At 40.7% G+C, this 72,089-nt stretch overlaps 7 protein-coding genes across 7 annotated transcripts; 6 read left to right on the forward strand and 1 right to left on the reverse strand.

Moving 5' to 3' along the window:
* The first annotated feature begins 13,782 nt into the window (after positions 1–13,782).
* LOC105027516 (claudin-like protein ZF-A89) lies at positions 13,783–15,093 on the forward strand. The gene has a single exon (XM_010899649.5). The coding sequence runs from the start codon at positions 13,936–13,938 to the stop codon at positions 14,581–14,583; it is 648 nt and encodes a 215-aa protein (XP_010897951.4). The 5' UTR covers positions 13,783–13,935; the 3' UTR covers positions 14,584–15,093.
* A 4,185-nt stretch (positions 15,094–19,278) lies between these two features.
* On the forward strand, positions 19,279–20,593 carry LOC105027515 (claudin-4). Its single transcript, XM_010899648.3, has one exon. It carries the CDS (start codon positions 19,528–19,530, stop codon positions 20,179–20,181), a length of 654 nt encoding a protein of 217 aa, XP_010897950.2. The 5' UTR covers positions 19,279–19,527; the 3' UTR covers positions 20,182–20,593.
* A 6,632-nt stretch (positions 20,594–27,225) lies between these two features.
* LOC105027514 (claudin-like protein ZF-A89) lies at positions 27,226–28,234 on the reverse strand. Its single transcript, XM_010899646.4, has one exon. The coding sequence runs from the start codon at positions 27,983–27,985 to the stop codon at positions 27,353–27,355; it is 633 nt and encodes a 210-aa protein (XP_010897948.2). The 5' UTR covers positions 27,986–28,234; the 3' UTR covers positions 27,226–27,352.
* Positions 28,235–37,893: 9,659 nt separating this feature from the next.
* On the forward strand, positions 37,894–38,820 carry LOC105008561 (claudin-like protein ZF-A89). Its single transcript, XM_010867886.4, has one exon. It carries the CDS (start codon positions 38,061–38,063, stop codon positions 38,691–38,693), a length of 633 nt encoding a protein of 210 aa, XP_010866188.2. The 5' UTR covers positions 37,894–38,060; the 3' UTR covers positions 38,694–38,820.
* Positions 38,821–42,222: 3,402 nt separating this feature from the next.
* On the forward strand, positions 42,223–43,110 carry LOC105008560 (claudin-like protein ZF-A89). Its single transcript, XM_010867885.4, has one exon. It carries the CDS (start codon positions 42,313–42,315, stop codon positions 42,943–42,945), a length of 633 nt encoding a protein of 210 aa, XP_010866187.1. The 5' UTR covers positions 42,223–42,312; the 3' UTR covers positions 42,946–43,110.
* Positions 43,111–43,196: 86 nt separating this feature from the next.
* LOC105008559 (claudin-like protein ZF-A89) lies at positions 43,197–45,252 on the forward strand. Its single transcript, XM_010867884.4, has one exon. The coding sequence runs from the start codon at positions 43,837–43,839 to the stop codon at positions 44,392–44,394; it is 558 nt and encodes a 185-aa protein (XP_010866186.1). The 5' UTR covers positions 43,197–43,836; the 3' UTR covers positions 44,395–45,252.
* Positions 45,253–57,711: 12,459 nt separating this feature from the next.
* Positions 57,712–58,754, forward strand: LOC105008558 (claudin-4-like). Its single transcript, XM_010867883.5, has one exon. It carries the CDS (start codon positions 57,793–57,795, stop codon positions 58,429–58,431), a length of 639 nt encoding a protein of 212 aa, XP_010866185.5. The 5' UTR covers positions 57,712–57,792; the 3' UTR covers positions 58,432–58,754.
* The last annotated feature ends 13,335 nt before the right edge of the window (positions 58,755–72,089 follow it).

A 72,089-nucleotide genomic window follows, 5' to 3' on the forward strand; every position in this document is an offset into this window, starting at 1 on the left:
TCGTGAAGTCTTCTCTTTATGGTAGACTTGGCTAATGATATGCCTACCTCCTGGAGAGTGTTCTTCACTTGGCTCGAGTTTTTTTCTTTACAATGGAAAGGACCCTAGAATCATTCACCACTATTGTCTTCCATGGACGTCCAGGCCTTTTTTTTTTTTACCCAGACTGTACCAAACTGTTGATTTGGCCACTCTTAATGTTCCTGCTATCTCACAGATTTTTTTTTTTTTTGCAGCCTAGGGATGTCCTGTTTCACTTGCATTGAGAGCTCCTTTGACCGCATGTTGTGGTCAAAGGTGTGAATGCCACACTTGGAATCAACTCCAGACCTTTTACATGCTTAATTGTTGAAGACATTACAAAAGAATTGCCCACACCTGTCCATGAAACAGCTTTTGAGTCAATTGTCCAATTACTTTTGGTCCCTTGAAAAAGAGGGGGCAACATATAAAAGTAATTCCTAAACCCTTCCTCCTATTTGGATGTGAATACCCTCAAATTAAAGCTGAGAGTCTGCACTTTAAGCCCATATTCATTGTTTAAATGTAACTTGAGTACCTTTTGGTAAACAGACAAAATAACAAAACTAGTGTCAGAGTCCAATTATTTCCAGACCTAACTGTAGCTCCACCATACTGGGTTAAGTGAAAGATAGATAAAAGCCTCCAAACTTTCAAAATTCCAATGTACCTTGAAATCTTTCTAACGGTGCATACCTCCACTGAGGTGAGCAATTCCCAATTCTTATCCCAAACATATGGCAACAATCCTGCTGTTCCAGCCAATAAGTGATAAGAGACAGGGAGGGTGAAGAGGTGAGAATTAGAAGTTACGAAACAAAAAACATCAACCTCCTACTAGTGACTGCAAGTTCTGTGTGAACTCTGTCTATTCTATTCAGTTCTGATCCCAGTCTGGCCACTGTTTTGCCCAAGAAGACAGCCATGGCAACATTGAAAAGGCTTTATAAAAATACAACTCTGTTTCCAAAAAAGTTGAGATGCTGCGTAAAATGCAAATAATAACTGAGTGCAAATAATTTTCCATATATTTACAAACCCGATTCCAAAAAAGTTGGGATACTGTACAAATTGTGAGTAAAAAAGGAATGGAATAATTTACAAATCTCATAAACTTATATTTAATTCACAATAGAATATAGACAACATATCGAATGTTGAAAGTGAGACATTTTGTAATGTCATGCCAAATATTGGCTCATTTTGGCTCATTTTGGACAGGTAGCAATTAGAGGCCGGAAAAGATAAATGTACAGATAAGGAACAGCTGGAGGACCAATTTGCAACTTATTATGTCAATTGGCAACATGATTGGGTATAAAAAGAGCCTCTCAGAGTGGCAGTGTCTCTCAGAAGTCAAGATGGGCAGAGGATCACCCATTCCCCCAATGCTGCGGCAAAAAATAGTGGAGCAATATCAGAAAGGAGTTTCTCAGAGAAAAATTGCAAAGCGTTTGAAGTTATCATCATCTACAGTGCATAATATCATCTGGAACAATCTCTGTGCGTAAGGGTCAAGGCCGGAAAACCATACTGGATGCCCGTGATCTACGGGCCCTCAGACGGCACTGCATCACATACAGGAATGATACTGTAATGGAAATCACAACATGGGCTCAGGAATACTTCCAGAAAACATTGTCGGTGAACACAATCCACCGTGCCATTCGCCGTTGCCGGATAAAACTCTATAGGTCAAAAAAGAAGCCGTATCTAAACAGGATCCAGAAGCGCAGGCATTTTCTCTGGGCCAAGGATCATTTAAAATGGACTGTGGCAAAGAGGAAAAGTGTTCTGTGGTCAGACAAATAAAAATTTGAAGTTCATTTTGGTAAACTGGGATGCCATGTCATCCAGACTAAAGAGGACAAGGACAACCCAAATTGTTATCAGTGCTCAGTTATCAGTGGCCTTGTCCTAATTTTTTTGAGATGTGTTGATGCCATGAAATTTAAAATCAAATTATTTTTCCCTTAAAGTAATACATTTTCTCATTTTAAACATTTGATATGTCATCTATGTTGTATTCTGAATAAAATATTGAAATTTGAAACTTCCACATCATTACATTCATCATTACATCATTACTACACCCAGAATCCACTGCAGTGTAAATAGACATAGCTTTGTATAGACATTAATTAGCTAAAAAAGCTCAATGTAATCTTCAAAAACCTGATTGTGTTTGTCCATTACAAAATATGTAAGAATCTGAATTAATAATTTGTCAACTTTTGAGAGCTTCTGAATAATAATGTAAATAAATGATTTACACACCACCTATTGCTTTATAGTTAGCTCATGCTTTATTCATACAAGTGAAGTATGTCAGTATCTATTGCACCGCAATCTTTAGAAAAAATACAATATTTTACGGTTGGTTGATAATTATTCAGTATGCCTTTCAACAGTACTAGTGCCGGTAGTAGGTTGCTAATATAATCACAATTTGAAATTAGATGCATATCGAATAAGCAATGTGGTGTTTTGAGCAGCAGTGGATGAAATTTATTGTGACGTCATAATCAAATTCCGGAACTCGGAGCAAGTACTGAAATCACATGCAAAAAATCTAATGTTGGGGATCCTGGTAAATATATTTGGAACTTAAATATGAAAGGGCTAACATGTATTTGTGGATGCAGCAATGTACTGAGTTCACAGAGTGGTTTTAGGGAAGTGTTCCTGAGCCCATGCAGTGATTTCCACTACAGAATCATGTCTGTTTTAATACAGTGCTGCCTGAGGGCCCGAAGATCACAGCCATCCAATATAGATTTTTGGCCTTTTCCCTTGCATACAGATATTTCTCAGAATTCTCTGAATGTTTTAATGATATTTTGTACTGTAGATGATGAGATCCCCAAACACTTAGCAATTTTACATTAAGATTTTTGTTTCTATTGAATATAGGGTTTAAATGATTTGGACAACATTGCATTCTGTTTTTAATTACTTTTTACGCTGCATCCCATCTCTTTGGAAGCAGTGTTGTATACATATTCACTCCCATTCCAAAGTTTGGGGTCACTCAGACATTTCCAACATCAAATAAATCAAATATACAGTGTAGACATTGTTAATGTTATAAATTACTATTCTAGCTGGAAATGGATGATTTTCAATGGAATTTCTGCATAGTCATTAGGAGGCCCATTATCAGCAACCATCACTCCTGTGTTCCAATGGCACATTGTGTTTGCTAGTCCAAGTTTATAATTTTAAAGGCTAATTGATCATTAGAAAACCATTTTGTAATTTGCACAGCTGAAAACTGTTGCTTCTACAGAAACAATGAAAATGGCCTTCTTCAGACTAGTTTAGTATCTGGGGTATCAGTGTTTGTGGGTTCAATTACATGATCAAAATGGCCAGAAACAAATAACTTTCTTTGGAAACTCATTAGTCTATTCTTGTTCTGAGAAATGTAGGCCGTTCTATGCGAGAAATTACCAATAAACTGAAGCTATTGTACATTAAAATGTACTACTCACTTCACAGAACAGTGCAAAATTGTCTCTAACCAGAATAGAAAGAGGAATGGGAGGCCCCAGAGCACAAAAGACCACGCTGGGTGCCACTCCTGTCAGCTAAGAACAGGAAACTGAGGGTACAAGTTACAGAGGCCCACCAAAATTAGACAGTAGAACACTGGAAAAACGTTACCTGGTCTGATGAGTCTCGATTTCTGCTGTGACATTCAGATGGTACGGTCAGAATTTGGTGTTAACAACATGAAAGCATGGATCCATCCTGCCTTGTATCAACGGTTCAGGCTGGTGGTGGTGGTGTAATGGTGTAGAGGAAACTCTTGGCACAGTTTGGGCCCCTTAGTACCAACTGAGCATGGTTTAAATGCCACAGCCTACCTGAGTATTGTTACTGACCATGTCCATCCATTTATGACCACAGTATACCTATCTTCTTAGTGGCTACTTCCAACAGGATAACACACCATATCACAAAGCTCACATAATCTCAAACCGGTTTCTTGAACATTACAATGAGTTCACTGTGCTCAAATGGCCTCCACAGTCACCAGATCTCAATCCAATAGAGCACTTTTAGGATGTGGTGGAACGGGAGATTTGCATCATCATTTGCAACTGGTGTCAATACGGTATAATGTCAATACGGACCAGAATTTCTGAGGAATGTTTCCAGAACCTTGTTGAATCTATGCCACTAAGAATTAAGGCAGTTCTGAAGGCAAAGGGGGGTCCAACCCGATACTAGCAAGGTGTACCTGATGAAGTGGCCGCTGACTGTAGTTACTTAAAATGATTGATATTGATATTCATTTTTCAACAACAAAATACTAATGTTTTAAGTTAGGAAGGGTTCAGAAATAAATATTTGGTGGAATAACCCTGATTTCTTATCACAGCTTTCATGCATCTTGGCATGCTCTCCACCAGTCTGTCACATTGCTATTGGGTGACTTTATGCCACTCCTGGCACAAAAATTCAAGTAGTTCGGCTTTATTTGTTGGCTTGTGACCATCCATCATCCTCTTGATCAAATTCCAGAGGTTCTCAATGGGGTTCTGGTCTGGAGATTGGGCTGGCCATGACAGGGTCTTGATCTGTTGGTCCTCCATCCATACCTTGATTGATCTGGCTGTTTTGCATGGAGTATTGTCCAGCTAGAAAAACCAATTCTCAGAGCTGGGGAACATTTTCAGAGCAGAAGGAAGCAGATGTTCTTCCAGGATAGCCTTGTATGTGGCTTAATTCATTCATTCTTCACAAAGATAAATCTGCCAGATTCCAGCCTTGCTGAAGCATCCCCAGATCATCACTGATCCACCACCAAATTTCACAGTGGGTGTGAAACATTGTGGCTTGTAGGCCTCTCCAGGTCTCCATCTAACCATTAGAGGACCAGGTGTTGGGCAAAGCCGAACATTTGACTCGTCAGTGAAGATGATCTTATTCCATTAATCTAAGGTCCAATCCTTATGGTCTTTTGCAGACTTCAGTCTGGCTCTTCTTTGCTTCTCATTGATGAAGGGCCTTTTTCTAGCTTTGCACGACTTCAGCCCTGCTCCGCAAAAGACTAAGAAACCACTGCACCTTTTTCCTTTCCAAAAATGTTGAAAAGGAAAGTTTTGAGTGAGGAACAGAAGCATTCAAATTGCAGTGGTCTTTTAATTTTAACCCTTCTGTTCCTCACTCAATGGAAAGGAAAGAAAAAGATGCAGTGGTTTCTTATATAAATATATATATATATTTACATAGTGGGGAGATCAAGTACTTGATACACTGCCGATTTTGCAGGTCTGTAATTTTAAACATAGGTACTCTTCAACTGTGAGTGACGGAATCTAAAACATTTGTATGATTTGTTAGTAATTAATTTGCATTTTATTGCATGACATAAGTATTTGATACATCAGAAAAGCAGAACTTAATATTTGGTACAGAAACCTTTGTTTGCAATTACAGAGATCATACGTTCTTGACCAGGTTTGCACACACTGCAGCTGGGATTTTGGCCCACTCCTCCATATAGACCTTCTTCAGATCCTTCATGTTTCGGGGCTGTCGCTGGGCAATACGGACTTTCAGCTCCCTCCAAAGATTTTCTATTGGGTTCAGGTCTGAAGACTGGCTAGGCCACTCCAGGACCTTGAGATGCTTCTTACGGAGCCACTCCTTAGTTGCCCTGGCTGTGTGTTTCGGGTCGTTGTCATGCTGGAAGACCCAGCCACGACCTATCTTCAATGCTCTTACTGAGGTAAGGAGGTTGTTGGTACATGGCCCCATCCATCCTCCCCTCAATACGGTGCAGTCGTCCTGTCCACTTTGTAGAAAAGCATCCCCAAATAATAATGTTTCCACCTCCATGCTTCACGGTTGGGATGGTGTTCTTGGGGTTGTACTCAAGCTTCAGCTTCCTCCAAACATGGCGAGTGGAGTTTAGACCAAAAAGCTAAATTTTTGTCTCATCAGACCACATGAACTTCCTCCTCTGGATCATCCAGATGGTCATTGGCAAACGTCAGACAGGCCTGGACATGCGCTGGCTTGTTCTCCCCACTATATATATATATATATATATCTATATATATATATATATATATATATATATATATATATATATACACACACCTTCAATGGTTATGTGCCAAACTTTTTACTTGTACTGTATATTTAATCAGAGAATTAGAGCGGAAACCTGATAATTTTATAAATGCTGATTGGGTTTTGGAGTTTACACCCGTTTAGTTGAAAGAGAGTACTTTGAAAGATGCTTTGTTCACAAGGCAATGAGTTTTTTTTTTAAGAAAACCACAGCAAACATGCTGTGTCAACCAAATGCTCGTAAACAAATTATATATAGTTAAAAACAAACTAAGCAACATGTTTGGTTTTGTAATTAAGTAACTTCCCTAAATGCTTTTACTCATGTATGTGGCACCTGTGTGGGAAAACTCAGATCACAGAACTGATGGACAAGTAATTACTTGTCATAGTGGCATTCAAGTGAATTTTTTGTAATGTGTGTTCTAGGCTGCTTTTGTTACTGCCCCTTTCCAAAATAGGAATGGGTAGGTAAAGGGTCATGGTTGAAACCACCTGTCGATCACAGAGTAAGCACATCAGATCTAAAACGCAGTTATTAGCTCCACCGTACCCTTTGGCTATGGTGGAATAATCATTGACTCTTTCGAAATAAATAAAACATTTAAAATAACATAGACATGTTTTCCTTTGTAAAAAAGGCATGCCCATATAATCTGCACAAAACCTCTGGTGTTGAATTCAACTGTTTAAATAATTCAATGTGTGGCTGTTTGCATACACACACAGATGAAGACATAAACACACCAATAACCTGGGGAACCGGTGGTACTGGTTCAGGTGCAATGACTCCAATTCTTCCGTTGGAGCCATTCAAGGTACCATAATTGTTAATCCATTGGCCAATCGGATTTCTGCTGTATTTTATTTCGCTTTCTTTGTACAGCAAAAAAGCTAGGGTTGTAAACAAACACGTTTCATGTTCTTGAAAACCTTCACAATTACTATTTGAGAATAAGTATTAGAAGGCTACATCTCTTGCCTACTCCACTGTATGCACAGTAGCTCTGAAAAGTGTTCATCCCCTTGGACTTTTCCACACCTTCTTGTGGCACAACATGAAATCCAAATTGTTATACTTTTTTCCACTGATTAACACACAGAAGTCAATAATGTGAAAGTGAAAAATAAAATCTACAAATTTTTCTAAATGAACAAAAACACAAAACATAAAACATATTAAATATTTGATTGCAACAGTATTCAACCCCATTAGTCAATATTTGGTAGGAGGCTCCTTTGCCAGCAATTATAGCCATGAGTCTCTTGAGATCTGTACCAACTTTGAACATCTAGATACAGCCTTTTCGCTCATTTATCTTTGGAGAAATGCTCATGCTCCGCCAAGTTAAAATGGGGTTTACTGATGTAACAGTGGTTAGATGGATGGGCTGGAAGCAGGCTTTAAGGAAGAGAAATACAGGCAGATAATAACAGTCTGGAGATTTTTAGAAGGCTTGGGTTAGGAATGTAAGCGGAACTGAATAGAGCATCGGTGACTGGTTTGGGTGTTGAACAGATATCCAGGAATCCAAATGAAATAGGGGAATTGGAGATGACACGAACGGGAGGCTGGAGAGTTCAATTTATGAGGTGGGGGGGCAGCAATTTTCTGCTTTTTCCACATATTCTCAATTGTTGGTCCAGCCTTTGGTCCACTCGAGTACATTGACATTTTTGTTTTTAATCCCTTTCAGTGAGGCTTTGGCATGTTTGGGGTCATTGTCCTGGTGGAAGATGAATCTTTGACCAGTATGAAATCTGATATTGTGATAGGAGAGATCCGATGTCAGCTGATGCATCACTGAGCTAATGATCACTTGGGTTTCCTGGCTGAATTGGCTAGGTTAATTGTATAATAGCTCAGTTGACATAGGCCTCTTGGTGGCCTCATTGACTAGTGCCCTTCTCACCCGATTACTTTGTTTTTACCTTGGAAATGCTCTTATTACCTACCTGGATTGGTGCTTTTGAAGAATTGATATGCTATCTGAAAGAACAAGATTGCGAGTACAAGCGGCTGAAATGGGTTTTCTCATCACGACCCTCCTCGGGCATCCCCATAGCCCCCCCCCTAAAAATGCGATCCACGGTAAAGGGAGCTTCCCGCTCCAGGTCTCAGTAGAGAAACGTGCCGAGCATGCACAAGAGGAGGCGACGATTCCAAAGGTGATCCTCCTCCGTCATAGCCTGCTGGTTCCAGTTTAGGTGGATCATTCTGTAACGATGTTGTGTGGTGTAGTGTTGGCAAGGAACCAGGCGCAGGCATATATCGCATTTGTGGGGTTTAATAAACACACAAAACAAACCGAACACGAACAGAAAACGATAACTCTAGACTGAATTAAATCAAATCTTAATCTTCTACTGTAATCTTCAGACAGTACAAACAAGCAACATTCACCGATAAACGAACAGACACTAACAGCAACAATGATCCACAATGTGATGGGAAATTGAGAATATATGGCACGGTGGCGCAGCTGCTCACCGCACCATGACATCTGTATGGAGGAGTGGGCCAAAATCCCTGCTACAGTGTGTGCAAACCTGGTCAAGAACTACAGGAAACGTATGATCTCTGTAATTACAAACATAGGTTTCTGTACCAAATATTAAGTTCTGCTTTTCTGATGTATCAAATACTTATGTCATGCAATAAAATGCAAATTAATTACTTGCAAATCATACAATGTGATTTTCTGGATTTTTGTTTCCGTCACTCACAGTTGAAGAGTACTTATGATAAAAATTACAGACTTTGACATGTTTGTAAGTGAGAAAACCTGCAAAATCGTCCGTGTATCAAATACTTGTTCTCCCCACTGTATGTAATATTTTTGTTACGTGTGAAGTAGGGAGTGTTGAATGTATGTTTGTTATCTTTAGTTTACAGCAGAACATCTGTTTATCCGTACACAGGAAGTTACGTTGAGTCTCAGCACAAAAGTGACTTCCTGTGTACGGTACAACCGGATGTTTCTTTGATATTGAGTGTGATGTGATCGAATTTGTAAGACAGAGTATCGAGTCTGTAACATCATGAACAACAGACTTGATTTCTATCACATCCATTTTATGAGCAGTTATTTATTAATTTACTGTGATTGCATTTATTCCCATTTTCAGGTTTCTGGTATAATTAGTCTATTTTGTTCATTAATTTGTTATTTTTTGTCAGACTGCTATGATAAACATACATGCTGACTATACTAGAGACAGACTCCATTAAGCTAACAGCCTGGCTAACCGCCTGCTGCCTGACCTGCACATCTCATGGTGAGGCTACAGGAGTCAGGCTCTTGTCTATGTTCCTGGATGAATGAAGAGCACCACTCCAGCTAGGATGCAGTCTATCACTCTTCAGCAGGACATGCTTGTATCATTTTGTAGGGGGGGTCCCATGAAAACATCTACAAACTCAGTTTTCAGCCAGCAATTGAGTTGTGTAAGTCGGCTGTTGATCTCAACACAACCCATACACACTGAAGCTATGTTCTGCTTTGTAACCTCTCATTGTTCCATCCTAACGTCATTGGTGCCAACAACATTTCTATACTATCTAAACTTGCCAGTTTTACACTTCACCAGCACCAATCCCAGATTTTTCTCAATGTCGAACTAGAGATTTTAGTTTCTCAGGCCTGCTGATAGAAACTGTCTGCTGCTGAAACACCACACTTGGGCTCCGTTTTCCAGCTCCAATGGGAAAAAACTGTTGAAAGTTTAGCTGATCAACAGCATTTCTTCCCAGTAACCTGAGAAAGTTGTCCAGCTGCAGGGTCTGTGGGGTAAAGTTAACACTACTACTACCATTTCTGCCTGATGTCATAGATATCGTTTTTTCTATCTTAAGATAACCCATGCCTGATAATTGCATCTGAAGCCGAGCTTTTAACTTAGCTATTTTTCCCAGAAGGGGATTGTTCTCTAGCATGTTAAAATTACAACAACTGCAAGCTTTGGCTGGTCAGGTTTGAATAGCTCCATTTATATGATCTTGGTTTACTGTTTAGTCCAAGTTGCAACTGCAAATGTTATTTTCCATCTTTGCAGGAAGCGAATTTCCACCGCTTACAAAGCGTGCTTTACCTTGCTGTGTTGGGGAGGGTTGGTTGAATGCAAACTGTTCATTCCACTCGTTTCCAGATGGAGAATAAATTCTACATACTTATTGTACTGTGATTATGATGGATTTCTGGAAAGAGACCAGTAACATTAGATAAATATTTATTCCTCAAAATATAATGATTTTTTTTTTTACATTTGCCTCACAGGTCAGCTACTATACCTGAGGTCAAATTGAACAAACATTCTCTCGCACAGGTTGACCCATGTGACTTCATGGAAAAAAAATGATGATTTGTTGCAAATGTCTAGGAAGAAGGCTTGCTGCAATCTTGAACACTTGTTGTGAGGAGACAGCTGATGAGAAAGGCCTACTGAATGGATATAATTGGATATGACAAGATTTTGTTTGCAGTTGATTTTTGGACATCCCTTTTGTAGTAAGAACCTAATGTCATATCAGTTATTATGGCATATTATTGATATGGGGGGGCTATGAACACTGTCTCCACACAAGACACCTCTGCAAACACACACACACACTACATATTCACACTCTTTCTATATATTTCTATTTTTCTTATCTAGGAGCAGGTCAAGCTGCTGTTAGAGAGGTTTTGTTCCGTCACTTGTGTTTGTCTTAAAATGCCTTTGGGCATCGCACCAATGCTTTGCCTCTGTTTCATGTGCTCTGCTCAGGCTATAGTTACTAAAGATTTGTTATCCCAAAAGTTTTACAGAGGGATTTATTAAATACTTATAGATATTTAATTTAATGCCTTGAGGCTTTTGCTAAAAACTGTGAATTTTGAGGTCATGGAAAAGTCCAAACATTGTAGTAACCTTTTCAAACTAAATAGGAAAGATAAGCTGGTTGTATAGCTATGGCAAGACTGAACTTGCATTTCACAACCTTTCCGCCATGCTGCATTTGTAGGGGTAGCAGACGAATTACAATAAGAAATGCCAAAGTTCAGTTTAGCTACGATAGCAATGTGTCGCTAGGTAGATGCAACCTGCTAAACTACTAGAAGTTTTATTTTACCCATATTAAATATTCTCACTGGGAAGGTGACATTTTATAAAGGGTAAAGTTCTACAACGAGATAGGTGCTTACTCACTCATTCCCTACTATCCCTTGCTTAAACAATCTAAGTCCATTTTCTGTAATATTATTTTGCTAAGTATAAGATTTGTATTAATTAGGAACAATTATATTAATTCAGTCACAAAGTGTAATTTATTTACTGCGTAGGTATTGCATTACCAATAACAACTGAAATACCTGTGATGAAGGATTTGGAATAATTTCCTAAATACTATGCATAGTTTCACTTGTATCCAAATAACTTGATTAATAGTCAGAATAGTCAACAGAATACTTAATAACCAAAATAGTAATGATGTCCGTTCATCCGAAGGATCCATTGAGTTTGTAGAAGTGTATTTTGCTATACAGTATATGTCTGCTGATCTTGCCTTGACATAGACAGTGAACTGCTGTAGTTCAGACAGTCTGTAGTCAAGAACATTCCCCTCAAAGCAGCTGTTGTACTCAGAAGAACATTAACTCTTGTTTGAATTGAGTCCTTCCTGTCCTCATGAGCCTCCCAAACAGCTCTTTTCTCTCATCATAGTACTCAACTCTATGGGCTCTGGTCAGAAGCACTGTATTATCAAGTGAACAGGCTCCATTTGGTGCACTGCCAGGGGACATAGAGTCAGAGGCTGCTTGTCAGTTAAATATGATTCACAGCCCTCGGTCCACTGACCCTGTGCTTTATTTCAGTTCATGTGAAAGAGGTTGTTTATAGTCATCCTGTGATGATAACCATTATTTGGGATCTTGTCAGGACATTTTCATCTCTTATAGATCAAGACACACTATGTGGGAACCCTCTCCACTACCTGGCGGAATTCTGCCAGAAAAATAACCTCTCCCTCAACATAAAAGAGGAGCTTATGTTTTTATGTATATCTGACAACCATAATATGTCAGAAACACATGATAAATATAGCAGTTAGGAACAACATTTTAACAAGTGATTCATTCAGCAAATAGTGTGGTTATGAAACCACATTCATTGGTTCTATTTATTTTGTTTCACTTGAATATGAGTCCTCCACCTTTATCCTTTATCCCAGAGGGATATCCTAAGGGTACTTCTGATGGAAGGTCAGAGGTTACGCCAACAACACAGCTCTCTCTATTTACTCATGCACACAACCCCTCTCCCTCAACTGTGTTTTCTCTTTCCCATTCTCTCTCCTTCTCTAATAATTTCTCTCTTTCACACATTTATAGAAAGGTCAATATGACTTACAGGTTTACAGGTCCCATGATTGTTATTTTGTTTCATAGATACACACACAAAGATCCTTCCATAATATCCTAATGAAGGGAAGGTGACCATATTAGGCGTTTGTCGACAGGAATTAAATGGAAGGTGACTCACTCCACGGTTCAGTGGCAACCTCCTTCTCTCGCCGAACCAATTACGAAAGAGGGAGCGGTAGTGTAAAATTACATGCTGTTTGCCTTAGCAGGTTTCTGTGATACCAATTGAAACACTTGAGTAAAAGAAGGGAAGCAACTGCTTCCACACAGGTAGGTCCTGAACCATTACTAAGCATTTAAAATTCCTTCATGCTAAGGGTCATAAAAATGCCGGACAGGCCCATTATTGTGGCTGTACATTCTGTACTAATGGTTCTATAGAATGTCCTTATCCACATAAGTGGTCACTGAAGGCCTAATTTACCATATTTTTGCTTTGGAATCATTAAGGTCTTAATTAGGAACTTCCCTCACCTGGTGAATACAGTCAAATCATTTTCCTTTGTCCTTTTACAACTCTGCAAACGAGGAATCAATCTGCTGACTCTGCAAAAGAGTCAGCAGATTGATTCCTCTTTTGCAGTGTTAATTCCTCTTTTATAACTCAGCAAAAGAACAATCAATCTGCAGACTCAACCAGGGTTGTGAGATATCAGACTTAATAGGGAAGGTCCTGTTGGAAAGTTCCTGTGGCCAAAACCATACGTTGGATAGCACTTGTTATCTAGAGTAGGTTTAAAAAACATCCAATACAATTTTGTTTGAGAAACCTTCTGGGCCATTCAGTACTGCTCAACCCAAAATATCCCTTCTGCATTTAAATGGTGTCACACCCTTTCAGTATTGATCCAGATCTATATACAGCAGCTGTATTGAAGCTGTTTGGGGTGCCTAAAGGTGGGTCTATATCCCATTTAGACACTTGATTGGTTCCTGCATTGTGGTAAATATCACACACTGGTTAAGAACATGTATTAAGAATATAAGTTAAATTAAAACCAATGATGAACAGACTTAAATGTAATAGAGAAGAGAATGAACTAGCTGGCAGGAGTAGTGCAGAGGGGAAGAGCTACGAGGCACATGGAGGGTGAGGAAACGGAAGGAAAGAAGGTGTGGGGGAGGGGAGGGGAGGATGTAACTCTTCACAGGTATCATGTGTTTGTGTGTCAGGGAGAGACCTGTTGAGCAAGTTTGTTGCTAGGGGTTTTCAATCATGGTCCCTCCCCCATCTGAAGGGTCATAAGTATTCCCTCTCCTCTCTCCTCCCCCAACTTGGCACTAGGACCTGGAACAGCGAACACACAGAGAAGACAAAGGAACCTTTACGACACACAGAGACAGAAAAGACAGAGACAGACAACAAAAGGCTCAGTTTCACTCAGAGAGACCGAGAAACCAGCGTGAGACCGGATCCAAGATGGTGTCGTCTGGTTTACAGATGCTGGGCACAGCCCTTGGGATAATAGGCTGGATTGGGACCATCGTGGTGTGCGCTTTGCCCATGTGGAAGGTCAGCGCCTTTATCGGCAACAACATTGTCACGGCTCAGACCAACTGGGAGGGCATTTGGATGGGCTGTGTGGTCCAGAGCACCGGCCAGATGCAGTGTAAGGTCTACGACTCCATGCTGGCCCTTAGCTCCGACCTGCAGGCCGCCAGGGCTCTGACCATCATCTCCATCCTCGCCGGAATTTTCGCCCTCCTGCTCGCCGTGGCCGGAGGAAAATGCACCAACTGCGTGGAGGACGAGGTGGCCAAGTCCAAAGTTGGAGTGGCCTCAGGTGTGGTGTTCATTATTGCCGGGGTTCTGCTATTGATTCCTGTCTGCTGGACTGCCAACACCGTCATCCAAAATTTCTACAACCCCCTTTTGATTGAATCTCAAAAGAGGGAGCTGGGGGCTTCACTCTTCATTGGCTGGGGGGCTGCTGCCCTGCTTCTGATCGGAGGAGGCCTGCTCTGTTGCAACTGCCCCAAGAAGACACCGAGTTCCTACGCCGCAAAGTACAACAAGGCTCCCCGCTCCGAGAGCTCTGCACCCATCCCCAGCAAGAACTTTGTCTGAGATGAGGAAGAGAGGCAGAGAAAGATGGGGGAGAGACTATCTGTCTACTACAAAAGACTGTCTTTAGCTAAAATCCAACTGTATGTACTGACTCTGCTTTTAAGTACCAGTTCCTCTATGGTGCTTCTGTATTAGGAATGTTTAGATATTTGACGGCTAAGAGGTGAACCGCGTGACAGCTGATTTGATGGAAATAACAGTTGGTGTAGAACCACACCCGATGAGGGAAGTGAAATGCTTTCAAAAAACCATGCAGTTTAATTTGCTCTGGGCGTTAAACTGTGTTCTTAAGCATGTTCATGTAAATGTGTTTGGCGGTATGTTTCCAGTATGGTTATAGAAGTCCCTGATCTTCTATTGGCAGTATGTTGTGTTGATTGTTTTATACTTTTTGTAACCGTTTTACTTGTTATTGTTACTGTTATATGTATTCATACTTTTTTAACATTGTGTATGTGTTACAGTCCATGGTTTTGAAACTCTAAATAAATATTTTTCATTTCAGTGTCATCAATTTGTATCAATAAACAACGCATTCAACATGAAAACATACATTATTAAGCACTATTTCCATAGAAACATTTGGAATGTATGGAATAATCTTACTTAACTAACTTGCAACTTGATAGGGAACTGTTGTAAACAAAGCCTGTAAATGTTGTAACTCACTCTAATCCCATTTATATTCAAAATTTGCCCATAAACATGTTGCAGGATTTGGTCTCCATGGACCTGAAAATATCATGTGAATAAAATGTTTGGTCAACAGAACAAATCCTGTTTGCCATAGAAGAGAATTTGAGGAGGATGCATTATCTTGATCCAACTTGACAGGGTGTGGCACATCAAAAGAGCCTGGGACTGATAGTTCCTAACCTGTCTTTATAGGGAGTTCAGCTATAAACAGAATGAAGGGATGTGGGTGTGTTGAAAAAATTACAATAATGTAAACACCCAGCTAGTTGATCTGGTATAATGATTTCAGTCAATATTTAACCCCAAGCTGCAGCACTACTTGGCCTCTGGAGCCAGCAGGCTTAGACCTCCGGCCCTCCCTAGGCCAAAACAAATTCAATAGGGAAAAGGCATGTGATGTTTAAGGGTGAACTGGTACGTTGAGAGAGAGAGGGTCGTGTTGTGATGAACTGGTGAATACAGCAGGTGAATGTTTCAGCGTTGTGACTGTGATCACAGCTGTCCTGTCCTCAGACTCCAAAAGGGAAGTTTATTGTTTTAGCTGATGTTGTAATGCTAGAACCACCAAATAAAACATACTGAAATCTAGTAGTCGGCCAATTCAGAACATTCCACTGGTAAAACATACATAACAACCCACCACCATAGGATTAGAATCCATTGTTGGCTAGATGAAGTAAAACCAGTTTCTTCTTGAACCGAAGAAGACAGGTGTGAACAGGTGTAAGACCAGACAGGTGTGAACAGGTGTAAGACCAGACAGGTGTGAACCAGTACAGACCATACATGTGTGAGCAAGTGTAGACCAGAGACATGTGAACAGGTGTTTCCTGTGGAAGTGTAGCTATTCATTACCCCCTACTGGATTGAGGAGGTATAACACTTGCTCAATTAAGCTGTACTCACAACCCGGGCTCAGAGGGTATATAACAAAGTATTGAGATTAACTTTTGTTATTGACCAAATACTTATTTTACAGAGGAATTTACCAACAAATTCATAAAAAATCCTACAATGTTATTTTCTGGATTTTCTTTTCTCATTTTATCTCTCATAGTTGAAGTGTACCTATGATGAAAATTACAGGCCTCTCTCATCTTGTTAAGTGGGAGAAGTTGCACAATTGGTGGCTGACTAAATACTTTTTCGCCCCACTGTACATTACATAGCATATGTACATTTGTGCCAGCTGACTTCCTATGATAACTTACTTTAGTTTACGTTTTTGCGCTACAAAAATGTTATGAAAGTTAAGAATTTACAATAAAATATGTTATGTTAGCGAATTCCAAGGTTAGTTTTAAGGTTGACATTGCAGTATGGAAGTTGAAAAAAAAATCTCCATTTATTTGAACTTGCAACCACTGGTATACACACAATACTCCGTAGGGAGAATTTCTTGCAAATTTAAATGAGAAATAACAAACTGAAATATTACATTTACAGTATACAGAGCCTTCATAATGACACTTGAAATTGAGCTCAGATGCATTCTGTTTCTATACTTCATGAGATGTTTCTACACCTTGGAGTTCATCTGTGGCAAATTCTATTGACTGAAGGTAATTTGGAAAGGCACAGATCTGGAAGAGGGTACCAAAATATCTGCAGCATTGTAGGTCTCAAAGGTCAGAGTGTCCTCCACCAAATGTATGTAGTTTTGAAAAACTAACAGTCTTCCTAGAGCTGGCCATCTGGCCAAACTGAGCAATTGGGGAAGATGGACCTTGATCAGGGAGATGACTAAAAACCTGAAGAATGGGAGAAACTCCCCAAATACAAGCTTGTAGCTTAGTACCAAATAAGGCTAAAGGCTGTTATCACTGCCAAACGTGCTTCAACAAAGTACTGCGTAAAGGGGTCTGAACACTCATTTAAATATCATAGTTAAAAGAGAAAAATATCTGAATGCTTTCTGAATGCATGGTACTACAACTATCAATACCCTAGCATGGTTAACCCTACTTAATATGCATTTGCCATTTGTTGATACTATAATTATATGATGTACCTAAAAAGACCAGTAAACATATTGTCACAGAGTGGACATTTTTTTTCTAACAAGAAATATTTTTATGAATAAAGATGACCAATGCAGAATGTCAACAGCAAAATTTAAAGGACCATGTGGGGAAAAGGGAAAAGTACTGTGGCTTTTTGTCTCTTGATATTCATGGTCGTTAGTAACATTCTGCATTAGTCATGTTAGTCAAATAATTTTATGTAAAACTGTGACGACCACGCCCTCTGCTGCCTCTCCTCCCCCTGCAGCAGACAGGCCCCGGCAGTTGACGTCACCGGTCTTCTAACACGTTACATCTGTCTTGTTTAGCGCACCTGGTTCTCATCCTCATCATCCCCCCAGTATATATGTTCCCTGTGCTTCCCCTGTCTTTGTGTGTTATTGTCTCGCCTGCTAAGAGCATTGTTAGGCTACGCCAGTTTTCTAACCATTAAATAACAGTGAACAAATACGACTTTGTCTTCCTGCTCCTAATTTTCAATCGAGCCTGACAAAATCAGTACAGCCCATGCTTTGACAATATATTTACTTGCCTTTTATGGAACAGACTGTAATTATAGTATCAACAAATCAACATACATCCCTGTTCAAAGGTTTGGTGTCACATCGGTGTTCTTGTTTTTAATTAAAATGACATAAAATGTATCAGAAATACAGTGTAGACATTGTTACTGTTATAAATGTCTAATGTAGCTGAAGACAGCAGACTTTCAATGGAATATCTACATAGGCAGAAAAAGGCCCATTATCAGCAACCATCAGTTGTGTTCCAATGGCACGTTGTGTTTGCTAATCCAAGTTAATAATTTTAAAAGGCTAATTGATCATTAGAAAACACTTTAGCAATTTTTTTAGCACTGCTGAAAACTGTTGTGCTGATTAAAGAAACATTAAAACACTCCTTATTTAGACTTGTATCTTCAGCATCAGCGTTTGTATTCGATGACAGGCTCAAAATGGCCAGAAACAAAGAACTTTCTTCTGAAACTCATCAGCCTATTCTTGTTCTGGGAAATGCTATTCCATGTGAGAAATTCCCAGGAAACTCAAGATCTCATACAACGATGAGTAGTACTCTCTTCACAGAACAGTGCAAAAGCACTGAGCAAGAGGACAAATACATTATTATACATTATTATAGTACTTCATTAATAGTACCCGCATAGCTACAGTCTCAATGTCAACAGTGTCTGTGTTCTTTTGCCTATATTAATCTTTTCTCTTTTTTTGTCCAGTCTGAGTTGTTCTTTGCAACCTCTGCATAAAAGTGGTTTAACTTAAATCGTTTAACCATGTTAGGGTACCGTAATGATTGTAGTATTTATTGGGCCACTGGGTAATGATTGATTGAATAACTTTTCCTGAGATGACATGTTTGAAGCAATTGATTTTGTGTCACATATAGTTCTGAGTGTATTAATGAATTTTGCTAATTAATTGTGTCATTTTGGCCAACAGAGTTTCAGTTTGTACATTTGTGTTAACTGTTTAGAAAACAAGAAATATATTCCGACAAAAGTGCGCAGGCGACTGAGAAGTACTGTAAGATTGTATTTGGAATAGAATAATGCGAATGATTTCAAATCACATAAACAGGTTGAACACTTTAAATGCATTAAGCATTTAACACACATTATGTCTACATTATTCAGCCAGATACAGACAATACTATGTGATTCAATGTCTGTCACTAGCACATCTTGTGATAAACAGAAACAAAGACAGAGATAGAGTGAAATACATTGTTCTATGTCTGGAAGTTTTCTTTATGTCCTTCACCAAAGCTCAGACCCCTGAGAACAAAATCCACAAAGAGCAGAATACAAGGCTGAGGTATATCTAGTGTCAGCTTTCCCCTTTTGTTTGGGAAAGAAACAGAAACTCAAACCCCACCCTCTTTCCCTCCCTACAAAGTTTAAACTATAATATAAGATCCCATTTACTCATGTGACCACCACAAACAGAAAGAAAACAGGTTCACGGTTCAGTCTGAGGGAGAAGACAAAAACAAAGCAGTGAGAGGACAGAATCCAGTGCAACCTTTCCATGGTCAAGACAGTGACTGGGCTTTAAGGAATTGTGTAGATCAAAACAAATCTATTTGAAGTAAACATCGACAAGAAAGAGTCTACAAGAAAGAGTTTACATGTTCTGGGTAGTAACAATACCCTCTGTACCTACCATCAGCAAGCAGAGTGTACCAGGAGTAGTATTCAGCTGTAACCATGGCTTCTCAGGGTCTCCAGATTATGGGAGTAATTCTAGCCATGATCGGCTGGATCGGGGCCATCATGACTTGTGCCATGCCCATGTGGAGGGTGACAGCCTTCATTGGCGCCAACATCGTCACTGCTCAGGTCATCTGGGAGGGATTGTGGATGACCTGCGTGGTCCAGAGTACAGGTCAGATGCAGTGTAAGATCTATGACTCCATGCTGGCCCTGCCCCAGGACCTGCAGGCTGCCCGAGCCATGGTCATCGTGGCAGTGATCTTGGGCGTCTGCGGAGTCATGATAGCCATCGCCGGAGGGAAATGTACCAACTGCATGGAGGATGAGGTGGCCAAAGCCAAAGCCTGCGTCGTCGCCGGGGTTGTCTTCATTATCTGTGGCTTCCTCCTCCTCATCCCTGTGTCGTGGTCAGCCAATACAGTGATCAGGGACTTCTATAACCCGTTGGTGATTGAGGCCCAGAGGAGAGAGCTGGGTGCTTCGCTGTACATTGGCTGGGGCTCCGCCGGACTTCTTCTACTGGGAGGCGGGCTGCTTTGCTGCAATTGTCCCCCAAAGGAGCCCAAAATTGGTAAAATGGGCCGGCCGTATGTGGCCTCTAAATTTGCCCCAGTCAGGACACCCTCTTCATCCATGAACTATGTGTGAGTTAGTTACTGATGAGTCAGTGTTGGATGCGGGGGTGGTATTGTATGTATAAGCTTAGGGCTGTATTGGTGAAGCGTTCGGCGTAAGAGATTAAAATGGGATAAGCTTGAAATAAAATTAATCTAAAGATTATTTTTCCCAATTTGAAAAATGTTGCGTGCTTTACATCGCTTTCTCTGTGTTATTAATGTTTTTTTATTCTATTCTAGGCTTCCAATTTCCTGTGTGGAAGATTTTGTTAAACTCTCATTACTGTTTTTATCATTTTTCACACCAAATTAAATGTTTTACTAATGCAAATGATAATTTCTTAGAATATACTCATGTAGGCATCAACAAACTAGCTACATAGTACATAATTGTTCTGTTTCAGTTAAGCACATTCTGTGTGAGGAGTCTGTTCATATATCATTATAAAATATTTGCTAAACTGAATTTAAATTTTACACAGATAGCATACTGCAAGCCTGAAATAAAATATTATATGTTGATTGTAATGGTTTCCTAAATATTTATTTTTTGTCTATTATGCTTTATTAGGTTTCTGGGAAAACTCACAGGCAAACCTAGAGTAGCAGACAAATAGTTTTTACCCCCTCACCTGCCACTCTCAGAGCATTTCCCCTCAAATAAACGACTCAGTCGTTACATTGGTGACTCTGAAATGACTTTTTTCCAATCAATCAAATGTATTTATAAAGCCCTTTTTATGGAGGCTAAATGTAACTTTACGGCTGCATGGGGGGCCATAAAAGTGCATGGTTAGCTGTTGTCTGTTCATGAATAGTGACCACAGCTTTGACATACCATAACTCAGCAAAATAACCTACTGATGTAGGTTTGGGAAGTGCTACCCTAAAATCCATCTCATTTGCACATTTTTCAAATCTGTCATGAACAAAATGTGAGTTAGTAACTGATGAGTCAGTGTTGGATGCGGGGGTGGTATTGTACATACAATTGTGCCCATAAGTTTGCATACCCTGGCAGAAATTGTGAACAATTGGTATTGATTTAGAAAATATGACAGTGACAGGGATCATATGAAGCCATTTATTATCACATATTTGTTTGACTCCTTTTTAAATCATAATGATAACATTCAGAATACCATCCCCACAGTGAAGCAAGGTGGTGGCTCGCTGATGTTTTAGGGGTGTGTGAGCACTAAAGGGGGAATCTTGTGAAAATGTATGGTAAGATGAATGCAGCATGTTATCAGAAAATACTGGCCGATAAATTTTTTCACAGCAATTCTTCTGCATGATTGCTGTGCATGGAGCGCTCTTGGACTTTCCAGCAACACAATGACCCTAAGCACAAGGCCAAGTTGACCCTCCAGTGGTTACAGCAGAAAAAGGAAAGGTTCTGGAGTGGCCATCACAGTCTCCTAACCTTAATATCATCAAGTCACTCTGGGGAGATCTCAAACCTGCAGTTCATGCAAGACGACCAAAGACTTGGAGGCATTTTGCCAAGACCACCTGCAAGAGTTCGGGGCCTCATAGACAACTCTTACAAAAGACTACACGCTGTCATTGATGCTAAAGAGGGCAACACACAGTATAAAGAAGTAAGGGTAAGCAGACTATTGAACAGGGGTCAGTAAAATAAAATCTTTGTTGCCATGTTTTATTTTATGATTGTGCTGTTCTGTTATGACCTACAGTTGCAGGTGAATCCCATAGGAAATAAAAGACATGTGTTTTGCTTGCTCACTAATGTTTTCTTTACAAATGGGACATAAATGACCAATTCTCCAAGGGTATGCAAACTTTTGAGCACAACTGAATTTACTCTATATAAACTAATTTGTCAAATTCTACTTTAAGAGTTTACCAACACCATATTTTTCCTCTGTTGACCTCTTACCTAACTTTACTACACCGGGACTCTTCTTGGACATAATTAACACAACTACTCACCCCTGAACACCCGACGCTAAGTATCATTAAAATGCCTTATAACTGTAATTGTTGTAGCTACAACACGGAGGAGAACTATCGTCTTCAGGTAAAGATAGCAGAGTTTAGATAGCAGAGCACAAACTGCATCTGTGCCAACATGAAGAAACGATAGTTTTGTTAGCCTCCCGGCACAGCTCCTGCAGCCAGGCAAGAACTTTCTCTTGGTCACTGGGATAAAAATGCCGTCGACCAGTTAAACCCGAGTCGTTGCTAAATCCAACTGAGACTTTCAACAGGTTTTCTCCACTGAAATCGGAGTCAAGGCCCGAGCCATCTTCGGAGGGGAATGATCGGCAGGCTTGTTCTACCGGTGGCCTTGAAAAACTAAAAACTTTAGTCATTGGCGATTCCATTACCCAGTATTAGACTAAAGAATCAGCCAGCGATCGTACACTGTTTACCCAGGGGCCTCCGACCACTAGGGGGCCTCCAAGACCCACTAACTGGGTGGGCTTTTTTTATTAAAATAAAATGAATTAATGAGTGTGTGTTTGTGTGTATCTGTGTAAAAAATAATTTATTTACACACAAAAAAGTATCATGATCTGTTTTTGGCTGTCTGCTGAGTCTGATGATGACAATGAGTTAGGTTACTGCGGAAACTGTTGATAGCGGCAAGACAGAGGATAGTGTGGGGGAAAAAAGAGAGTTGAGGACATCGAAAAAACAAACATGGATAAAAAACGGTGGAGCAGTGGAGCCACAAAACGAAAAGCCAAAAGGGAGAAGGATGGCAGAGAGGATGTAATGAGAAGAAATATTCCAACCATCTCCACTTTTTTTAAAGTCGGCTCGACGCAAATAAAGAGCCTGGCGGCGCCTGCTGTGACGCTAGCGAAGAGTTCAGCATCACAGCATCCAGCCTTGCTATTTCGGATGAACCTGACTTACTTGAGCACCAGCACCAGCACGACAATACAAAAAACCACAGCCCGGCTGGAGTGACAGGCACCTGTCCAAGTGCCCCCCCACCACCACAGTCCCCGACTCCCCTTGAGACCGAAACTGAAGCAGGCGCTTTGGAAGCCACTGAAGGCGGCAGAGACCCGGCGGTGACGGATAGGTTAACGTAGGCTATATTACCGGTTTGACAGTCTCAAAATGTAGGCCAATCTATTACTTTTTCCCCTTATTAAAAACCTGATAATTATAGATTGCCTGGATCGGCGCCGAAGCCTTCCGAATCTGCATCCACCGACCGACCTAAATACATATTTATTTCTGATTTAGCTAGAGCCCAGCACCTCTGCTCTGTCCCCGTATGATATGTTGCTTTTTAAATAATGTGACGTTGTATTAATGTTGACTGTTAATTTTTATTATCAGATATGCGTTCGGCTTATCAATACATAATATGTAGGACTCATTCTTTAGTTGAGTGTACTTTCATGTAATATTTCACATTATATTTTAAAAGTAGCCTATATCTTTCTTCTTTTTCAGGTTGTGTTTGCTAGCAACGTTCAATGCCAGTAAACAGACTAGCGCTGTGGAGCCCCGTGCTTAGCTATTAAAGGTGTTTTATACTGTTTGCTCCGTTATGGATATGTATGCTGTAATAGATGTGGCTTATTCTCAGTTTGTGTTACTGAGCAATACTATGTTACATTCATGTTAATTATTACAAAGAAATTCATGTAATTCTTAGTATTGTTTCTTGTTATATGCTGGTGGCTATACTATTTAGTTTTGGTAAATAATGTTCATTATTGTTTGCTTATATTTCAGAACCACATCTAACTTCATGTTTGAGTTGTAAATAAATCTCAAAGTCAGACATCTCCGGTTCAAGTTATTACCGGACACCCTACAGCCGGCCAGTGTTTTAGTAGCCAGTTTTCAATAGTAAATAAAAACTCTGGTCACTATAACCGTGAGGTTAAACTGGCTCTCTTTTTGGGACTCTCGCAGAAATAGGACCAGGCCTCATCTGCTGATTAATTTTGGAGGGAAATGGACTCCCATAACGTAGAATACATTTACAGCAACGACTATATTTGCATCAATGTCCGGTAAATATTAACTTCATGAAATGAAACCGGAGATATACTTAGGCCTACTCTTAAGTATAAATATGTACACAACTAACCCTAACCCATAAAATATAAAATTGTGTGTGTGTATATATATATATATACACACACACACACACACACACACCCATATACATTTACATACATAAAGTCCAGAGCACCTGCTGTCATTTTCCTGCATATCCAGGTCTCTTGGCCTATTTTCTATGTCGGAGGTACATCTTCTTGCCCCAAATCTTCAATGACAGCCACTTCTGACCAGACAATTAATCTATTATCTTCCAATAAACATTAACTAAAACTGGCTACATAAAACAAAACTACTGACTTGATTCATGAGAGGTCGGAAAATGTGTTTAATAGTCAAAATTGCAATAATTTAATCAACTTACCAGCGAGCGTACTTCGGAACCTCCTAATATTAATGGTCTTCAGTGCTGGAACTATCAGTGTTTGGAACTATTGGCTGCTCCACGACACGTAACTCTCTTTTTCAACGGCTCTGGCCTCACCATGAGATAGGGTGCAGGTCAGACCGCAGGCTGTTAGCCAGCCTGCTAGCATAGTGGAGTCTGACGATAGCATAGCCCGAGTAGTTAGTACAGCTTTACCTATTGCCACTGTGACTCGTTCCAGGCTGAGAAAAGTTAAACAAGGTAGTGTTAACAAAAACAACCTTATTAAGATAAAGCCTTCCTCCACCTCGGTCACAAATAAAAAGTAAAAATGACTGTATCACCTCGCATCTCAAAATGGGAATCCTAAATGTTAGATCCCTTGCTCCAAAGGCAGTTGCAGTAAATGAATTAATCTCTGATCATAAACTAGATGTTATTGGTTTATGTGAAACGTGGCTAAAGCCTGATTAATTAATTGCCTTAAATGAGGCCTCTCCTCCTGGCTATACTAGTGATCATACATTGCCAACACATTGCCACAATCACACCTTAGATTTAGTCCTGTTACGAGAAATAGATATTGTAGATCTAATAACCCCACTAAACCCACAAACTGTCAGCTAGACCCGATTCCAACTAAATTACTTAAGGAGCTATTTCCTGTGCTAGGTCAGCCAATGTTGAACATAATAAATTGCTCCCTTTCCTCCGGATGTGTGCCAAACTCACTAAAAATAGCGGAAATTAAGCCTCTTCTAAAAAAAATCTGGATCCTGACATATTAAACAATTATAGGCCAATATCGAACCTCCCGTTCCTCTCAAGAATCTTAGAAAAATGTGTTTGAAGACAAATAACATTTATGAAATGCTCCAGTCTGGATTCAAATCCCATCATAGTACTGAGACTGCACTCGTGAAGGTAACAAATGACCTTCTAATGGCCTCAGACAAAGTTTCCCTCCTGTGGCTTCTTCATCTTAGTACTGCTTTTGACACTATTGATCACTCCCTTCTCTTAGAGAGACTGGAAACCCATATTGGGCTATGTGGACATGTTCTAGTCTGGTTTAAATCTTATTTATCTGAAAGATGTCCTCCTAAGGTCAAAAAGGATACCAGGAAAGTTGGAGAGCATTCCTAGAATTCAGACACTGCTAGGCCAGACTACACTTGAAGAGATTAGTGTTTAGTAGTGTTATTCAACCCCTGCTCCTGGAGGCACCCTGCCCTGAATGCTTTAGATGCCTGTCAGCTCTGTCAGGGTTGAGAAACACTGCTTTAGTAAACACTTAAAGGTTGAGACAGTCTTCGTCTTTCAATTTAAATGCTAACAAATGTTTGTCCAATTACAGCTGTCAATTCACATGAACACTTTTTTGTACATATATTCCTATCCAAATTACATATACCTCTAAAAACATTAGAATTCCTTTTTTTTTAATGAGGTATACATCTACATAGGTGTTCCATAAAAGTTCCCCTTTAAGGTTCATCTCTAAATTCCAATGATTTACTAATTATAATCATTTCATTCACATGAAGATTAATGTTCCAATGATTCCTATCCAGATGACCTATATCATAACATTTCGGTTGTACTTTGTTTACTGGCCTTTCTGGGCCAAAGAATGAGTATTTCCATGTCATTTTACAAATTGTATATTCATTTGTACTTGTGTTTTTGAAAATAAAACAAATAAAGTGTACCTTTGAGAGAAGAGGTAATGAAACACCACACATGCCTGTAGGTCTCTAGCTAAAATGGATTGTAGGCTATTAAAAAGCAGTAAAGTAGGCCTACATCTCAAAGTAAATTCACGAAAATTCAAAATGGTAAATCTAATGCCTGTACTTTTTTGGAAGCTCAATGACTAGAATACAACTGGTTTAAGAGGTTTGTCATTAGATCATCTACTGGAAAAAACGAATTCAATGAGCTAACAATAATAGGACAAATACTGGTATAAGAGTAAATAGAAAGCTTTTTTGAAAAATGTGTACCTTTGAGAGGAAACAAAAACACCACACTGCAGATCTCTAGCACATATGGTGAGCTATTAAAATATTTATAGGATACATTCATGTAAAACCTGGACAATTCAAAACGGTATATTTGAAGGATGTATTCTAGACAAGGACTGTCAGTGATCAAAAATCAAGTGGGTTTGGTCGGTAGTCGTATAGGAATCTATTGGAAAAAGGAAATCGGTTGTAATAAAATAACCGCTGGAACACATGCAGAAAATTGTACGGTTGTTTCATAAGTGTCTGCAAGTGTTTCTCCTTTAGAGGGAAAGATTGACAAAAACGTGCATATGAGATTGTACTTTTAGACGGTTCCTACACCACCGACGCGCCGAAAACGAGGCAACCTTTCAGGTTCTGCTTAAAGAAATATTCAATTTGTTCTCTACCTTCTGATTTCGCAACTATCTTTCGAAAAGGACCTTTTAGTGAAATTAAAGACTCATTTTACACACTAACTTTACTTATCGCACTCACAGTTTAACTACAGAGAAACAGTTTGTCTGCGTCAAGAGATTAGTAGGTACTTGCAGCCAAACGGTGACCAGACGATGTTCAACATGAACTCGTTTTAATACAAATATTGATGGAGAAATTTTACTGAAATTCCAGACAAATGTTAACTTAAAACATTTATTACAGCACATAAAACATCAAGTTGAAATGCAGAGTTAAAATTGACTTAAAATGGCCAGGTGCACTGAAGTGAAGATTCACTTTCACTGCAACACATTCAGAATGTTTTGTCACACGTAGGCTCCTCCGCTGGCGGCGGAGTGCGCAGCGGAATATTTGGCAAAGTACCCGTTATCTTTACGTTTGGTGCAATGACAGCAGAGTAGCGAGCCCCCGAGTAGCAGCAGGACAGCAGAACCCCAGCCGATGAACAGCGAGGCACCGATCTCCCTTCTCTGCGCGTCGGTGAGCAGCGGGTCGTAGAAATCCCGGATAACGGTGTTGGCGGACCAGGACACGGGGATCAAGCAAAGGACACCTGCAACTATGAAGAACACGCCGGAGATTATGGCCACCTTTGCCTTCGTCGCTTGGTCTTCGATGCAGTTGGTACACTTCCCCCCGGCCACTGACAGCAGTATTCCGATCACAGCCACGAGAATAGAGATGACAACCAAAGCTCTAGCGACCTGCAGGTCCCGGGGGAGAGCCAACATGGAGTCATAGACCTTACACTGCATCTGGCCAGTACTCTGTATGACGCAGTTCATCCAAAGGCCTTCCCAGAAGGTCTGCGCCGTTACGATATTACTGCCCATGAAAGCAGTCACCTTCCACATTGGAAGCGCGCAGATGACGATGTCACCAATCCAACCGATGATTGCAAGCGATATACCCAGAACCTGGAGACCGGCCGACGACATAGCTTTCGTCCCTTCTATACTCCGACAAGGCTCGCGGAAGAACCTGCTTAAACTGTTTAAAATAAGGCCTAACGTTTAGCCGCAGAAACACTTGTAATCCAACTGCAGACTCCAGCCTATATACGCACCTGCCAGCGTGTGGTTGTTTACTGATCCGATTGAAAACACCTGTGGATGTATACTGGCCAATGCACACCCTTTGAACTAACCCTTTCTACCTACACAGTCGTTCCAATTTCCACCGCAATGTAACCTAAACCATTAATAATAGGCCTAATTAACAGCAGCTGAGTCTAATAGTCCAAACAAGCTTATTAGCTCTATTCCTTTTACCCCACCCTACTGATGAAGATGTCAACATTGATTAATATCTGAATGTCGAGTGCGTATTTATCTGAAAAATACTTTTTGGAAATGTGCCTTAGAATAAAAACCTTTAGATTTAAACATAGGTTTTCTTTGTTGTTTCTTTTAACCCTCCCTTATGCCTGGAGAAATAGACCTACAAAGCAATTGTTTCCTTGTTCTCAATTCTGATGTTTCATATTTGCACTGATAGGGCGGAAAAATATCTGATACGAAAATATTTTAAATTATAAAAAGATCGGATGTAAAAAAATATCACAATTGGGACGACTGTGTAAATGTAGTCATCTTGTAAAAACATAATTATATCAGATTTTATAAGCTTAAACAAAAATAAGGACCATTCAGCTGAATCTGTGCATGTTGCAACAAAATTAAACTTAATTATTTGTATTTTTTCAGCACTGTATTTAATAACACACGTGTTTAAATATTCAAAATGTGTTAAGGTCAATCTCAATTTTTTAATAAAAAACAATTAAGTAACAAGAATCAAGAGATAGACATTAGAACTTGGCTAGCTCCAAATTTTGCATTGAAATGTGGGATTGTTGACGTGCTGTACGCCGCTTGCTGTTACCTACCTGCCAAACTGCGTCAGTGCCACCAGGAAGAAACGATAGTCTTGTTAGCCCCCCCGGCACAGCTCCTGCAGCCGGGCAAGAACTTTCTCTTGGTCACTGGGAAGAAATGCCGTCGACCGGTTAAACCTGAATCGTTGCTAAATCCAACTGAGACTTTCAACAGGTTTTCCCCACAGGAGTTGGAGTCAAGGCCCGAGCCATCTTTGGAGGGGAATGATCGGCAGGGATGTTCTACCGGTGGCCTTGAAAAACTAAAAACTTTAGTCATCGGCGATTCCATTACCTGCAGTATTAGACTAAAGAATCAGCCGGCGATCGTACACTGTTTACCGGGGGGCAGAGCCACCGACATAGCCGCAAATCTGGGGCTGGTGCTAGCGAAGTCTAAAACTGGCAAGTATAGAGAGTCTAGGAACTGTTAGCCAGCCTGCTAGCATAGTGGAATCTGTCGATATCATAGCCAGAGTAGTTAATACAGCTTTACCTATTGCCACTGTGAATCGTTCCAGGCTGAGAAAAGTTAAACAAGGTAGTGCTAACAAAAACAACCATTTTAAGATATAGCCTTCCTCTACCTCGGTCACAAATAAAAATGACTATCACCTTGCATCTCAAAATGGGACTCCTGAATGTTAGATCCCTTGCTCCAAAGGCAGTTGCAGTAAATTAATTAATCTCTGATCATAAACTAGATGTTATTGGTTTATGTGAAACGTGGCTAAAGCCTGATTAATTAATTGCCTTAAATGAGGCCTCTCCTCCTGGTTATACTATTGATCATATCCCTCGTGCATCCCAAAAAGGAGGGGGTGTTGCTAATATTTATGACACTAAATATAAATGTACTCTCAAACACATTACTGATTTTCATTCTTTTGAAGTTTTACTAATGAAAGTTAACCAGGCCGATAAATCGTTTTACATAGCTACTATTTATAGGCCCCCCGGGCCATACACAATGTTCCTCTATGAGTTTCTAGAATTCTTGTCTAACCTTGTAGTCATGGCAGATTCAAATTTAAGGCGATTTCAATTGTCATATGGAAAAGTTCAATGATCCTTTTCAAAAAGCCTTTGAAGCCATAATTGACTCAATGGGTTTTATTCAACATGTCTCAGGTCCAACAAATTGCCACAATCACACCTTAGATCTACTCCTGTCACAAGAAATAGATATTGTAGATCTAATAATTTCCCCCCAAAATCCTGGATTATCGGATCACTGTCTTATTACATTTACCGTTAAAACAAGAAATCCACTTGCTCTGCCGTACTATAAATTCCTTGATATTCTTACAAGTTCGCTCAGTAACGACAGAGAAAATAAATCTGTAAATTATCAAATCGAGGATCTAAACTCAACACTGCGAAATACATTAGACATGGTTGCACCACTAAAAACAAAATAATTTTTTTTAAGACGTAGTTAGCTAGCTATCTTAATTTTCAAGTTTAATCCAACAATGTTACTGTAGCTTGCTTGCTAGATAACACTTCCTATGGCTGTGTGAAAAATTGATAGTGAATTATTTGAAAGGAAGAACGTTTTAGTCTTCACCATATGGTCTGCAAGTACAGTAGATTTAGAAAAGAATCACCCCCCTTTAAAATAATCAAATTTTGTTGCTTTGCAGCCTGAAATGAAGAAAGACAGTTTTTGTTTCATTCAGCTGAAAGATATACATTTTTTCTGACATGTTGGTGTTATAAAACATAATAACTGAGTTGGAAAAAGGATCACCCCCTTGTGTCAGTATTTTGCTGAGCCACCTTTTGCTTTAATTACAGCCTTCAGTCTGTTGGGATGTGTCTCTACTAACTTTGCACATCTAGGCATTGCAATATTTGACCACTCTTTGCAGAACTGCTCAAGTTCAGTTAAATTTGATGGTGACCATTTGTGGACTGCTGTCTTCAAGTCATTCCACAGATTTTCAATGGGGTTTAAGTCCGGGCTCTGACTAGGCCATGCAAGGACATTCACCTTTTTCTCCTTCAACCACAGTGTGGTCAGTTTTGCTGTGTGCTTTGGGTCATTGTGATGTTGGAAGGTAAATCTTCTTCCCATTGACAACTTTCTGGCAGAGAACAGGAGATTTTCCTCAAGAATTTGACAGTATTTTGCCCCATCAATTTTTCCTTCTATCCTGACAAGTGCTCCAGTCCCTGCTGCAGAGAAACAACCCCATAATATGATATTAGCACCACCATGCTTTACTGTAGGAATGGTGTTATTTGGATGGTGAGCTGTATTGGATTTTCGCCAGACATATCGTTTGGCGTTGAGGCCAAATAATAAAATATTAGTCTCATCTGACCATAACACCTTTTTCCACGTGGCCTTAGAATCTTAAAGGTGCGTTTTGGCAAAGCTCATTCGTGACTGCATGTGGCCTTTCTTGAGGTGTGGCTTTTTTCTTGTAACCTTCCCATACAAGCCACATTTGTTGAGAATTTGTGATATTGTTGTCACACAATGACCACTCTTTGTCATGAATTCCTGCAACTGCTTCAGAGTTGCTGTAGGCCTCTCTGACCAGTTTCCTCCTGGCTCTTTCATCCAGTTTGGAGCAACATCCTGACACAGGGAGGGCCTGTGTTGTGCCAAATACCTTCCATACCTTTTCTTCAATTTAGGTGTTTTGAATCATTAAGATAGCTAAAATTTGTACAAGAATTTGGTTTATGTTATGTATGATCATGGCAGAAAAGTGATAGACATGAACGAACAGGCAGGGAGGGAGAGAAAGTGGCCACAAACTAACAGGTAAATTATTGATTAGTGCCAAGATAGACTGTTGCTCTGTCATCAGGTAAATCAATCAGTGTCATTGAATAGGATCTCTGATAAAAGGACATCATCAGAATTTAGGGGTGTAATGTATGTTTACTTTAAGCAGAAGGAAGGCAGAGCGAGGGAGAGAGGCCTCAAACCAACAGGTAAGATAGTGAGAAGTATTAATTCAAGCCTGTCTATACGAGCAGATTGGAAAACGTAAAGCTTGACTAACATGCCTGACTGAGATGTTGCCAACATCATTGTAGTATTAGTCATTTTAAAAATGCACTCTGGTTACATTATCATCTATCTGAAATGCCTTTCCAGCTGATAAGTCCCACCATGCAGAGAATCATACACGGTATAATTTACCAATGCTAGTTAAGACTATTGCTTGTTCAGAAATTGCTACTTAAAGTCAAACTGGAATTTTCACACTGAACACTTGAGTCCTATCAACACTTGCAAGGAATCGGTACAGAAAGACAACATTGTTTGGGGTTACTATTTGTTAAAACCTTTCCAGACATAATGAGTATTGCGAGCCAGCATTGTGGAAACAATTATCGCCCCCAGTATTTTCAACCAGACTACCTCCAAGCAGAACTGTTTCGGTCACGCTTGTCTTATTCACACTTCACTGGTCACTAATGCCAATGCCTTTTAAAACCAGAGCATATCGATGTTGAACAAAGTCATGGACAAAAGGAAATGAACTATAAGTGGATTCTAGAAGTGTAAAAACACACAGAACTACATTTTAAATAGACATTTTGGTGAATACAGTGGGGAGAACAAGTATTTGATACACTGATGATTTTGCAGGTTTTCCCACTTACAAAGCATGTAGAAGTCTGTAATTTTTATCATAGGTCCTCTTCAACTGCGAGTGACGGAATCTATAACAAAAATCCAGAAAATCATATTGTAAGTTATTAATTAGCATTTTCTCCTCCATGAACTGCCACCTTAACGTGGTGGAGGGGTTTGAGTACCCGAGTGACCCTAGGAGCTATGTTGTCTGGGGTTATATGCCCCTGGTAGGGTCTCCCAAGGCAAACAGGTCCTAGGTGATGGGTCAGACTAAGAGCGGTTCAAAAACCCTTTAATGATGGAAACAATTTTGAGGGCCGTGATGGAGCAGCCGGGGCCCCACCCTGGAGTCAGACCCGGGGTTGGGGCTCGTATGCGAGCGCCTGGTGGCTGGGCCTTTCCCCACGGGGTCCGGCTCAGCCCGAAGGAGCGAGGTGGGGCCGCCTTCCCGTGGGTTCACCACCTGCAGGAGGGACCATAAGGGGTCGGTGCATAGAGCCTTCGACAACCTGATCCCTGGACACGGAAACTAGTTCTAGGGACGTGGAACGTCACCTCGCTGGCGGGGAAGGAACCTGAGATCGTGCGTGAGGTTGAGAGGTTCCGATTAGAGGTAGTCGGAATCACCTCTACGCACGGCTTGGGCTCTGGAACCACACTCCTTGAGAGAGGATGAACTCTTCACCACTCTGGAGTTGCCCATGGTGAGAGGCGGCGGGCTGGTGTGGGTTTGCTTATAGCTCCCCAGCTCTGCCGCCATGTGCTGGAGTTTACCCCGGTGAACGAGAGGGTCGTTTCCCTGCGCCTACGGGTGGGGATAGGTCTCTCACTGTTGTTTGTGCCTACGGGCCGAACGGCAGTACAGAGTACCCGACCATCTTGGAGTCTCTGGGAGGGGTGCTGGAAAGTGCTCCGACAGGGGACTCCATCGTTCTACTGGGGGACTTCAATCAATCAAATTTATTTATAAAGCCCTTTTTACAACAGCAGTTGTCACAAAGTGCTTTACAGAGACACCCGGCCTTAAACCCCAAGGAGCAAACAACAGTGGTGTTGAATTTCAGTGGCTAGAAAAAACTCCCTAAGAAGGTAGAATTTTAGGAAGAAACCTAGAGAGGACCCAGGCTCAGAGGGGTGACCAGTCCTCTTCTGGCTGTGCCGGGTGAGATATTAAGAGTCCAATTGGAATAATAAATACATTTCTCTGGGCTAAATCCAGAGTCTATTTGATTTTAGACTAGGTCAGAAGTATGACCAGGTGGACAAAGACAGGGAAAGCAACGGGCCCCCCAAACCAGGTAATCCGCAGGTGTGGACCAGGACCTCATCTCCTCCTAAATTTTTAAACTGGAGGAGACTGAAAAAAAGTTAGTAGTGCATTCCTCATATCTCCCAGCACAATAATATAGCAGCGTAACACCTTGGAACTGAGACGGGGGGGTCCGGTGACACTGTGGCCCTACCCGGGGGAGGCCCCAGACAGGGCCCAACAGGTAGGAAATCAATCCCACATTGCCAGGCATCAACCAAAGGGACACCCACCAACCGCAACCACCCTGAATGAGGGCAGAGTATTGCCAGCAGAGTACAGCCCAATTGCACAAGTGCGCAACAGAGAGACAACAACAAGCCAGTGACTCTTCCCCCGAAAGGCATTGGAGAGAGGGCATCCCAGTGGCGACGAGAGCCCCCACCTGGCAAGACAGCAAGGGTGGACAGTATCAAGCCTACTGGTCACCTTCACGCCCCCGGGCCAGGCTACACCATGCTGTAGAGATGAGTTTTTAGTAGACACTTGAAAGTTTGCACAGAGTTTGCATTTCTAACCTTAATTGGCAGATCATTCCACAGTAGTGGAGCTCTATAAGAAAAGGCCCTGCCTCCGGCTGTTTGTTTAGAGATTCTAGGTACAATTAAAATGCCTGCATCTTGCAATCGTAGGTTACGTGTAGGTATGCATGACTGGATCATTTCAGCAAGGTAAGTAGGAGCAAGTTCATGTATTGATTTATAGGTTAAAAATAAAACCTTAAAACCAGCCCTTACCCTAACAGGCAGCCAGTGTACAGAGGCTAGTACAGGAGTAATGTGTTCAAAAAAATGTATTCTAGTTAGGATTCTAGCAGCCGTGTGTAGCACAAATAGAAGTTTATTTTTTGATTTGTCAGGGAAACCGGAAAGAAGAGCATTGCAGTAATCTAGTCTAGAAGTAACAAAAGCATGGATTCGTTTTTGATAGAAAGTTTCAGATTTTTGAAATGTTTCGAAGATGAAAATAAGCAACTCTTGATACATATTTTATATGTCCTTCAAAGGAGAGGTCAGGGTCAAAGGTAACGGCAAGGTTTCTTACAGTTTTTGTGATACGACCATGCAGCCGTTGAGGTTCACAGTGAGATCTAACAACGCTATTTGTTTCTTGGGTCCTAAAACTAGTATTTCTGTTTTTCTTGAGTTTTAGAGCAAGAAGTTCTCTGTCATCCACTTCCTAATATCTGAAACGCATTCTTCCAAAGTAGCTAATTTTGGGTCTTCTCCATGCTTCATTGAAATATATTACTGTGTGTCATCAGCATAACAGTGAAAATGTACATTGTTATTTCGGATTACATCGCCCAGAGGCAGCATATATAGTGAGAACAATAATGGGCCAAGAACCGAGCCTTGAGAAACACCAAAGCATACCTTCGAATTGCTATTTTTAGTGAGTTTGGTACACATCCGGAGGAAAGGGAGCAATTTATTATGTTCAACATTGGCTGACCTAGCACAAGAAATAGCTCCTTAAGTAATTTTGTTGGAATCGGGTCTAGCTGACAGTTTGTGGGTTTAAATCTCATTACAAATTTAGTAAATGTGTCGAGCGATACGGTATCAAAAAATTCAAGTGTCCCCATTGACACCTGGTCAGGCAGGTTTAGGACATTTTTAGGACAACTGAGATTTTGAGGACCATAACTATTTAAGGAGGAGTCAGTTATTTGTTTTCTAATGGTGATGATCTTTTGAGGTTGTAGTTCATCAAAGTAGTTCATGTATTCATTACAACTAAAGTGAAGACCCACTTCACTTATTGAGCTTTGCTTTTTTGTTAACTTTGCAACTGTATCAAAGAGAAATGTTGGATTGTTTTTGTTCACCTCAATCAGGTTGGAGAAATAAGCTGATCGAGAAGACGTGAGTGATTTTCGGTATTGTAGTGTACTGTCTATCCAGGCTATTCTGAATATTTCCAACTTGGTGGAGCGCCACTTTCGCTCCATTTTTCTGGAGGCTTGCTTAAGTGATCTAGTATTGTCTGTGTACCAGGGAGCAAGTTTCTTGTTGCATATTTCTTTTGTCTAATGTATTTCACAGTGTTGAGTTTAGATCCTCGATTTTGATCAAAAATATTAGCAACACACCCTCCCTTTTGGGATGCACGAGGGATTTGATCAATATTACAGCCAAGAGGAGAGGCCTCATTTAATGCAATTAATTCATCAGGCTTAAGCCACGTTTCACATAAACCAATATAATCTCGATTAATTAATTTACTGCAACTGCCTTTGGAGCAAGGGATCTAACATTCAGGAGTCCCATTTTGAGATGCAAGGTGATAGTCATTTTTATTTGTGACCGAGGTGGAGGAAGGCTATATCTTAAAATGGTTGTTTTTGTTAGCACTACCTTGTTTAACTTTTCTCAACCTGGAACGAGTCACAGTGGCAATAGGTAAAGCTGTATTAACTACTCTGGCTATGCTATCGACAGACTCCACTATGCTAGCAGGCTGGCTAACAGTTCCTAGACTCTCTATACTTGCCAGTTTTAGACTTCGCTAGCACCAGCCCCAGATTTGCGGCTATGTCGGTGGCTCTGCCCCCCGGTAAACAGTGTACGATCGCCGGCTGATTCTTTAGTCTAATACTGCAGGTAATGGAATCGCCGATGACTAAAGTTTTTAGTTTTTCAAGGCCACCGGTAGAACATCCCTGCCGATCATTCCCCTCCAAAGATGGCTCGGGCCTTGACTCCAACTCCTGTGGGGAAAACCTGTTGAAAGTCTCAGTTGGATTTAGCAACGATTCAGGTTTAACCGGTCGACGGCATTTCTTCCCAGTGACCAAGAGAAAGTTCTTGCCCGGCTGCAGGAGCTGTGCCGGGGGGGCTAACAAGACTATCGTTTCTTCCTGGTGGCACTGACGCAGTTTGGCAGGTAGGTAACAGCAAGCGGCGTACAGCACGTCAACAATCCCACATTTCAATGCAAAATTTGGAGCTAGCCAAGTTCTAATGTCTATCTCTTGATTCTTGTTACTTAATTGTTTTTTATTAAAAACATAAATATTAACAACTTATTTTCAATGATGTTTGTTCCATCATTTAAACAATTGCATGATGAATCACATGATAGATCTATGAAAGTATTGAGGTTGGAGTCTCCCTTATAAATAAAAAAAAATGGCTTGGTGTTTAAAAAAAACAAAAATAAAACATTTCAACTGCATATGTTGTAACTTTTTAGCTACTTATATGTATATATTATTATAATTTTTTTGAACATGCAACCAATTCTTTCTGTAAAATATCCTCTTAATTGGGGGGAAAACAAAGAAAATAGATGGAATGACTTATAATTGATATTTAAAAAGTTGTAAGACTTTTGATAACAGAACTGACAAAAATGCAATCATCTTCCATTAAGAAACCTTGTAAACAATAAATACAATTGCCTGAGATTGACCTTAACACATTTTGAATAGTTAAACACGTGTGTTATTAAATACAGTGCTGAAAAAATACAAACACTTAGATTTTGTTGCAACATGCACAGATTCAGCTGAATGGTCCTTATTTTTGTTTAAGCTTATAAAATCTGATATAATTATGTTTTTACAAGATGACTACATTTACACAGTCGTCCCAATTGTGATATTTTTTTACATCCGATCTTTTTATAATTTAAAATATTTTCGTATCAGATATTTTCCGCCCTATCAGTGCAAATATGAAACATCAGAATTGAGAACAAGGAAACAATTGCTTTGTAGGTCTATTTCTCCAGGCATAAGGGAGGATTAAAAGAAACAACAAAGAAAACCAATGTTTAAATCTAAAGTTTTTTATTCTAAGGCACATTTCCAAAAAGTATTTTTCAGATAAATACGCACTCGACATTCTGATATTAATCAATGTTGACATCTTCATCAGTAGGGTGGAAAAAGGAATAGAGCTAATAAGCTTGTTTGGACTATTAGACTCAGCTGCTGTTAATTAGGCCTATTATTAATGGTTTAGGTTACATTGCGGTGGAAATTGGAACGACTGTGTAGGTAGAAAGGGTTAGTTCAAAGGGTGTGCATTGTCCAGTATACATCCACAGGTGTTTTCAATCGGATCAGTAAACAACCACACGCTGGCAGGTGCGTATATAGGCTGGAGTCTGCAGTTGGATTACAAGTGTTTCTGCGGCTAAACGTTAGGCCTTATTTTAAACAGTTTAAGCAGGTTCTTCCGCGAGCCTTGTCGGAGTATAGAAGGGACGAAAGCTATGTCGTCGGCCGGACTCCAGGTTCTGGGTATATCGCTTGCAATCATCGGTTGGATTGGTGACATCGTCATCTGCGCGCTTCCAATGTGGAAGGTGACTGCTTTCATGGGCAGTAATATCGTAACGGCGCAGACCTTCTGGGAAGGCCTTTGGATGAACTGCGTCATACAGAGTACTGGCCAGATGCAGTGTAAGGTCTATGACTCCATGTTGGCTCTCCCCCGGGACCTGCAGGTCGCTAGAGCTTTGGTTGTCATCTCTATTCTCGTGGCTGTGATCGGAATACTGCTGTCAGTGGCCGGGGGGAAGTGTACCAACTGCATCGAAGACCAAGCGACGAAGGCAAAGGTGGCCATAATCTCCGGCGTGTTCTTCATAGTTGCAGGTGTCCTTTGCTTGATCCCCGTGTCCTGGTCCGCCAACACCGTTATCCGGGATTTCTACGACCCGCTGCTCACCGACGCGCAGAGAAGGGAGATCGGTGCCTCGCTGTTCATCGGCTGGGGTTCTGCTGTCCTGCTGCTACTCGGGGGCTCGCTACTCTGCTGCCATTGCACCAAACGTAAAGATAACGGGTACTCTGCCAAATATTCCGCTGCGCACTCCGCCGCCAGCGGAGGAGCCTACGTGTGACAAAACATTCTGAATGTGTTGCAGTGAAAGTGAATCTTCACTTCAGTGCACCTGGCCATTTTAAGTCAATTTTAACTCTGCATTTCAACTTGATGTTTTATGTGCTGTAATAAATGTTTTAAGTTAATATTTGTCTGGAATTTCAGTAAAATTTCTCCATCAATATATGTATTAAAACGAGTTCATGTTGAACATCGTCTGGTCACCATTTGGCTGCAAGTACCTACTAATCTCTTGACGCAGACAAAATCTTTCTCTATAGTTAAACTATATGAGCGCGATAAGTAAAGGTAGTGTGTAAAATGAGTCTTTAATTTCACTAAAAGGTCCTGCGGTTATTTTATTTCAACCGACTTCCTTTTTCCAATAGATTCCTATACGACTCCCGACCAAACCCACTTGATTTTTGATCACTGACAGTCCTTGTCTCGAATACATCCTTCAAATATACCGTTTTGAATTGTCCAGGTTTTACATTAATGTATCCTATAAATATTTTAAAAGCTCATCATATGTGCTAGAGATCTGCAGTGTGGTGTTTTTGTTTCCTCTCAAAGGTACACATTTTTCAAAAAGCTTTCTATTTACTCTTATACCAGTATTTGTCCTATTATTGTTAGCTCATTGAATTCGTTTTTTCCAGTAGATGATCTAATGACAAACCTCTTAAACCAGTTGTATTCTAGTCATTGAGCTTCCAAAAAAGTACAGGCATTAGATTTACCATTTTGAATTTTCGTGAATTTACTTTGAGATGTAGGCCTACTTTACTGCTTTTTAATATTTTCAAAAACACAAGTACAAATGAATATACAATTTGTAAAATGACATGGAAATACTCATTCTTTGGCCCAGAAAGTCCAGTAAACAAAGTACAACCGAAATGTTATGATATAGGTCATCTGAATAGGAATCATTGGGACATTAATCTTCATGTGAATGAAATGATTATAATTAGTAAATCATTGGAATTTAGAGATTAACCTTAAAGGGGAACTTTTATGGAACACCTATGTAGATGTATACCTCATTAAAAAAAAAGGAATTCTAATGTTTTTAGAGGTATATGTAATTTGGATAGGAATATATGTACAAAAAAGTGTTCATGTGAATTGACAGCTGTAATTGGACAAACATTTGTTAGCATTTAAATTGAAAGACGAAGACTGTCTCAACCTTTAAGTGTTTACTAAAGCAGTGTTTCTCAACCCTGCACCTGTAGGCACCCCGTCCTGTATGTTTTAGATCTCTCTCTGCCCAAACCTACCTGATGTAGCTCTTTAAGGTCTTGATAATGTACTGAACATTTGAATCAGATGTGACAGAGCTGACTGGCATCTAAAGCATTCAGGGCAGGGTGCCTCCAGGAGCAGGGGTTGAATAACACTACTAAACACTAATCTCTTCAAGTGTAGTGTGGCCTAGCAGTGTCTGAATTCTAGCAATGCTCTCCAACTTTCCTGGTATCCTTTTTGACCTTAGGAGGACATGAGTACCTGGATCATGTCTCTGATCTACCTGGCCCAAATGACTCGTAGCTGTCCCTGCCTGAAGTTCTCCTGGTTTTGTTGCCGATCAGGTTGCTGCCAGATGACTCATGCGGCCACTGCCCACACCCCACCTGACTGTCCCAGTCCACACCCCACCAGACTGTCCCATTCCACACCCCACCTGACTGTCCCAATCCTGTCCCATACCACACCTGACTGTCCCATTCCACACCCCACCCAGTCCTGTCCCATTCCACACCCCACCTGACTGTCCCATTCCACAACCCACCCAGTCCATTCCCAGTCCGGTCCCATTACACACCCCACCTGACTGTCCCAGTCCTGTCCAGCTGGTTATGTTGTGGACTCTGATCACAGCACACTTGCCTTTATTAACCTGCTATTCTTCTGATTATGCAAAAACATTGACTTGGCCCATAAAGTAATGTTCTCTTATAATCTTCACCCAGCACAGCCAGAACAGGGCTTAGTTTTTTCTAGACACTGTGCATTAACTCTTGTTGCTTGCTCTTTGGGGTTTTAGGCTGGATGTCTGTAAAGGCACTTTGTGATAACTGCTGTTGTAAAAAGGCTTTATTAAACAGATTTGATGGGTTGATTTGTATACAAATTATAGGAAGTAATTCGGCAAAACTAAGAGATGTGCCTATTAGAGTGCAAGTAAAGGAATACCCCACGCTTGTCTGTAGATCTCTAACTCATATAGATAGTGAGCTATTAAAGATAGACACACAGATACATTCATGCAAAATCAGTTAAATACAGAACAGCAATGGGTGTAAGTGTCCAAATTCACTGCTTTTAGAAGTACATTTTACCTGGATAGAAATCTATTAAATGACATCTCTTAAGTGAACTAAGTGGCAAAATTGGAATAGGGCAAATATTTGTGTACAAAGAAATGTAAGGAGAGAGGTTTGCCAAATAAGAGGTGTACCTCTGTGTAGAAAAGGAACGCACCACATTTGTCTGTAAATCCCTAGCTCATAGTGTTATATATAAAAAAGAACGATACATTTATGTATAATCAATGAAAACAGTAATATAAAATTGGAATAATTTGGACAAGGAAGTTAACTGACAAACGTAGAAGCTGTTTTAGAGGTACAGATTTTCGATCATCATTTATTACAAATAATCTATAAAATAATTCCGTCTATGCTCATTTGTTTTTTTAACATTGTATTTGTTCTAGCAAAATATTAACCTTTTCCTAATTGTAAATATATACTGTAATTATAAATACCATAATTGTATTGTTGTGCCGATTGCATTTTTAAGATGGTCCTTTAGCCTGCACCACGTAACATTCCTCGGTTGAAAACAGCTTAACGTAAAATCGACTTTAGAAAAGAAACGAAATGCAAAGGGTAGGCTATTGCCAGCTCTCTGTCTTCACCGGATGCATTATCTATCACTGTCATCTTCATAAGACGTTTTGTGTAAGTTATTGACGAGCAAACTCCAAATATCAAACATAAAAATCAACTTTACTGTGGTCACTAAAGTTTGCTTTTGAAGAACAAACAAACGCTTTATCCTATTCCCAAAAAGTAATATAGGCCTAGTTGTGGAGGGAATACTTAAATGTTGTGCGCATTATTAAATTCATGATAGATCTGGCCATACCGCATGCGGTCGTGGGAATATGGTTTCAGTTGTCGGGTGTTAAATAAATGTACCACTGACACCAATAGATTACGTATTAAAAGCTGAGGAGCAGTCAGTTTCACTAATTTCTAAATGGGGAAATATTTTTATATACATTGGTACTGTTGTGTTTAGTTGACATACAAATTATCTAAGATTATAGGACACAGCTGGTAATTAGTTGTGGTTAATATTGTGGGCCTTATTCCACAAATGATGTCGGAAACGATACTATAGGCAGGCTGGGCACGTTTATTCGGAGGTGGGGGTGGGTAGTTGGGCCAATAAACAGCCAATTTCCACAGGTACTTTCAATTGGCCAAATTAGCAATCGCAACCGGGAAAACCAATATAAAGGCGGGGGATTGTAGATTCCGCAGAGCAGAGAGTATTCCGAAGACTGAACATTGTAGCGCTGCTGGTCTGTGCAACGGTTGGCTGTTAATAGAGAGAAAGTAATGGCTTCCGCAGGTCTCCAGATGTTGGGTATATCGCTTGCAATCATCGGTTGGATTGGCGACATCGTCATCTGCGCGCTTCCTATGTGGAAAGTGACGGCTTTCGTCGGCAATAACATCGTGACTGCGCAGACCTTCTGGGAAGGCCTTTGGATGAACTGCGTGCAACAGAGCACAGGCCAGATGCAATGTAAGATTTATGACTCCATGCTGGCTCTCCCCCAGGACTTGCAGGCCGCAAGAGCTCTGGTTATTATCTCCATCCTTGTGGCTGTTCTCGGTATCCTGATTTCCATGGCTGGGGCAAAATGCACTAACTGCATAGAGGATGAAGCGGCTAAGTCTAAGGTGGCCATAACATCCGGCGTGTTTTTCCTTGTTGCTGGGGTTCTCTGCCTGATCCCAGTGTCCTGGTCTGCAAATACCGTCATCAGGGATTTCTACAACCCGCTGCTTATAGATGCTCAGAGGAGAGAGTTGGGGGCGTCGCTCTTCATCGGTTGGGGTTCTGCGGGTTTGATTATCCTCGGCGGCGCTCTGATCTGCTGCCAGTGCCCCCAACGCAAGGAGAGTGGGTACTCTGCCAAATATTACGCCCCTCGCTCGGCCGCAAGTGGGGGAGCCTACGTCTGATAACAGACTTTTTGATGCAGTGAATCTGTGCTTTGGACTATAGCATGTCGATTTCAAATCTTAGTTTTAATTTATTTTACAGATTGGGGAAACGTCTAACGCTTTTTGCATGAATATGAATTGATGTAATGTTGAACTGTTGAAATAAATTTAGAAATTCCTAAATTCTGCTTGTAACCTTTTCTCAGTGTGCTATCCAAAGCCCTTGTTAATGTTTTCTTTCTGGTATAGACACGTGTTTGAAGCTGCTGTGTGAACTCTCTATTCATGTGGAATAATTTAGAAAGGCTGATACAGATGCCCAAACCATGGTTTTGCTAGTCATTAATGATTCACTAATGACGAGTTAAATTGTTCAGTAATACAAGGGTGGAAACATTGCCTTCAATGTACATGTTTAGTGTTCGGCATAAGCCTACAACAGACTCATGCTGTCTGAATGCACAAAGAATCAGGAAAGTTGTGTAACCTGAGCCACTAACTTGTTCAATCCCCTCCCTGTTCTCGTGTCACAATACCTGCAGTGTTCCTTCCTTCTACAGGGAAGTGTCCTCATTTAAATGCTCACTGCCTTGGTGTAGCTACAACTTGTTTATTTGCTCTCAAAGTTAAATGATAAAGGACTGAGTTGTATAGTGATGGTTGATATAAATGGTAAACATTCTAATCTGAGTGGCTTTAGTTTTTAGTGCTTTTGGTTTTTCAACTTTTTATACCCTGGACATGGACTGGGTATGTTTTAACCGCTTACCTAGTAGCTATTTTCCAAGACTAGCTTAATTCTGGGAAAGACAAGGTAGGTGGAGCTCACTTCTTGCTGCTGATCCAATGAGGAAAAAGGCAATATGCTGAAAATGTTCTGAAAACGAATTTGCTTTAAAAAACAATACAATGGGCCATCAGATTCTGGCATTCATCCTAGCCTTCATTGGGTTCATTGGGACTATTGTGATCTGTGCCCTCCCTATGTGGAAGGTCACAGCCTTCATTGGTGCCAACATTATCACTGCCCAGGTCTTCTGGGAGGGGTTGTGGATGGTCTGTGTGATGCAGAGCACAGGTCAGATGCAGTGTAAAGCTTATGATTCCTTCCTGGCCTTGCCCCAGTACCAGCAGGCTTCCCGGGCTCTCATTTGCTTCTCTATCGGGGTAAGTGTACTGGCCATCGGCCTTACCGTGGTCGGAGCGCGCTGCACCAACTTCCTCCGAGATGACTGGCCGGCCAAGGAGAAAGCTGGCATCGCGGCCGGAGCGATGTTCATCGTGGCAGGGCTGTTGTGTCTTATCCCGGTCAGCTGGTCAGCAGCCAACATCATCCAGGGCTTTTACAACCCTCTGGCCACCCAAGAGAGTAAAGGAGAGCTGGGGGCGTCCATCTACGTAGGCTGGGTGTCTGGAGTCCTTCTTGTTATTGGAGGGGGGATGCTGTGCAGCACATACAGGTGTTAAGCAGGGCAGAGAAGAGATACAAACAGCGTTACTTTTGGAAGCCAAAGCAGATGGGGGTTAATGAATGCTGGTGTTTTTCTAGATGGACGGTGGAAGACTGGGAGAAGAGCAAGTGTTAGATAATAAAATGTAGTTTTGGAGGAAGAACTGCAGAGGGAATATTGAACCTTCCAGACAAGTCTAAATTCAATTCCCGGGATTATTCAATTCACATTGCTCCCACCTAGAGGATGTTCCTGATAGACAAAGGGATCTCCAACCCCTTCCATCACTCCCGAGAGGTTTGCCAAATCAGACAGCAGCACAGACTCCTTTGGACTAAGACTGCCCAGGCAGAGACAGGTTTAACTGTATGATGACAATTGACATGAAAGTCTTGTGATGATAAAGCCTAATAAGAGATTTTAACACAGTACACAGGAATGAAATATCTGCTACGACTACATGCTGACAAAATCAGGACTTGTGTCCTAATGAAGACTGATTGTAAAGTATGTAGTCTTATTTATCTGAAATAACATAACCAATGTTCAAAACATATGTTTGCCTGATTGTGTTTAGTAACCTGATTGGTTGATGATACCTGCTTTTTTCTTAGCATTTTATCCATATCTGCTTTTCTACTCTGCTGTGAATTTGTCTTATTGTATTGTCCACGATTATGGAAACAAGATGAAACAATAATGCAAAATGTTAGATTTTTATCTGGGCTAATTATGAATTTTATTAAAAAGAAGTAATGTCATCAGTCAAATTCTTATTTTCCACATAACTAGACATATACATCCTCAAGCCTTTTATTGTGGCCAGCCTTAGGCACACCTGTGCAATAATCATGCTGTCTAATCAGCATCTTGATATGCCACACCTGTGAGGTGGATGGATTATCTCGGCAAAGGAGAAGTGCTCACTAACACAGATATAGACAGATTTGTGAACAATATTTGAGAGAAATAGACCTCTTGTGTATGTAGAGAAAGTCTTAGATCTTTGAGGTCAGCTCATGATAAAGTGTTACATTTATAATTTTGTTCAGTGTATATTAAAGATCAATATTCCATGGTATATTGTGTAATTTGTTGAGAACAAAATGACGTAACAATGGTCAATGGAAACCAAAATCATCAACTGACTGAGGGCTGGATTCAAACTCACACCGAAAATCAAAGTAAGCAGTTTCTGCACCATGACATCTGTTTGTGCCCAGTTCGTGCTATAGCCTACTGTGTCCAGGAGTTCCAACAAAATATATGTTTTATCAAGTATATTTAACTTGTTTTCAGGTAAAAAAATCTAACCATCCTTAAAATAAGGTAACATTTTCTAGAATGTACCGCTCATTTTGCTAGAATACACCGCTTGTTTTCAGAAAATATGCCTTGAATATCGTGTAATTTGTCTTGTTCCATTGGCAGATTATTTCACTTATTTCAAGCAAATATCTCCTCAAAAATAGTTACATTGTCTTGTTCCATTGGCAACATTTTTTGCAGTGAATGGATCCCACATACAGGTCAATCAATCAATCAATCAAATTTATTTATAAAGCCCTTTTTACAACAGCAGTCCCCAAGGAGCAAACAACAGTAATGTTGAATTTCAGAGTCTATTTGATTTTAGACTAGGTCAGAAGTATGACCAGGTGGACAAGGACAGGGACAGCAACGGCCCCCCCAAACCAGGTAATCCGCAGGTGTGGACCAGGACCTCATCTCCTTCTAAAATTTTAAACTGGAGGAGACTGAAAAAAAAGTTAGTAGTGCATTCCTCATATCCCCCAGCACAATAATATAGCAGCGTAACACCTTGGAACTGAGACGGGGGGGTCCGGTGACACTGTGGCCCTACCCGGGGGAGGCCCCAGACAGGGCCCAAAAAGCAGGAAATCAATCCAACCACATTGCCAGGCATCAACCAAAGGGACACCAACCAACCGCAACCCCCCTGAATGAGAGCCGAGTATTGCTAGCAGCATACAGCCCAATTGCACAACAGGTGCTGGTCATATAATTACAATATCACCAAGAAGTTGATTTATTTCATTCATTACACACAGACTGATATATTTCAAATGTTCATTTCTTTTAATTGTGATGATTATAACTGGCAACTAATGAAAATCCCAAATTCAGTATCTCCAAAAATGTGAATATTACTCTGTCTGTGGCACTGCTCAGGTGTTATGAAAGCCCAGGTTGCTCTGATAGTGGCCTTCAGCTCTTCTGCATTGTTGGGTCTGGTGTATCGCATCTTCCCCTTCACAATACCCCATATATTTTCTATAGGGTTAAGGTCAGGCGAGTTTGCTGGCCAATTAAGAACAAGGATACCATGGTCCTTAAACCAGGTACTGGTAGCTTTGGCACTGTGTGCAGGTGCCAAGTCCTGTTGGAAAATGAAATCTGCATCTCCATACAGTTGGTCAGTAGCAGGAAGCATGAAGTGCTCTAAAACTTCCTGGTAGACAGCTGCGTTGACCTTGGACCTCAGAAAACACAGTGGACCAACACCAGCAGATGACGTGGCACTCCAAACCATCACTGACTGTGGAAACTTTAAACTGGACTTCAAGCAAAGTGGATTCTGTGCCTCTCCTCTCTTCCTCCAGACTCTAGGACCTTGATTTCCAAAGGAAATGCAAAATGTACTTTCATCAGACAACATAACTTTGGACCACTCAGCAGCAGTCCAGTCCTTTTTGTCTTTAGCCCAGGCGAGACGCTTCTGACGCTGTGTCTTGTTCAAGAGTGGCTTGACACAAGGAATGCGATAGCTGAAACCCATGTCTTGCATACGTCTGTGCGTGGTAGTTCTTGAAGCACTGACTCCAGCTGCAGTCCACTCTTTGTGAATCTCCCCCACATTTTTTAATGAGTTTTGTTTCACAATCCTCTCTGGGGTGCGGTTATCCCTGTTGCTTGTACACTTTTTTCTACCACATCTTTTCCTTCCCTTTGCCTCTCTATTAATGTGCTTGGACATAGAGCTCTGTGAACAGCCTCTTTAGTAATGACCTTTTGTGTCTTGCCTTCCTTGTGCAAGGTGTCAATGGTCGTCTTTTGGACAGCTTTCAAGTCAGCAGTCTTCTCCATGATTATGTAGCCTACAGAACTAGACTGAGAGACCATGTAAAGGCCTTTGCAGGTGTTTTGAGTTAATTAGCTGATTAGAGTGTGGCACCAGGTGTCTTCAATATTGAACCTTTTCACAATATTCAAATTTTCTGAGATACTGAATTTGGGGTTTTCATTAGTTGTCAGTTATAATCATCAAAATTAAAATAAATAAACACTTGAAATATATCTGTCTGTGTGGAATGAATGTATACATTATACAAGTTTCACTTTTTGAATGGAATTACTGAAATAAATCAACTTTTTGATGATATTCTAATTATATGACCAGCACCTGTAATGGGCCAGTGCCATCTGAGGGAAGGTAGTTGTGTCACCCCTGTAATGACTCCTGGGAAGTCGGGCACCTGTAAACTTTATAGGTTGATTCATTTGTTTTATTTAGGCCATCTTTGTATCTCCGTAATAACTTGAATGTGTGTGGTATTTAAAGTAGTTCTACATTGACTCCTGCTGGAAAAATCTAGCAGTGCCGTTTATATGACAAAAACACAGCATCAGAACACAACATTTCCATTGGGAATAGCAATTCCTCAAAAAATATGGAATGGCATTTGTAAATCAACCATACAGTAACAGTATGAAATTACTCACAGTACAAGTTCTCCTCCTTCACTACAAAAAAGAGCAACCAATCAACCAACCAACTGGATATGTTCTTTCTAGTTTGCGTTGTGAATTCTTTATTTATTCATCAACATTAAGTCAGTTTTAATTAATGAATTGGGAGAACGTTCATAATGCTTACTCCATGCTAAGAGAGAATGGCATATTATGAAGTATGAAAGCATGGGCCTTTGTAACACTGAGTAGCAGCAAGACACAGCCACAGAGGTGGTGGAGCGCTGGACTCCAACACGCAGGCAACCATAAGATCACCAGATCTGATCTTGTGGTTGCCGGTGTATTGGAGTGCTGATTGAGTTTTGTGGAAGATGGAAAATATTCACAATTTATCAAGAAAAAACGTATTCTGTCATTAGCATAACAGTTAATTATTTCAGGTTTAATCATATATACAGGAACAAGTATCATGACAAAAAAAGTACAGAGACCAACACAGAGTGGTGTCATGACAGTTGTTCTGATTTTACATTGCCAAGTTTCAAACATATATTCCTTCCCACCTGTACAGGTGACAACATTAGTACTTGCAGTATGTACAGAATATACACACAAGAAACTGTTGTTGCCATGATGTAGCCTAGAGAATGCAAAGTTTCATACAGACATAAATCCAGGAAACAGATAATCATAGAATGTCTGTTGCCCAGACAACTTGGTGAAAGCTCACACACACGACATCTGGGGCATGTTACTATAGGTGGTTTTGCGAACTCAGCTTTCCCAATAAGGAAAAAAGTTCACAATTGTGGCCAGCCTAAGGCACACCTGTGCAATAATCCATCCTCCATCTTCTTCCGCTTATCCGGGGCCGGTCGCGGGGGCAGCAGTCTAAGCAGGGATGCCCAGACTTCCCTCTCCCCAGACACTTCCTCTAGCTCTTCCGGGGGGACACCGAGGCGTTCCCAGGCCAGCCGGGAGACATAGTCCCTACGCGTGTCCTAGGTCTTCCCCGGGGTCTCCTCCCGGTGGGACGGGACCGGAACACCTTCCCAGGAAGGCGTTCCGGAGGCATCCGAAAAAGATGCCCAAGCCACCTCAGCTGACCCCTCTCGATGTGGAGGAGCAGCGGCTCTAATCTGAGCTCCTCCCGGGTGACCGAGCTTCTCACCCTATCTCTAAGGCATCGCCCGGCCACCCTGCGGAGAAAGCTCATTTTGGCCGCCTGTATCCGGGATCTTGTCCTTTCGGTCATGACCCAAAGCTCATGACCATAGGTGAGAGTAGGAACGTAGATTGACTGGTAAATCGAGAGCTTCGCCTTGCGGCTCAGCTCTTTCTTCACCACGACAGACCGATACATCGACTGCATTACTGCAGAAGCTGCACCGATCCGTCTGTCAATCTCCCGTTCCATCCTTCCCTCACTTGTGAACAAGACCCCTAGATACTTAAACTCCTCCACTTGAGGCAGGCACTCTCCACCAACCTGAAGTGGGCAAGCCACCCTTTTCCGACTGAGGACCATGGCCTCGGATTTGAAGGTACTGATTTTCATCCCCACCGCTTCACACTCGGCTGCAAACCGTCCCAGTGCATGCTGAAGGTCCTGGTTAGAAGGGGCCAACAAGACAACATCATCTGCAAAGAGCAGAGACGAAATTGTGTGGTCCCGAAACCTGACACCCTCCGGCCCCTGGCTGCGCCTAGAAATTCTGTCCAAAAAAATTACGAACAGAACCGGTGACAAAGGGCAGCCCTGCCGGAGTCCAACATGCACTGGGAACAAGTCTGACTTACTGCCGGCAATGCGGACCAAGCTCCTGCTTCGGTTGTACAGGGACCTGACAGCCCTTAGCAAAGGACCCGGGACCCCATATTCCCCAAGCACCCTCCACAAGATGCCGCGAGGGACACAGTTGAATGCCTTCTCCAAATCCACAAAACACATGTGGATTGGTTGGGCAAACTCCCATGAACCCTCCAACACCCCGTAGAGGGTATAGAGCTGGTCCAGTGTTCCACGGCCCGGACGAAAACCACACTGTTCCTCCTGAATCCGAGGTTCTACTATCGGCCGTATTCTCCTCTCCAGAACCCTGGCATAGACTTTCCCGGGGAGGCTGAGAAGTGTGATCCCCCTATAGTTGGAACACACCCTCCGGTCCCCCTTCTTAAAAAGAGGGACCACCACCCCGGTCTGCCATCCCAGAGGCACTGTCCCCAACCGCCACGTGATGTTGCACAGGCGTGTCAACCAAGACACGACCAACAACATCCAGAGACTTGAGGTACTCAGGGCGGATCTCATCCACCCCCGATGCCTTGCCACCGAGGAGTTTCTTGACCACCTCTGTGACTTCAGCCCGGGTGATGGACGAGTCCACCTCTGAGCCCTCATCCTCTGCTTCCTCAATGGAAGACGTGTCAGCGGGATTGAGGAGATCCTCGAAGTACTCCTTCCACCGCCCGACGACATCCTCAGTTGAGGTCAACAGCTGCCCACCTCTACTGTAAACAGCGTTGGTAGGGCACTGTTTCCCTCTCCTGAGGCGCCGGATGGTTTGCCAGAATCTCTTCGAGGCCAGCCGATAGTCCTTCTCCATGGCCTCACCGAACTCCTCCCAGGCCCGAGTTTTTGCCTCCACAACCACCCGGGCTGCAGCCCGCTTGGCCTGTCGGTACCCGTCAGCTGCCTCAGGAGTCCCACAAGCCAACCAGGCCTGATAGGACTCCTTCTTCAGCTTGACGGCATCCCTTACTTCCGGTGTCCACCACCGGGTTCGGGGATTGCCGCCTCGACAGGCACCGGAGACCTTACGGCCACAGCTCCGAGCGGCCGCTTCGACAATGGCGGTGGAGAACATGGTCCACTCAGACTCAATATCTCCAACCTCCCTCGGGATCCAGTCGAAGCTCTGCCGGAGGTGGGAGTTAAAGATCTCTCTGACAGGAGACCCGGCCAGACGTTCCCAGCAGACCCTTACAGTACGCCTGCCGAGTCTGTCCAGCTTCCTCCCCCGCCATCGGATCCAACTCACCACCAGGTGGTGATCAGTTGACAGCTCCGCCCCTCTCTTCACCCGAGTGTCCAAGACATACGGCCGCAGGTCAGATGAGACGACAACAAAGTCGATCATCGACCTGCGGCCTAGGGTGTCCTGGTGCCACGTTCACTGATGGACACCCTTATGCATGAACATGGTGTTCGTTATGGACAAACTGTGACTAGCACAGAAGTCCAATAACTGAACACCACTCGGGTTCAGATCAGGGGGGCCGTTCCTCCCAATCAAACCCCTCCAGGTGTCACTGTCGTTGCCCACATGGGCGTTGAAGTCCCCCAGTAGAACAATAGAGTCCCCAGTCGGAGCACTTTCCAGCACCCCTCCCAGAGACTCCAAGAAGGTCGGGTACTCTGCACTGCCGTTTGGCCCGTAGGCACAAACAACAGTGAGAGACCTATCCCCGACCCGTAGGCGCAGGGAAACGACCCTCTTGTTCACCGGGGTAAACTCCAACACATGGCGGCAGAGCTGGGGAGCTATAAGCAAACCCACACCAGCCCGCCGCCTCTCACCATTGGCAACTCCAGAGTGGTGAAGAGTCCATCCTCTCTCAAGGAGTGTGGTTCCAGAGCCCAAGCCGTGCGTAGAGGTGATCCCGACTACCTCTAATTGGAACCTCTCAACCTCACGCACTAACTCAGGCTCCTGTCTAGGCCCCTGCCTTCGACTGCCGCCCGATCCTCTTCGCACCGGCCCCTTATGGTCCCTCCTGTGGGTGGTGAGCCCCACGTCGCCAGTTCGGGCTCAGCCCGGCCGGGCTCCATGGGGGAAGGCCCGGCCACCAGGCACTCGCATACGAGCCCCAACCCCGGGCCTGGCTCCAGGGTGGGGCCCCGGCTGCGCCATACCGGGCGACGTCACGGTACTCAAAATTTTATTCTTCATTAAGGGGGTTTTGAACCGCTCTTAGTCTGACCTCTGCAATAATCTTGCTGTCTAATCAGCATCTTGATATGCCATACCTGTGAGGTGGATGGATCATCTAGGTGAAGGAGAAATGCTCACTAACACAGATTTAGACAGATTTGTGAACAATATTTGAGAGAAATAGGCCTTTTGTGTTGTGATAGAAATTTGAAATTGAGAAGCAACATATGATGTTTTGATGTTATCATTTTATATTACATTGGCAGTTTATGAGTTAATATTCATTTCTATTGTGGTTTCATTTAGTATGATTTGACTTAGGTGAATGAGGTCCTCTGTTTATCTGTTGAAGAGATTTTCGCTTGACCCAAGAATGACCTGGTATCTGTTCTGTGTTCAATGTGTGAGTAATATGAGTAGGGGGCGTGGCCAGTGAAGAAGCTACAAACACGCCTGTCGTACCTAGATTCTTTGATCACTCGGACTGCGGTCATACTAGGTGGCCGTATATTGATTATTCCATGCGCATGTAAAAATGAAAATACTTTTATAGAACTTTGGACTCAAGACTGATTACATTTTCTTTTACAGTGTACATTGAGAAAGTCTTAGATCTTTGAGTTCAACTCATGATAAATGGGGGCAAAAACAAAAGTGATGCGTTTATAATTTAGTTCAGTGTATTTCGTTCTTCAAGACACAATGTGTTATTTAACTGGTTCCTTTATTTTTTTGAGCAGTGTATATTTTGTAGTTAAATGCCTTCTATACATGATCTGGTCCAAAATACACACAGGTTTTCCAGGATCAATCACAAATCGACCCCTACAATGTTGGCACAAGGGGAACTGAGTGTACTTTACAGGTCTCTGCAATACATTAATAGCTCCATTTGCCCTCTGGGAAAAGGCGAAAGTTACATTAACATTACATTATACCTATCTAATCCTCTCAGCTCTCCCCAAGTACATAGGGTGTAAAGGTTGATTTAGGACTGTGCCACAGTTCCCATGTGATAGCCTCCATGTTACTGTTCAATAATAGAAACACTTCAAACACATTCAAATGTACACCTGGCCTTGATGACGGCAAGAAAACCTACAGCTACTGCCTTTCCAGAGCCAGACAAATCGAGAACTGCTTTCTGTGAGATTAAGGATCCTGGAATGAGCCCTCAATGTTGTGCCAGAAAAAGTCGTTAGCAATATGAAGGATTTTGTGGTGCTCAATCCCAACTACCTTGGTACCACAGAAACTACAAGGACGGACAACAGTCATTTACACGATACATCCACACTACCTTCATTGTCCACTATACCTAATGGGGACTCGCGGTCAGCACAGTGATGACAGGTTTCAGTTGCATTGTGGGATTGTTGACGTGCTGTACGCTGCTTGCTGTTACCTATACCTGGCCACCTGCCAAACATTTTTGAATTTACTTTATATAAACAAAGTGGTTAAATTCTATTTTACTAGTTTACCAATGTATTATTTTTATCTGTTGACTTGTTACCCAACTTTTTTACCCCGGGATTCTATTTGGACATAATACTCACTAAAAATAACTGAAATTAAGCCTCTTCTGAAGAAACTATTAGGCCAATGTTGAACCTCCCATTCCTCTCAAAAATCTCATAAAAATGTGTTTTCCAACTACCGAATGCCTTCCTGAAGACAAATAACATTTATCAAATGCTCCAGTCCGGTTTCAGATCCCATCATAGTACTGAGACTGCACTCGTGAAGGTAACAAATGACCTTCTAATAGCCTCAGACTAAGAGCTGTTCTTAGGCACAATTTATCGCTTAGCCATGGTATATTGGCAACATAGCAGAAACAAAGAAGATGCCTCATTGCTTTTATAAACCGTTTTCCAAGCAAATTAGAGCTATAACAAGCGCTGTGATGTCATATCTGTGGAATACGGTCCCTTATGATTCACCCCAAAATATAACTTATTGTATGTGTTGTTTATTTTTTGCATTCACAAAGTTTGCAAACCCATGACAGTAGGCAAGACACACCACTCTCCTGTGCACATCCTGACCCTGTTGAAAATCTCAAAGTTATTAAAGTAGTTTAAGTATTAAAGTACTCCCGTTTCTTTTTAGAGACATAGCAGTGTGTCTTTGTGGGTCGTTGATTTGTCTGCTGTTCTGTGATTGTTTGGTTTAAGCCAATCTCTTGGTGACAGGGCTGTGGCTGCTCCTGACCAGCTTCTTCATAACATGTGTATGGTTTTCCAAAAAAAGATATTGATGTCGAGCATTTTAAGTTGGTGGCATCCTCATGCAAATGCTTTAGAAAATGGACAGTATACACTGGAAAGGTTGTCAGCAAGCATTGTTGAGAAGACAACCATTAGTCTAAGGAAGTTATTGCACACAATACCTGAAACAACATTTCGAAGTACAACTGATCCATTGTAGATTTTTGTTGTTGTTGATATATTTGCTTTGCAAATTCACTGGGCATCATGCCCCTTGAGATCGGAAGTTCCCATAGTCACATGCTTGCGTCAAGCATCTCCATGAATACAAATACAATGTCTGATTGTCTGATAAGCCCCTGCAGGTGTGTAGCAACTGGGAGCCCCACCACCCATGCTATAAAATACCCAGCTACTATGTATTCAGAAATGTGCTGCTCTTCACTTATTTATGTGTTTGGCAAATCTCATGTCTGTTTTACTGGCTTTTTTCTAGTGAAACATGAAAAGTGCTTTCATACCTTTCTTGGCACAGCTTGCTAAACACTACTCACTGCAATTGAACAGTCCCTTTGCGTCATATCCCCCCAGGCATTGTTGTTTGTTATTTGTTACTGCAAGGTTGTTTTACACAGTCCGTTGCTGTCCTGAGACCGTCTCTGCTCGTTGTGGTTGTGTTCTTCAGTAATTTTTCTATAAACATGCCCTGATCTGTCTAGAAATAGTTCTTCTTGGAGGTCTACAAAGAGTTCCTTAGACTTCATGGTTTGGTTTTTTCTCTAACATGCCCTGTGAAATGCTTGACCTTATGTAGACTTGTTGGTGGCTTTTTAAATAATGTCCAATCAATTTTATTTACCACAGTGGTTCAATAAATACACGTGGGAACAGATGTGCTATTGCCAGATTCTTCAGGCAGAATCAAGATCAACAGAAGACTGACTTTTATCTTAATAGTATTAAGATAATGGTTTTAGGGTGTCCAATACCCCCTAATTTCTACAGGTTAGTTTGGCATCCCAACTGATTGTGTGAAAGATAAGAAGCAGTAATAAGAGACTGAACAGACTGTGTTACAGATGATCATAAATAACAGTAATGTGGGATTTTGAAGTTTTGATAAATTTGCCTGAGAATCAAAAGCTCAGAACAACAGTAGTGCCATTCTAAGGATCAGTTTTTCTGTTTAATAATAATGAAGTGGAATTGGATGCAAGGTCTGAAAGGCTTCATAAGCATGGCCCTCAAACCCCTACCTAAATCAAGTCTCTTCACCCATTCTACAGAATCCAAAGCGGGCGTGCTTGCATCAGTGTGTAGGGCTGCTTTGCTTTCGATGAAACCATGGTGCATTCCTCATGTCTCAGTGACCCCGTGACGGAGACAATGAGAGTAGCAAGCACGTTTATTTATATAGCACAATTCAAACAATTCAATGTGCATTACAAAGAAAGTGAAAAAATATAAAAATACAATAGCATGAAAACAAATACTCAAATGAAAACATCAAAACAACATCATAATAATAAAACATATAATAAGAACATTTAGTAAATGAGAGACCGGTAGAATGTGTCACATCGTGGTGTTTACATGCCTGTGTGTTTCTGAAGTAATGTGGTCTGGAGAGACCTTAACAAACCAGTTTCATGAGAAAGAGAAACAGGAATAGCCTTAAGAAACCAGTTTCACTGAAGAGAGCGAGAGGGGATACAAATGATGAAAAACATTCATCTAATCCTTTGAATGCACATTGCTTAAATGAACTTCAAAACAAATAGTCAAATAATTGTTTTGCGCAACATGTTTATAAACATCGGATTAACCTATGCCCACCCTGGCATTAAGATGAATAATTTATACAACCAGCAGGTACAACCAGCCTCTCCTGGTCCTGGTCCCTGTTTGCTGGTCGTCCAACATCTACATCATCGACTTCTAAAATATCCCTTTCGAATCTGGGGCACCACAGTTAGCCAATTAGCCATTTTCCCTCCCTGGTGTCATGTGACTCGTTTGTGTTACAAGGTCTCAGGTGTGAATGGGGAGCAGGTGTGTTAAATTTGGTGTCATCGCTCTCACACTCCCTCTTACTGGGAGTGTGATCAAATACTTGTTCTCCCCACTGTATAGTGAAAACAATAACGGGCCCAGAACCAAGCCTTGAGGAACAACAAAACATACCTTTGATTTGTCTGAGGATATGCCATCCACACATATGAACTCATATCTTTCAGATAAATAAGATTTAAACCAGGCTAGAACATGTCCACATAGCCCAATATGGGTTTCCAGTCTCTCTAAGAGAAGGGAGTGATCAATAGTGTCAAAAGCAGCACTAAGATCAAGAAGCAACAGGACAAATGTGAAACCTTTGTCTGAGGCCATTAGAAGATAATTTGTTACCCTCATGAGTGCAGTCTCAGTACTATGATGGGGTCTGAAACCGGACTGGAGCATTTCATAAATGTTATTTGTCTTCAGGAAGGCATTCAGTTGTTGGGATTTTTGAGAGTAATGGGAGGTTTGATATTGGCCTATAATTGTTTACTATGTCAGGATCCCAATGTTTTTAGAAAAGTCTTAATTTCTGCTATTTTTAGTGAGTTTAGTACACATCTGGAGGAAAGGGTGCAATTTATTATGTTCAGCGCTTGGCTGACCTAGCACAGGAAATAGCTCCTTAAGTCATGTTGTTGGAATCGGGTCTAGCTGACAATTTGTGGGTTTAGAACTCATTACAAATTTAGTGAATGTGTCGAGCGAAATGGGATAAAAAATTCAAGTGTCCCCATTGACACCTGGTCAGGGAGGTTCAGGACATTCTCAGGACAACTGAGATATTGGGGACTATAACTATTTAAGGAGGAGTCAGTTATTTGTTTTCTAATGGTGATGATCTTTTCATCAAAGTAGTTCATGTATTCATTACAACTAAAGTGAAGACCCACCTCACTTGTTGAGCATCGCTCTTTTGTAAACTTTTCAACTGTGTCAAAGATACATTTTGGATTGTTTTTGTTCATCTCAGTCATGTTGGAGAAATAAGCTGATCGAACAGATGTGAGTGCTTTTCGGTATTGTAGTGTACTGTCTATCCAGGCTAGTCTGAATACTTCCAACTTGGTGGAGCGCCACTTTCGCTCCAATTTTCTGGAGGCTTGCTTGAGTGCTCTATGTTGTCTGTGTACCAGGGAGCAAGTTCTTGTTGTGTATTTCTTTTGTTTTTAGTGGTGCAACCGTATCTAAAGTATTTTGCAGTGTTGAGTTTAGATGCTCAATTAGATTGTTTGCGGATTATTTACTCTGTTGTTGATGATGGAGACAATGAGTCACTTTGCGTTGTGCACTAACTGGGTGTGTTTCAGGAAGATACCTTAACAAACCAGTTTTACTGGAGAGACTACGAATTTACTTGCAAGGGAATGTATAAAACACCTCCTCTGTTTATAGAATCTTCATTGGCAACCTCACCACTGTTCAGGTTATACTATCTGGTCTCTATCATCCTCCATCAGCTCTATCCAACTATCCTATCGGGACTCCATCAGGATGGTGTCAGCTGGACTACAGATGCTGGGCACGGCCCTAGCAATCATCGGCTGGCTGGGAACCATCATTATCTGTGCTTTGCCCATGTGGAAGGTGACAGCCTTCATCGGAGCCAACATCGTCACTGCTCAGGTCATCTGGGAGGGATTATGGATGAACTGTGTGACCCAAAGCACGGGACAGATGCAGTGTAAGGTCTACGACTCTCTCCTGGCCCTGCCCCAGGATCTACAGGCTGCCAGGGCTCTGGTTGTCATCGCCATCATCGCGGGCTTGTTTGCCATCCTACTGGGTGTCGTTGGGGGGAAATGCACCAACTTTGTTGATAATGACATTGCGAAGGCAAAGGTGGCTGTTGCTAGTGGTGTCGTCTTCCTCATCGCTGCCCTTCTGGTCCTGGTTCCTGTCTGCTGGTCGGCCAACACCATCATCCGGAACTTCTACAACCCCCTTTTGATCGAGGCCCAGAGAAGGGAGCTGGGGGCTTCACTCTACATTGGATGGGGAGCAGCAGGGCTGATGATCCTGGGTGGAGGGCTCCTCTGCAGCTCCTGCCCCCCCAAGGATGAGAAGAACTATGATTACAAATACTCCAAGGCTGGTGGATCTGTGGCAAACAGCAGCAAGGCTTACATCTAGATGGTTACAACAACCACATACCACACCACCCAGAGTCTAGGTGAGGATGAGTGGATAAGGACCCTGCATGGGTCAGCGGACTGTGGGGGGAGGGTTCAGTTACTATGAATATCATTTTGAAAAACAAGTTTACAATTAGTAATTCACTCACTCTTGAACACCCACTGTTTAGGAATTTATTTTAGCTACTGATATTGTAAAATAATTTACGAGATGCACAAACATGTAAATAGTTTATTGTTACTGAATTACTGCACTCAGCTCTTCAAAACCTGTTGTCAGAACAGAAATATATGCAACTTGTAATAAATAAATAAATCCAATTGAATGTACTTTCTTAACCAAATACACTGATGCATGTACGGAAACGTAGCTACACTTCTCAGCTTTTTAAATCTGAAATAAATTGTTCCAACCTAAAGAATCGTCAACGTCAGTAACTGTGGCAACACAATTATTTTGTACCTTTTAAAACATATCTTTAATGTAATTTACTTCTCTAAATAGATACAAAAATGGGAATATATTTAAATTAAGCTACATTTCTTAGTTCTTCACTGCTGAAATCAGAACAGAAAGATCTCCTTCCAAATAAACGATAGTGAAATTTGTAAACCTAGCAACCAATTCTTTATACTTTTAACAAAAATATATTTGTACAATATGTACAATATCTAATACTGTAAACAAACTGTGATTTATTTACAGTATTAGACAAACTGATTTTTATTTACTATAAATACTTAAATATTTATAAGATATCGAACTGATTTAATTTTAATCTCACAGTTCTTTCAAATGTATACATCTCCAGTACTTCAAAGAAATCAGATCCTTTAGAAAGTTCTGATACAGAAAACAATTGTTGACTTCAAATACTTCTCAATTTATACCAAAGTACAGCCAAAAATTTAAGCAAACCCAAGTAACTTCACTTGTAAAGTTAAAATTGAGTTCCTAATTGAAATCAATCTCAGTGATTTAGTTTTTGACATAATTTGTTTTGGTGTCGAGTGTTCTGACACATTTGTCACCTATGTTTCATCACTTAGTAGCTACACATGATGCTGGTGAGGTGAGTATCCCACTTACTATGTAAAGGGCTTTGAGACCTCAATTGGTAAAAAGGCATTAAGTAAATCTAATTTATGATTGTTATTATGATTAATTGAGAATTCAATTCTTAGCAAATGTTATATATATATATCCTGAAATGAAAGTTAAATTAAATTGTTTAGTATTAAAATAAAGAAACATTAGGGAAGTCAGACCATGCATTTTACAAGTGGATCATATTTTAAAGTAATTACATTCTGATATAAATAGCTATATGTTTGTGTTAGTCATAATTCTCAGCTACATACAGTCAGGTCTGAAAATATTTCAACACTGACACAACTTTCATAGTTTTGTCTCAGTACGCCACCACAATGGATTTGAAATGAAACAACAGAGATACAATTGAAGTGCAGACTTGCAGCTTTAATTCAAGGCGTTGATCAATATCATATGAAACTTTTAGGAACTGCAACTATTTTACACACAGTCCTCTTATTTCAGGGGCTCAAATGTTACTGGAAAAATGTAATAAAATGTTCATATTTAAATACTTTGTCAAGAATCCTTTGCAGGCAATGACTGCTTGAAGTCTGGAATGCATGGACATCACCAAACCTTTGTGAAGCTTTTCCAGGTGTTTACTGCAGTTGTCTTTAGTTGTTGTTTGTTCGTGGGTCTTTCTTTATTACGTTTTCTCTTCAGCAAGTGAAATGCATGCTTAATTGGGTTGAGATCAGGCAATTGACTCAGCCATTGCAGAATATTCCACTTCTTAGCCTTAAACTCCTGTGTTGCTTTCGCTGTATGTTTTGGGTCATTGTTCATCTATAAAGTGAAGCGCCGTCCAATCAACTTCGCTGAATTTGGCTGAAGCCCTATAAAGTTCAGAATCCGTAGGGGAGAGTTTCTTGTAATATCCAAAGCTCCTGGGGAATCACCTAGGTAAAATAACAAAATAAGTCTATAGCCAATTACAGATTACATCAAAGCTGTAATTAGAATATATTTTGGGGGGACACATCCCCCTCAATATTCAAATATGCTCAAAAAGCCCCCCCCCCCCCCCCCCATATATTGATAAATTATAAATAAAATAAAAATGCTCTATGTTACGAAAGGCAACTATGCATCGCCATCCAAAAATATTGTTAGCAAATGTAAACAAAATCATAACTAAACTTAACAAATTGCCGTTATTATTACTGCCAGTTCTAGTTTTAGAGTTTACTGCAGTTTTGCTTGTGGTTTGTTTCATGTGCTGTTGCTGTACCCCAGCAGTAGCTGTTGGTCGACTCGACTGCTGTTGGTAGGTAGGTATGAGGGGTGTTTTGTGCATTTAATAGGCCTAAGGATGAGGGGTGATTCGTGCCTTGAATAGGCCTAGGGAAACTACTGATGTGATTCACCAAGTCACCTAACGTCTGAACAGCGCCTGAAAATTACTTCTTAAATGAACACCGCCCATCAATGGAGATGCGTTTTTTCTTACACACGACACGCCGACGTTAAAACAACATGCAAATGGCCTACAGACTATGGAAGGTCAAGTGAATCAAAAACATAAAACATTACAGCGTCCCACATCGTCCAATGACATGCAAAAAATAACACAAACATACAACCAATACCGAAGTTGTCTCGGACCGTAAAGTGTAAAAATAAAGAGATATGCAATACAATAATATGTAAGATGCTTGTGTATATAGAACACAGGTTACTGCAGCCTTTTAACCAATGGTGGTAAAAGTACTTCCCCATGTTTCACCAGAGTAATTGACTTTGTTCACTGCTTTTTACTATGACTAGGCTAAGAAGTGTTACGGGTTGTTAATCCACTGGATCTCCTTTGGTTACCTCCCCAGGGTGTTGCTGTGTGGCCAAAGATGCTCCTGCAGTCTAGGCCACTTCCTCCAGTGCACATGTACTGCTGAGGCATGGGTTTGAACTTTGAACCTGTCCTATTACTCTTTGAGCATTTTCTGTTTAATAAAGCATAATGATGGGGTCATAGCAGTAAATGTAGTTCAGGAACTGTAATCAAAAAAACTAAAACAGCTTTCAAGAGGATTTTCTATTTCTGAAGTACACTGATGATTTAACTAAGGTACTGTATTAAAATGAGATTAACCCCAGACCTGGTGGCTATGTATTTCCTGAGAATGGGGAAGATGTTAAATAGGATGATGTGACTAACACCAGGAACCCCTTTGGATACTCTACAGAAAAGTAATAGGGAAAGTAAAGAGACAAAGTAATGTCTTCAGAAGACCAAGATAATGACACCATTACGGGTATTGCAAATAAGTTAGTGAGCAGATCATGTATTTCTAAAAAGCATTGTATGCAGTTCAGGTTGCACCTAGGGATATTTTAACATGCTGGATTAATGGGCTCAATCCAGTCAAACTTGGATTGCAGTATTTACCAGTACCTTCAGTGGTTAATTATCTCACATGCTGATTTTGGGTACCGGATACAAAGTCACACTATCAGGGTGACCCTGGCCAAAAGTATACTTACATGTTCTAGTTGTCCTTGTCCCAAACGGGGGCACAACAACTCCCACCCCTTCCACCACACCCACCCTCTCCCCCTCTTTCACACTCCCCTTCTCCCCCACTCACCCTCCCCTCCTCCACCACACTCACCAATCAGGGAGCTAGTTCTACCCAAAGAGAGCAGAGCTCATCTTTCCCTATGTCCCACTCCTCCCCCCCGTTTAAAATGATTGCTTAGACAACTGCCACATCGTCAACAACCTTGTCCTTTATTTCCACAGAATATACTCAGTGATGTGCTTCAGGTCCCTGCTATAGTGAAAATAGCAATGCCAACTAAAATTAGCAGAATATCGTGGAGGTCTGTAAATGGTTAAAAACTAAATGTTGGGGGTACCCTTCAATGTAAAACAGAGGTATTCAAAAGAAATAAATTTATCCAGTGTATTTTCTTTGCACTGGAATGTATCGAACTGGAATGTATTGAATAGGGCAGCCACTCCACCTTCTGTCCTACCATTTCGACACGTATTCATATAGCCACATTTTTTCAGGTGATGTCTTGTTACAGGGGATTTTAACATCCACATAGGTAATAGTACAGACAATAATGCCAAAGAGCCCAGAGAAGAGAATGTAGGAAAGCAGAACGTAAGTGGAGGAAAACTAAACTTAAAATTCACTGACATCTATAAACAAAGCCTTGGTAGCTTCAACAATATGTTACGCAGGGTCAGACAGCAACATTTATAGGGAATGAACTAAAAGAATATCAACAATACCCGCACTCTATTTGTCATGGTCGACAAGCTTACAAACCCAATAAAGCAGATAGCATCAGAACTCATGTCCACTGTGAAATTTAATGAATTTGTGTGCTTCTTTAGTGAAAAATGTATAAGTATTAGATGGACCATCAGAATTACACAGTCTGACTGTACCGTCACTACGGCCACCAAGACATAACTTTGTCTACTATTAAACCAAGATAGAACTGAGATTGTGTTTGGCAACAAAAATAAAAGAACAAGTTTTAGTAAAGAGCTGGATTCACAGGCCCTTAAAACCAGGGATCAAGTGCGTAATTTTGGTGTTCTGATAGAACTCACATTTAACAGTCATATCAAATTGGCCACCAAAACAGCATTCTATCACCTAAAAAATATAGCCAGAATCAAAGGCCTGGTGGCCCCAAAATATCAACAGAAGCTCATTCATGCTTTTATCTCTTGTAGGGTTGACTACTGTAATAGCCTCTTATATGGACACCCCCAAAAAGACTGTAAAACAGCTGCAGCTCATTCAGAATGCAGCTGCTAGAATGTTAACCAGGACCAAGAGAACCGAGGACATCACTCCGGTTCTTTAATATTTGTATTGGCTTCCAGTCAGTTACAGAATAGATTTTAAAGTGGTACTTTCAGTTTATAAATCTCTGAATAGTTTAGGACCCGAATACATTTCTGATATGTTTGAAGAATATAAACTGAGCAGGGCTCTTAGATCCATGAACACAGGTCAGCTAGTAGAGCCCAGAGACCAAACTAAACATGGAGAAGCTGCATTTAGCACTTATGCTGTACACAACTGGAATAAACTACCAGAAGATCTTACACATGCACCAAACGTATACATTTTTAAATCTAGGCTAAAAATACTAATTTTCACGTGCCTATGACTGAGCTCTTGATCTTACAGCTTTTATAGCTTCCTATGTTTTTATCACTTAAATTTAAACGCACAATTTAGTCTTACAGCTTTTATAGCTTCCTATGTTTCTATTTTCTTATTCTATGTTTTATTATTATGCTGTATTTTATATTTCTCTTTTTGATTTATTTTGTTATTAAATGTATATTTTGCTATCTTTTACCAATCATGACGCAAGTTCTGGTGCTATCAGAGGAAGAACCAATGTGTAAATGTAAATGTGATGACGAATAATGCTAGTTCTTGTGCTGCTGTTTAGACATCAATGCAGGGTATTTTCTCACAAAAGGACTGACAAGTTTATCCAAGCGCTGGAGCGTGAGGGGTGGTTGTTATGGTAATTTTAAACTAAGGTACATTTGAGAAATGTCTGTCTTTCCATTTGGCTGATATGTAGATCTTTACTTTGATTGTGACACACATGTCTGTATAATATCAGAGGATTAACAGGTATTTGGGCCATGTCCTCCTGCCTAGAAGAAGGGTGTCAGTCTTTTGTTCCTCAGGAATGTGGTCCTTGGGGGGAGTAAGGTCAGTTGGCCCCTTAGGGTAAACACTACAGTAAACATTATGGCAGGAAGGATAAGGTGGGGGAAGATAGCATTTGACTTGTGTGATAGAACAAAGGGAATGTGTTTGATTGACATGAGACAGATGGCAGCATCTTACCACACCCCTTTTTCCTATGTGATATATACGGTTGAATGAGCTATATTGAGTTAGAGTCTCCTCAGACGATTATGTGTGTGTAAGCGGTTGACGCGTCTCTCATAATAGTCTCTGTGCATAATAGTTAATAAAATAGTTATAATGTACAAAGAGAACTTTGACTCAGTGTCCCTTACTCCGAGTTTCGATACATGGAATTACCATCACATGGTACAGCAAACAGTTATGGTAATTGTAATTCATTGAGGATGAATATAAAATGCATGTACAGACATGGCAAAAAATGTCGCCCTGGAGAGAGCCAAATAAGATATTGATGAAGTGATTATCTCACATAGGGACTGAAGGGTTCATCCTAGCATTGGAATGTGAGGATTGAGATACCAGGGTGTTGAAGATCATGCAGTCCCCCTGGAGACAGCTGAGATAGAGAACTGAAACAATCTGAATGTTTTAATTCTATTGCATTTTGTATTTTCACTGTAAAGCACATTGAATTGCTTCTATGTATGAATTGTGCTATATAAATAAACGTGCTTGCTTACTATTAAGGAACTATGTCCTCTTATACACTAAATATGTTTAAAACCCTTCTGGGTCTCAATCCGCATACCTGCCGATTTTTGCTCATTAGCATAAATATGTGAAAAAATTATCATAGATAAAAAAAGAAATTGGGGTGAATACAGTGGGGAGAACAAGTGTTTGATACACTGCCGATTTTGCAGGTTTTCCTACTTACAAAGCATGTAGAGAGAGGTCTGTAATTTTTTATCATAGGTACACTTCAAATGTGAGAGACAGAATCTATAACAAAAATCCAGAAAATCACATTGTATGATTTTTTAAAAATGTATTTGCATTTTATTGCATGACATAAGTATTTGATCACCTACCAACAAGAAAGAATTCCATCTCTCACAGACCTGTTAGTTTTTCTTTAAGAAGCCCTCCTGTTCTCCACTCATTACCTGTATTAACTGCACCTGTTTGAACTTGTTACCTGTATAAAAGACACCTGTCCACACACTCAATCAAACAGACTCCAACCTCTCCACAATGGCCAAGAGCTGTGTAAGGACATCAGGGATAAAATTGTAGACCTGCACAAGGCTGGGATGGGCTACAGGTCAATAGGCAAGCAGCTTAGTGAGAAGGCAACAAATGTTGGCGCAAATATTAGAAAATGGAAGAAGTTCAAGATGAAGGCCAATCTCCCTTGGTCTGGGGCTCCATGCAAGATCTCACCTCGTGGGGCATCAAGGATCATGAGGAAGGTGAGGGATCAGCCCAGAACTACACGGCAGGACCTGGTCAATGACCTGAAGAGAGCTGGGACCACAGTCTCAAAGAAAACCATTAGTAACACATTACGCCGTCATGGATTAAAATCCTGCAACGCAAGCCAGCGCATGTCCAGGCCCATCTGAAGTTTGCCAATGACCATCTGGATGATCCAGAGGAGGAATGGGGGAAGGTCATGTGATCTGATGAGACAAAAATTTAGCTTTTTGGTCTAAACTCCACTTGCAGTGTTTGGAGGAAGAAGAAGGATGAGTACAACCCCAAGAACACCATCCTAACCATGAAGCATGGAGGTGGAAACATCCTTCTTTGGAGATGCTTTTCTGCAAAGGGGACAGGACGACTGTACCGTATTGAGGGGAGGATGGATAGGGCCATGTATGGCGAGATCTTGGCCAACAACCTCCTTCCCTCAGTAAGAGCATTGAAGATGGGTCGTGGCTGGGTCTTCCAGCAAGACAACGACCCGAAACACACAGCCAGGGCAACTAAGGAGTGGCTCCGTAAGAAGAATCTCAAGGTCCTGGAGTGGCCTAGCCAGTCTCCAGACCTGAACCCATTAGAAAATCTTTGAAGGGAGCTGAAAGTCGGTATTGCCCAGCGACAGCCCCGAAACCTGAAAGATCTGGAGAAGGTCTGTATGGAGGAGTGGGCCAAAATCCCTAAATGCAAACAAAAGTTTCTGTACCAAATATTGAGTTATGCTTTTCTGATGTATCAAATACTCATGTCATGCAATAAAATGCAAATTAATTACTTAAAAATTATACAATGTGATTTTCTGGATTTTTGAAGAGTACCTGTGATAAAAATTACAGACTTCTACATGCTTTGGAAGTGGGAAAACCTGCAAAATCAACAGTGTATCAAATACCTATTCTCCCCATTGTGTGTATATATATATATATATATATATATATATATATTTATATATTTTTTTTTTTTTATAGCTAACATGTTAGGTAACCACGACCAACCGTGACATTATGGATTGGTTACCTTCTCAAAACGTTTTGGCAATGTTATCCGAAGGTAATTGCATGGCCACATAATTGGTAATCTTCCTTACCTGCTCAGGATGTAGCAGAAACGTAATTACAGGACGTACTGACAACGTAACAACTTTCATAGCAGTTTGGTAACGATCTTACGTAACTACAACCGGGAAATATTAACTCCTATTTTCTTTGCTACAGTTTGCTCACAATGTCATTATTGCCACCACATCGGAAACCACGTATTCCAAATATTTCAAAGTTCACCTGAAGATCTTTAGAGTCACAAGAATTCCCCAATCACTGCAATTCAGACCAATTCAAATAGTTATATATAATCTCCCACAACACAGACGGAATGCGTACACAAATAGTAAACTATGCACGCGCAGATGTGCCACAGCTTGAGCGTCCCGCTATAGCACGTTTATTTTACTCCTGTTTAAGATAATTCTGATTTAGGTTCTGATTTTGTCATGTCTGTGAGTTTTCACCAGTACTCTTCTGCTACTGTGGTTAGGCTACATTAGTAGTTATTGCTATTTAGAAATGTTATAATCCTTGATGTTACCCATACTTTCCTTTTCAAATCTAGCAATTTTCCAATTTAGTTATTTTCTAATTTAGTCGTGTAACCTACATTATAGTACTGTAATATACCTAGCTAACTACCGCAAGTAGCGCAAGTATTTTAAGGTATATATGGCTAACTAGCTACTGCAGCTAGCAAACGGTACTGTACAACTACGTTAAACAAACATCAGTTTAGTTCATTATGCCGACATCATTTCTGGACAAGGAATCTCAGGTAAGAGTATTTAACTTCTTTACAAAGCAGATAGATCTGTCATATAGCTAAAATCACTTTGGTAGTTCCCATCGAATTACAGTACTGTCTAACGTTAGCTAAAATGTTAGCAATCTACAGTACAGTAAGTCAATTACTAACTAGCTTGGTTTGTAACTTTTTTTCAAACATAGATGAACAGCGAGTCACCTCACAAGTACTCAAATGTAAAGATTTTTACCATGAATTCCACAAGTAATAATTTAACAAGATATTTGACAAAATTGTAAAAGTGAAATTATGAAAGAATTGAATCAAATGTTTGACACTGTTTTATTCTGTTTTTAAACTGGCTTTCATTGTCCATGTACAGGTGCAGCAACGGGTCCAACGGAAGAGGAAGGTAAAGATAGAATGGAAGACCAGTCAGACTCATTTCTGCCAACAAGGAAGAGTAAAGTGTCCGTCTTTGCTTGTGTGATTGTATTTTATCAGTTGGATGATAATAATTGTTCATTTTTTCTTCATGATTTCACAATTGTTCACCATTTGAAAATAAAAGAACCCAATGAAGAGTAAAGCATTTATATTGGCTTGTGTTCTTTTATTTTAATTATTTGTAAAATGTCCAGTTTAATAATATTTCAAAATTTGATCAGTTGATAGCTGGAACAAAAATGTCAATGATTGGAGAAGGATAGAACTCTACTAGCGGGAATAAAATACTGTTTATCATTGCCATTGAAGACCTACAGTTTCATTGGCTGTCACGGCTGTGGTGGTTGAAAGACACAGGCGCAGACTGAAGGTCACAAGGGTAATCCATGTTTAATGAAAATGAAAGAAGGACTCCAACAAAACAAAAAGCAGCAACCAGGGCCGTGGGTATTCCTTACATAGGATAAACAAAACCAAAATGAACCACGCCTCGGGGCGAACTAAACTTAAATAGAGTCCCCAATTGGAGGCAATAACTAACACCTGCCTCCAATTGGGGAAACCAAAAAAAGGAGTAGAGGTGGCTAAAGGCCACCTCCTGTCCTGTCCTGGCTATGCCCCGAGCCCAGCGCAGAGATGGCTAGGGGCACAGCCAGGACGTGACATTGGCGTTAAATATAGATGAGATTACTACTTTATCCTTCCTGATGGTTATGATGGCACACAGCTCTGATTTTAATTTCTGTGCTGTTGACCAATTTGGGAGTGTGAGGTGGGTGAGAAAAATATTTTTTAAATTACATAAATGTTCTGGTTTGTTTGTAAATGTATATGTAACCAGGTTCTAATTAGCCTTCAACATTACTTGCAAAAAAAAAATACCTCAAGGTCTGGGATCACCACTTTAATAATATTTTTTTTTTAGTAATGTCCTGGTTTGAGGTTTAAGATATGATAAATATCAAATGCACTGACATTAGATAATTTGTCTTTGGCTGTAAATGATTATTATTGACTTCACCAGAGAATGAAAACACAAACACACAGTTGCTCTTATCAAGAAAATAGTATTATTGAAAATGTTCAACAGTGCATAATACACTCCAATATCAAAAAATAAAATATATGTTCTGGCCAGTACTACCTTTTAAGTTTTGCTTCAGCAATAGTCCCTTAAATGTAGTTGTGCACAACCCAGTACCTGTTTGAGCTCAGTCTAAAAAAAATCATAATATGTATCCCACACGATCCTAAAAGAAAAAATCTGCCTTACTGGCGAGGTAGTAGAAATGGAAATCCAAACTCAGGCCTGCAGTTCAGAATCCAGTCCGCTGTCCTTCTACGCGCTTTTCTTTTCCCGCCACGGCTATGTCAACAGAAAAGGTTTTCAGGCACCAGCAATCAAAAAATCTAATTTTTCTTTCACAGCTAAATGTTCGCCGTTTTCTCCCTCTGCAACAGGTTTCAAAAAGGAAGAGAAAAACGACACCAGTTACATATGTATTTTAACATTGGCCACATAAGTCTTAACTAATAATATGCCCAAACATTATATACAGTTTAGCAAATACATTGACATTGAAAACAAGACCCACGCTTCCTCCAGAACTAGTAAAGCGATCATTATTATGTGTTTCCCTCATTTCAACTGTAAGGTAACATCTTCAATTTTAAACAGGATAACAGTTAGGAATAAATACATTATATGAGCTTACCTATATCAACAGAAAAGTTTTTCAGACAACAGCATCAAAAAATCTAAAATTTCTTTCACAGCTAAATGTTCGCCGTTATCTCCCTCTGCAACACCCGCGCTGCGCATCTGTCACCTAGTGAGCATTGCCACTGCTGAAAAGTGTTGAGAATTGAAATGACTCAATGAAAACAGTGTCATAACCTGAACTGTGTGTCTGATTAATAAATTATATACTTTGTGTTTTATTTTACTCATATGTAGGCTATATCTGAAGGAATATTTTAACTCAGTACAAATTAGCTTGGATGAATGTAAAAATATCCTATTATGATGACAAATATTGATCACTCAATCACATCATCCCTGCTTTCAAGATTTAAACATAATCAACAGATTTTGGGGTGGGTTACATATATACTTTTTTGCTACATATGGGGCTCTTGTATATTACAGGATTGTGACGGTGAGGTGACGGACGGCTCCGTCATCTCTCTCTTTTCCCGGTTTCCCATTGTTTCATGAACTCACCCTGGACTCCTTCATTGTCTTGTCTCCAATTGTCACTCACACCAAGTCCCAATTTAGTCATCAGTATGTGTTTGAATATTTCTCCTCTGCTCCATTTGTCAGTCATTGTTACCTGTCACCGCATGTTTTCACGTTTATTGGTGAGGGTTTCGTTTTGTTTCTGACTTTGCTTTTCATTGTTTGTTTTTTGTGCTTGGTGTTTATTTTCTATTAAATTATAACAACGACTGCCACTCTGCCTGCGCCTGGTTCCTCCTCTCCACCACTACACCATCTTGACAAGGATATGTCATGTGATTTGCTAGGGCAAAAATGTCTGGACTGATGATCTTACAACATTGCCATTATAATATCTGGGAAGGGGTTGATAAAATACATTATTTATACATAACACCTCACTGTAAAACTAAACGTTAGTGTAGAACCCTGCTGAAATGTGTTGTGCACATTTAAGATTTCATAGAAAACAGTTGGAGCAGGTAAACACAAGGTTGGATAAAACTGTGAAGAAGTTGCCTGGACAGAAATAAACTTAGCTGTACATATTCTAGCTGTACGTATGAATATAAAAAAAATTAAAAGGGCAATGAATGGTCAACGGGATGGGATGCCAGGGATTCACGATAAACAAGACACACCCACATCACCAGTCCTTCACCTGATCACACACTTGCCACAATGAAAGTAGCCTAACTGAAAACAGGTCACATGCTAACGACATAAATTCTCTGGCTAAATAGTTCTCAAAGCGACCCAATTCTGTATCCATAACGACAAGGGTGCACTGAAACTCGTTTGTGTGCTACATGATTGACAGCCCTCATCTGAGGTTTTTTTCAGTGTCCAATCACAGTGTTCCAAGCATAAAACACACAGTCCAATGTGGACAGCTCTATCAAATAGTTGAGGTCCCGCCCCATTGCATTTGGATGATACACAACTTCACAACATCCAAATGAAATGTCTATTTCATTTGGACAATGAATATGTGTACACAATGCAAATGTAATGTGTATTTAATTATTTATATATTTATTTCATATTAGGGCACATTTAGTCCTCCATACATTTCAGCTAACAAACTATGTAGTTTAAAATAAAACAAAATAAAACAATATAACCCCTTGGGGGACTAAGGGGCCCCCCACCCCCTTTCACTACTTTTGGTGAAAAGGCTATAAACAATATGTAATGTTTATTGACCATCATGAATTTGGCTTCAAATCATGCTGAATAACCTCAACTAATATAAACATGCATGAACATTTACTTATAAAGGTAGTATTTGAGTGATTATGCACAATAAACTAATAATTTCACAGTACAATTTAACAGTAAACACATCTTGCCATTGCTTACCATAATATTTTCCAGAACTAATGGCCATTTTCCACTCCATGGTACCGGCTCAACTACTCACCTACAGCCTCGACTTTAATGTTTCATGGGGCACAGTTCTTTACTGTGTTTAAACACAGCCGTGTCCGTAGATGGCGCTATAGCGAATTGCACATGTGTAAGGCAAGACAATCGCCATTTGGATCCCACGCTGTAGTACCGTGAAAACTAGAAGGAACATTCATTTTAGCAACTCTTGATCAAAGTGTATAAGGTATAAGCTCTGAATTGGACAATACAACATGTGGATTATCACATTGTTTTACTCCAATTTGATGAACTCCCGAAACAAACTAAGATCAATGATTTTTTGGACATCAAACCAAAGATTGTTGAACACAGAGTCACTTAAATAGCTATGGTGAGTTCTGTTCTATAATAAATAACTAGTGTTAAGTGTTGTTAGGTTACTGAGTAAGAACGTAATGACTGTTTTGTATTAAACAATGTTTGCAATATTCTATTAACATTCAAATTCTTTAGTCAAGTTACAGGTAGCTGAATGCAAGTTCTAAACCATTGGCGGGAAAACAAGTTATAGAAACTGAGCTTGAAAAAAAACAGCGTTGTCCTGA

Source organism: Esox lucius, chromosome 7, assembly GCF_011004845.1.
Source record: "Esox lucius isolate fEsoLuc1 chromosome 7, fEsoLuc1.pri, whole genome shotgun sequence".
Taxonomy (NCBI): Eukaryota; Metazoa; Chordata; class Actinopteri; order Esociformes; family Esocidae; genus Esox; species Esox lucius.

Bases quoted from the DNA above. Each gene is read 5' to 3' on its own strand.
- LOC105008558 (XM_010867883.5), top strand. From the start codon at position 57,793: ATGGTGTCAGCTGGACTACAGATGCTGGGCACGGCCCTAGCAATCATC.
- LOC105027516 (XM_010899649.5), top strand. From the start codon at position 13,936: ATGGTGTCGTCTGGTTTACAGATGCTGGGCACAGCCCTTGGGATAATA.
- LOC105027515 (XM_010899648.3), top strand. From the start codon at position 19,528: ATGGCTTCTCAGGGTCTCCAGATTATGGGAGTAATTCTAGCCATGATC.
- LOC105027514 (XM_010899646.4), bottom strand. From the start codon at position 27,985: ATGTCGTCGGCCGGTCTCCAGGTTCTGGGTATATCGCTTGCAATCATC.
- LOC105008559 (XM_010867884.4), top strand. From the start codon at position 43,837: ATGGGCCATCAGATTCTGGCATTCATCCTAGCCTTCATTGGGTTCATT.
- LOC105008560 (XM_010867885.4), top strand. From the start codon at position 42,313: ATGGCTTCCGCAGGTCTCCAGATGTTGGGTATATCGCTTGCAATCATC.
- LOC105008561 (XM_010867886.4), top strand. From the start codon at position 38,061: ATGTCGTCGGCCGGACTCCAGGTTCTGGGTATATCGCTTGCAATCATC.